We start from the raw sequence: 72,089 nt of genomic DNA on the forward strand, positions 1-72,089 counted from the left end.
CTAATAAAAGAGCAGCACTGCGGAAAAGGTTTGCGTGACTCAGGTACAAACGATGTATGCGGACGTGAATAAAATTGTAAGCTCAACCTTTAACGACGTAGCTTTCGTCGCTCTTGTTTGCGGCATAGACGAACGTTGCCTGGAATATTTTCTTTCGGCGACGCTGGACAGTGAACAGAAAAGGGTGCAGCATGATGGCATGCCAGCGAGTGCGAAGGTAGTTGTTTTGAAGTTCGCCGACGCCGAGCCCTGCGAAAACGCGGGCAAAGTGCACCATGCTTTAGAACCAGTTTCCTATTGCAGACGATGTGTAAACCGAGCGGCTACGAAGTGTACCGGGCTTGCAAGGTGACAGCGGCCACATGACTCCGGCTTCCACTTCACGGCCGTAGCGCGCTGAGTACAAGTTCGGGGAATCCGAGCCATGCGAAGAGCTCATGGCGCTACAGCAGGTCATGGAGCAACAGATCGCCTGGAATCATGTTTAAACAAACAAAAGAAAAAAATACCCACACTACGTCAAGCAGCCACCCTCATAAGGACTGTCGTCACAATTACGCCTGCGAGCAGTCTCAGCTGGAGTGCAGGCTAAAGATCGTTTTCTGCTGAAGAGATGCCGCTAGCCTGAGAAGAAAGCGATGTGACTCTTAGCTGCGACTCGAACAGGAACCAGGAAGAAGTCGAATCACGCCAGAATGGTCGGTGCCCTAGCTCGCAAGCTCGCGATCGTCGTCTTCATCATCATTTCATTCAAATGAACTGAATGACTGTAACTTGCGCAGTGTAATTCGAGCGGTATATAAAAATCGGCTGTCACATAACTTTTATTCAAGAGTTCATAACCTAGGCAATGAAATACTTAATACTCTTGATCTCGGCAACAGAATTGAGATCCGCCACTGCAACGTTCCACAAAGATTGACCGGCGCGGTTGATGGTAGCAACTTTGCTACGTTGAACACTAATTCCTGGCTTCCGATGCGCGTAAGATCGGATTTATGTGCCTGTCACAGCGTTTTGCTTTCACGTAGAACACGAGTGCATTAAGATACGCTGCTTTGAGATGCGCCGAAACATACAAAGGCAAACTGGGCGACCATTCCTATACGGCCGCTAAGTGTGGCAACCGCTGCAATCAAAAGTATACTGCTGTAACCGCACAGATGTGGTCCCAAAGCGGGGCTTCTCTCACAGAAAAATTGTTGTTCTAGCCACTTATTCATGCACGAGTGTAGAACGCGCACAATCAATATGATGCCTATTTCAGTCGCTCAAGAGTACATGTGAGTACGAAATTAATTACATTGAAGGCATATTCTTTTCTCTGGGACGGCTCATGAATCCGAGCTCGGGTACTGGTCAAATCTTTCGGGTGCTGAACGTGTCCCTCCTTTGGCCACCCGTGTTATTCTAACTGGGAGCGTGCATGACATTCCCGGCTGCGATCGCGGCCTATGGAGTGCCCGCAGTCGCCGGCTGCTTTTCGCAGGTCGGAAGCTCGCTCCTCTTTTTTGGCCGCATTTGATGAGTTAGGCGTTCAGCTGCTTTTATTTTTATGCACAACCTTTTGGAACGCTTTTTGATAGTAAGTCGACTGTGGGATATTGAACTTGCTGTTATTCGCCTTCGGTGCCAAACACCCAAGCTTCCGATGTGTATAGAAAATTTACTGCATAGCAAACCGTTTTTCTTCTAGTGTCAATCAGTAGTTAAAACTCGTATAAAATCTATGGGCCGAGATTTTGTGCCATAAATTTATAAACGCGCTGATATAAATGGTCTAAGCTTCCGACGCGCAGCAAAACCTTGGCTTCTGAAGATTCTTCTGCGCTCCCAACGAGTTTTCAAGACTGCCTTAGAAAAGCAAAGATTCTGTTTTAACTTCTGTTCCGCAGCAAGATATTAATGCGATACCGTCAACGCTGTCATCATACCTAAACACCGCTGCCGGATGGTTGACAGGGTCGTGCAGTTAGAACCACATGAGCTCGCACTGTTATTACTGACGTCCCACGGCGATCACGCAGTTATACTATGATGACGTAACTAAACAATTCCTAACCTGTTTTCCTGTTTGTGACGTCATTCTATCTTTATTCAGCGCCCATGTAGTAAGAAAAGCAAGATGTGTTAAAAGAAAATGGTTTGTCGGACGGGAAATCGAGCAGCTATCCTTTAAGGTCGTCAGCCGGGCCCGCTACCTTCAATCTAGTGAATGGTCTTACCTCAGAGCGATTGCTTAGATGCCATACACGGCGACCTCATACCGCTGAGTAGGCAACAGGGCGTTACAGCAACACTCAACTAACTTACGTTATCAGTTACTTTCTCTGAAATGAAATGCTATTGCACTGTACGCTGCAGTATTAAGGCTAACTTCATTTTTATAGCTAAGCGTATCAACATAGCAGCAATTTTGTAGGAAACCAGTGCTGTGGCTTTCTTCTGAGCTTCACTCTTGCGCGTGCTTCGAGGAAGTCAACCAAATGAGTCACTCGCAGCGTAATCAGCGCTGTGCGTCTGTTTCGACCATGGCCTATGTTGGCTACAGAGCCACGATAACAAGGCTGATTATTTAGACTATTCTCTCCCTACATTAAGCAACACTAATTTTAGGTAGTTAGTTTTCTATCCGCTGCAACTTATGTGGCCATCTTTGTAAACTTCCATGTGCGCTGACGCCGCTGACTTATTCAGGCGGCACATTCGTCGCTATTATGGGGTACGCGGCGCAAGCGTATAAAGCTCGCAAGGTTTTCTTGGAGAACTAACGCAGTTGACAGAATAGTGGAGCCGAAGCGCGCTGGCCAACTGTCATTTCTATCGTTTCTTTTTACTATCTAACAAAGGTGGTATGACGGACATTCCATAGGGCAAATTTTGATTATCACTTTCACTGGCAACCACTGTGAATATCTTATTGTTACGATGTGTATCTGAGATGTCGGAAGACGGCAAGAATGTTTTGGGCGCTTGGCCGAACGACGACACTGAAACTGAAGCTGTTGTGCTGTTGTGCTCTGTTGTTCAGGAGGAGCTCCTGACGTTGAACGAAGACTCTTTCCACTCGGGAACGCCCCGTAACTTTTCGTGAGTGTGCCGGGTAAAACTATCCCGGGACTACAACCTGGAGCTCCGAAGTGGCCGCTAGCTTTTTTCTCCAACTATGGCACTTGACACATCCCCATCCACAGCGGCACTAACAACGTCGATAGTTTCATGGCACAGCCTCGGGAACCGGGCACCTTTTGAGACACCGATGAAGTCGACGTCGACGACTGCTTGTACATGTATGAGCGGGACGCGACTGTTATGCTCGCCAACGTGATTTTCTACCTGGCGGGAACAGCGCGCGTATTGTTCGAGACACATGAAGAAAACGTAACATCTTGGGATATTTTTAATCAGAAGTTGAAGGGCCTATTTGGACATCCAATTGGACACAAACTCAATGCAAAAATGATCTTGCTTTTCCAGCACAGTCAGCTACAGATTTGTACGTATCGTACTTTCAGGATGTCCTAGCGCTGTGCCGTAAAGTGGACAGTGCCATTGGAGTGATCGACAAAGTGGGTAATATCCTGAAGGGGGTCGCAGACGACGCATTTAATCTTCTCTGCAATTATTGTACCTCCGTTGACTCCGTCCTTCAGGCTTGCTGGCAGTTTGTACAAGTTAAACACCGCCGAATCTGTACCGTCTTGACCTACTTCCCAACACGGCTGCTACGTCATTGTGCGAGGACTTACCTACACTGCACTAACCTAATTCCCACTCAGGAAATGTAACCCAAATAATCCGAAGGGAACTAGAAGCTCTGACCCACGTTGCCTTCACTCCTGAGCCCACGGAAGGCACCATCGCCCTCATTAAAGCAGTCGTTCGCCAGGAATTTGCGCAACTGGGCCTGAACTTCGCCAGACACTCTGAACAACCTTGTTCCACACACGCCACGCCAATAATTGCTGCTGCTCCCACTCACTCTCAGCCTTTCCCAGTGCTCTACCGCTTCCGAAATCCTTCAGAATGACACACCTCAGCCCATCTGCTTCCATTGCTCACGAGTCGGTCACATTTCTCGCCATTACCGCAGCCGCTGGTATTCGTCCCCTCAACCTCGCTCTTATAATCGACGCGGCGACTACGGACCCCGCCAGCCATCGCCGCGTGATGACCCGCTCGTCGCCTTCAACACTCCAGCACCACGCCGGTTTAACCGCTCACAATCTCTTCGGCCTCATCTGTCCCGATCACCGCAGCCTCGCCGCCCGTCTAGCTCCCTTTCGGAAAACTAACCAGTGCAGCGCGCGGACGTTACGCTGCATTGCCGATTTGGCTCCAAAATCCTCTCCTGATCATGGCTGATCAATGAAACCTTGTCGACGGTTATGTGGATGATGTACCTGTAACTGTTTTATTTGATACTGGGAACCAAGGTTCCTGAGTTAATCATCCTTTCGTCGCCGTCTGAACAAAGTTTTGACCCCCGCCTGTAACTCTGCCGTTCGCGTCGCCGATGTAAGTGCCGCTGCTGTCGCTGGAATGTGCACTGCTTGAGTTAGTATTGCCGGCAGTATTACTCCTGTGCTGTTCACCGTTCTAGACCGCTGTCCTCAACATGTGATTCTTAGCATAGATTTTTTGGCCGCCCATGCTGCCCTTATCAAATGCGCCGCTTGCCTTCTACGCTTGGACTTCCTGCTCTGCTCCGACAACGCCTCGACGCCCCGTTACCGCGCTGCTGAATTTGTTCGCCTGCCGCCCAAAGCTGCCATCTGTGTCCTCGTCTCCATTCCCCTCTGTCCCTCATGGCGCCTACCTTACTAGCCCTATCACTGACGTTGTTCTTCAGCGCAGTGTCATCATTCCTTACACCGTTGTCGCCATCACCGTCAATCGCACCTACATTCTCATTCTTCAGCGTCTCTGCCCAAGTCTTGCCTCAAGGCATCGCACTTTCAGATCTGTTTTCCCTAACCCAGAGCCGTATATCCCCTTTGGGAGATTGCGGCGGTTCCTTGATCTCGCCGCCAGTATGGATACTCCTGCAGTGGGGTCTGGCAACATAGCACCTCCGCCGCGACGACGCCACTTTGTGCCGAGACTCCACTATAATGGCTATATTTGGTCTCACAAGATGTTTGCAGCACTGCCGAAGGCAGAGGCACTCCGGTCCAATAAGGATCACGCGCACTACCACGGCCGCTCGATGGAAGTGCGCTTCCATCGAGCGGCCGTGGTACTACAATAGGCAATTGTGCTCCTACGCGCCTCTCGCCCCCCATATCATCATCATCATCAGCCTGATTATACCCACTGCAGGGCGAAGGCCTCTCCCATATCTCTCCACTTAACCCGGTTCTGTGCTAGCTGCATCCACTTGACCCCTGCGAACTTCTTAATCTCATCCGCCCACCTAACTTTCTGCCGCCCCCTGCTACGCTTTCCTTCCCTTGGAATCCAGTTTGTTACCCTCAGCGACCATCGGTTATCCTCTCTTCGCACTACATGTCCTGCCCATGTCCATTTCTTCTTCTTAATTTCCACTAGAATGTCGTTAACTTGAGTTATTTCTCTGACCCACTCTGCACGCTTTCTATCTCTTAATGTTACCCCTACCATTTTTCGTTCCATAGCCCTCTGGGTTGTCCTCATCTTAAGTAGAACTCTCTTGGTTAGCCTCCACGTTTCAGCCCCATAGGTGAGTACAGGCAAGATGCAACTGTTGTATACTTTCCTCTTGAGCGATACCGGTAAGCTGCTAGTCATAATCTGCGAGTGCTTGCCAAATGCGCTCCATCCCAATCTTATTCTTCTTGTTATTTCCTTTTCATGATCCGGATCTGCGGTTACTACCTGTCCTAAGTAGATATATTCGCCTACTACTTCCAGTATTTCGCTACCTAATGTAAACTCCTGTTCCTTCCCGAGGCTGTTGAACATTACCTTAGTCTTCTGCATATTGATTTTCAAGCCTACCTTTCTACTTTTCCTGTCTAGGTCATCAATCATTATTTGCAGTTCATCTCCCGAGTTGCTTAGCAAGGCAATGTCATCAGCAAATCGCAGATTACTGAGGTATTCTCCATCTACCCTTATCCCTAACTGCTCCCATTCCAAGTCTCTGAATACTTCCTCTAAACAAGCTGTGAATAGTACTGGGGAGATTGTGTCTCCCCATATTGCCGGGGGTGAAAGTAGGAGCACAACTCTCTATTATAATGAGCAGGGACTAGAGGCATCTAGGAGCATTATTGTAAGGGCTCCTCTGCCTTTCGCAGTGCTGCATATATATTGTGAGACGAAGTATAGATCCTCTCAATGCTGTGCGTGTATACTTTGTGTCACAAGATATTTGCAGCACTGAGAAAGGCAGAGGCACCCAGGTTCAATCAAGATAACGCGCACTACAATAGGTAATTGTGCTCCTACGCGCTTCTTGCCCCCCAAATTGGCGGGGGTGACAGTAGGAGCACGATTTTCTATTATAGTGCGCAGGGGCGACATGCACTTAGGAGCACAATCGCAAGGGCTCCTCTGCCTTTCCCAGTGCTGCAGATATCTTGTGAGACGAAATAAAGGGTTGCAGTGGGCAGTTGCGCTCTTCTTGTGACTGGCCTTTTGCAGCTTTGCCGCTAGTTGTGCACGTTGGATAATATTGTTTTCCAACGCGCATTGTTAGCCAACGTTAAACCTAGGTTGGATAATATTACTAAGGTTTTTTTGCAAGAGCAGATAAAAAATTCATAGATAAAAATGACAACCAACACTGCTAACTGAATGCAGTATTGCCTGCAGTGTTCATATTAAAGGGGGCTGACATATGAGCATTTCAATTAATGTACACATTTTTTAACTAGAAACTGTGTGTGCCATTTTGTTGCTTCTTTATTTTAGGCAGCCATTTAACAGCTCTTTTTTATATATTGCAATTAACCCACTGCATTTGGCCGTCTATTGAAAGTCCCCTTAAGCTTACTATATAAATGAATAAGCCATAAACTTGCCAATCTCGACAAAAATATAGCCAGGTGATAGAGCGCAAAATGTAGCCCAATACCTTTTACAAACTGCGAATTATATTTTTTTACTCATAACGCCAACAGTTATATAAATGCCCAACATAACAAAACGCCGAAGGTGCGTATCTCAGCGCCTGAAAGGCGAATTTATTTATTTGGTTAATGTAAACTGGCAGTGCGCTGATGTGGTACTCAGCGAGGTGCAGTGCACAGCGGCAGTTCTATTGGGAACCGCCGCGCCCAGTGCATTTCCACTCACAAATGCAGGCCTGCCTTTGACGCATGTATGATTCTACGTCTCTAAACGTGCCTTTCTGTGAAGATGTTCAAATGCGCACGTTATTTGCGGTTATAAAAGCTAGCCAGATACCCAGCGCTAGCTCGGTCACCAAGCCAAGCTTCGGGTGCCTTGGCAGAAAATGGCAAACAGCGCCGCCGCTAAATTTAAGTGGTGGTTGGCTCCGCCCAACCAAAAAATTCTCCCGAAGGTGGTATACGGCTCTGTCCTCACCTAGTGCACTCTCTCTGTTGTCACCCTTGAACGGCAGCGTGATCATTGTGCACCCCAGCTCTCAGTCACTTCCCATTCCGACCTTACTTCTGTAGTGATTGCTACGGATGTGCCACCGAACTACACCCGTTCACAACTCTTGGATTACTACACGGACATCTTCGATTACAGCAACTGTCCTCTCAGCCAAACTTCCGTTGTAACACACCGCATTAACACCGGTGATGCTAGCCCGGTCCACCGCCGGCCATACGGCGTATCTTTTTCTGAGCGCCAAATCATAGAGACAGAGGTCGACAAGATGCTAGTGAACAACATCATCGAGTCCTCTAGCAGTCCATGGGCATCCCTGTCGTCTTAGTGAAAAATGAAGACGGCAATTGGACATTCTGTGTTGATTACCGCCTTCTGAATGCGATCACCAAGGAAGTCGTTTATCCTCTGCCCACAGTAGACGACGCGCTAAACTGCCTGCACAGAGCTCATCAAATCATTTGCATTCAGGATACTGGCAAATAGCGGCAGATAAACATGATCGTGAAAAAACCGCATTTGTTACCCATGACGGCCTGTACTAAGTCAAAGTTATGCCTTTAGGCCAATGCAACGCTCCCGCGACCTTCGAGTGCCTAATGGGCTCTCTCTGCGTGGCTTCAAATGAACCACGTGCTTGTTCTACCTCGATGGCGTTCCACTGTTCTCCTCGACGTTCGAAACCCACCTCGTTCGTCTTTCTACGATCCTTTCCGTCTTCCCTAAATGCTGGTCTCCAGTTGAATTAAAAAAAGTGCAGCTTCGGCCTACGTAAGTAAAGGTCATTGGCCTCTTTATTGACGCCACAGGAGTAAAGCCTGACCCTAGTAAAGCCCATTCCGTCCGTGATTTTCCAACTACGCTTTCTACAACTGATTTGCGCAGTTTCCTTGGCTTGTGTTCCTATTTCCTACGGTTCATCCAGAACTTCGCCAACATTGCCCGTCCGCTCAGCGCTCTTCTCGAAGAAAACGCGCGCCTTTCTCTTGAGACCCTGATGAAGCTCGCGCCTTTTAGGCCTAATTTCGGCCCTTACCGTTTCACATTTCCTGGCCCATTTCAACCCTTCGGCACCAACGGAAGTTCGAACCGACGCCAGTGGCCACGGCATTGGCGCTATTCTTGCTCAGAGCCAGCATGGCGTCTCCCGTGTAATTGTCTACGCCAGCCTCCTGCTGTCTCCACCTGAGCGCAACTATTCAGTTACCGAACGGGAATGCCTCGAACTTGTTTGATCATTGACTAAATGCCGCCCTTGTTTGTTTGGGAGGCCCTTTTGAGCAGTGACAGACCACCATGCCTTGTGTTGGTTGTCGTCACGTAAGGACCCTAGGGGCGCTTAGGTTGCCGGACCTTGCGCTTACAGGAATACACATTTGGTATTGTCTACAAGGCAGGCCGATTGCATCAAGACGCTGACTGTTTGTCCCGCCATCCCGCCTATCCTCCTTGGATACTTGACTGTACTGGGGCCGACTTACGGCCTCCGCTTCACAATTATGTGAGCCTGACGTCAAAATGATGGGCGCGTGACGCAGCCTTGATACGTCGATCGTGACGAAGTACGAAATCGTCCAATTACCAGTAACTTGTAGCATGGCTCCGCCCCGGGAGTGCCGATTTCCTTTCAAACGTTATAGCCACAACCGTGGCACGAACCCGATAAGGGACCGTCCCCTAACGTTTTGTAACATGACGTAATAAATACGCAATAAATAAAACAATGGTTTATTTTGGCAAGGTACTATTTTTAATATTGAATATAGCATTAGGCGTAAGTAGAAGCGTTCTTAGTCTTGTAATTATGCTCGCTGTTAGGCAACCTTGCTTGCTGCGAGGGTGCGCTGGCGGCATCAAGGCGTGCACACGGCGGCCTGCAAGCAAACAACTGATTCCCTGACGAGCTGTTTTTTTTACATCGTCTGAAATCTAGGTACTCAGCGGGTGCCGTAAGCTAGTCGGAAGCCGTAAGCGGAAGGTAGTCGAAGCTCAGGGCTTGTAGCAATAAAATTTCATTGAGCGCTGGACACGGAAATGAACGAAGACAACTTGCGGAGGTGTTTTCGGTCGGCGCTTACTAGTAATGATGAAAAAGTGCTCAAATTGCAAAGTGTAGGAATGTGATCTGCGGTTCTACTCGTTTCTCTTTAGAAAATACAAGACGGACCGTGAAATATGTAGTGTAGATCAAAATGAAGTTTTGTGGCTGCATGATCATCTGTTGTATGTAGCTGGGTAGTGAGGAGAGAAAATAACAATAGGAATGCTTCCACACCTGCTGGGACTGAACCAGAAGCCTTCATTCACTGCAGTTGCACCGTGACAGTGCTTTCGATGTAGCGTCCATCGCTATGTGCGCTATATTTTTCAGCGTCCTCCATGACTGGGTTGCTTTGCTTTTGAGTGATACCATCTGCCCGCGCACCATTTGCTTGATACATCTGTGATGCTTTTGCACCAGTTTGTTTACCTGTGGTATTTTATACTTATGATACAATCACTATGAGCACTAAAACTCGCAATACCTATTATGAATTCAATTTGTGAGCTTTATCCTTGATATGCTACGCTGTTTAGCATTTCTCAAAGGTATTATCCATGCGTTCTGTGCATCCTAACGGTATATGCAGGCCTGTAGTCCTGAAAGGCTCACTAATTGAGACCGGTCATGCAAAAATTGTACATAGCATCTTTGTATCATGTTTCTGCACTGTTAAGTGCCATACTTTGTTTCCTGTTTCCGAAATGTTCCAAACCTATGATAGCTACTGCGCAAGCCTGTAATCATTAAACAACTATTATTTTTTCTCCTGCCTCTATGTCGCACAGTTTTATGCACAATAATTTCGTTTCTTGCTTCTGACGTGTGCCAGACCTGCGATGGCACGACTGTGCCAGCTTAGTCTCTAAACAACTATTCTTGTGCGTCCCCTCTGTGCAGCACAATTGTGCAGCACGTACGTGTTAATGACTGCCGATGCTATTCTGGGCAGTTGGTTTCGCTGATGCATATTCAAGCGTGTGAAATGCTGCAGCAAAATAAAGGTGCGCACCGGATGCACGTGCTTCTAAAAAAACTTATAGTAACACAGGAATTTGAGCTAGTTGGTTCATCTTCGATATTTTACCACCGAGCGCTTGTCTTGTCTCTTCCTGTTCCTCGTCCCCTGTCGCAGCGCCGGTAAAATATCGAAAATTAAAAAAAAAACTTCTGCGAGACTTTCCCATTCCGACAAGCATCGCAATTGCTGCCTTGTTGTGAAACACTATTCATGTACTGAAACACGCGCACGCACGCACGCACGCACGCGCACGCACGCACGCACGCACGCACGCACGCACGCACGCACGCACGCACGCACGCACACACACACACACACACACACACACACACACACACACACACACACACACACACACACACACACACACACACACACACACACACACACACACACACACACACACACACACACACACACACACACACACACACACACACACACACACACACACACACACACACACACACACACACACACACACACACACACACACACACACACACACACACACACACACACACACACACACACACACACACACACACACAACAACGTGCACTGTTGCAAGCAACAGTGAAGGGGGTTGTCCGAAGACCAATTTGGCTTGACAGATGAGGTGTTTCAACTCATGACTCGAGAAGATGCATCTTTACCACAACAGGTTTCTTGGCACAGACATGAAACGAGAAGCTGGCACTTGGCTGCCTGTGATGAGTTGGTCCGCTAAGTGTGGTATATCACGGCTGGCTGCAGTGCTGGGATTGACGCTGCAGCTGTTGCCGCACCATGTGCAGCTGTTCTAGCGTCTGGTGGCAGGTTCTCTGAAGCAGGCTCACAACATGATTCTTTATGGTTTTTCCCTAGAGGTATTCATGCATATGGCACCAATGATCCCCCTTTCAAGTAGCCGGTACACAGACCTGAGCCTCTGTTGTCCAAGCCAGTAGCACACCCCTCCTCTACAGACAGGAAGACATCCAAAGACACTATGCAACACGGCACATGCTTCACTCTGGCTGGTAGAGGAGCGCCTAATATTTTTGCAAGCACCGGAAGCGGCCCTTCAGCACGCCAATGCAGTCATCCATCACTAACTTTGTGGAGGTGTATGCCTTGTTGGATAAACCTTCTGGAGAAGGCGGACTGGGATTCCATGGCATTGACAGTCATTTTTACAGCAGGTGCCCCTCTCACCAGGATAAGCGAAAGTGGCACGCTGTTAAGCACATTCTTCGTCGTTGTCGACCCTAAGAACCTCATAAATTTTAACAGCCTTACCGACACAATGCAAGAGTAACATCAAGTAGCTCAATGCCAGGTTTTGCTGACAATGGCCTTCACGGGTGTGCAGACAATGCATGATTGAACGTTTCAGACACACTGTTGTAAGGACAGCCTTGCACTTCTTATTGGTATAAATGATGCCACATTTCTACTCAATACAGGCATCAAACACACGCATTCCGTCTTCGCTTATTACGTAGGCATTTCAGCAATGTACAACGTGTCTTGTGATTCAGCTGTTATAAAATCCCAACAACGGCAATACACGTGAGGCATGTGGAGCCTACTATAACCTATCTTCCAAAGAGGAGCGAGTCTCATTGTTGTGAACTCGATGTCTCGCAGCAGGCCTGCATCGACCAGTGTGCAGCCGAGAATGCCGCCAGAAGAAAGCATCATGCCAAGATCCCAGGCATCGAGGTTCATGGCCCAAATTATGTTGGCATCTCACATCTGAAAACAGGGACAGCAGAAGGCTGCTCGTGGACGTCCGATGTGCCGTCGACAAACCTGACGACGCTGGGTATGCTGCTGTGACGAAGGAAGTTTTTCTTCACGCCGCATACACTCTTCAACTGTCGGCTGCGCGTGGCCGATGTTCATCTCGTTTCCAGTAGCGGCATGGAAGCCTCTAGCAGTTAGAAAAAGCGCAGTGCACACATTATCTGCCGCCGCATGGGAGCGCCCTCGGCCGCACACACCTCTCAATTCATCGTATTACACAGTCACTGTGCTATAATAGAGAAAGAGATTGGTACTATATCCCTCTCGAGTAGCAATCGCCCGGCACGTCAAACATTATTCGTGCACCGTCCTTCGCCGATGATCGCGTCAGGGCGCCGCCGCTACTGCCTCGCGAGAACGCCGGGCGCCGCAAAGATCACCGCCGTTTTCCCTTTGTGAGCACTCACAAACGAGTTGTGAGCGGCTCGAGTCGCTCACAACCACCGCTCAGAATCAGCCCGTGGGCTGAGAGTTGAGCTAGTTGGTGCATAATTTTTTTAAAACACAGCGCAACAAAGGAAGGACAAGCGAGTAGACGGCAACAGCGCTGTATTGAGTATATGGGCAGCGCTGTTCCCATATACTCGCTTGCCCTTCGTTTGTTGCGCTGTGTGTCAGCCCGTGGGCAGCGTCATCACTTCAAGTGTGTTCATGACGTAAATCGCACTTGTTGGTGATGTAGAGAAACGTCACTCCCTCTATGTCGCCGCTGGCCAATAGGATGATTGTAAGTGTGAGCCATCCGTATTCGTCCTCTGCTGACAACTACGTGTTGCCCATCACATTATTTCTGCACATCGGTGTGGATCAGTGTCAAATGAATGACCTGGCTTGCAAACTTCAGCTACCCCTGCTTGAAAACAGTAACCTGGACGCACTTCATAGGTTACCAGCACGAAAGGGGAAAAAGTCGATCGGTCTTGCTCGGTTTGCATCTGTCCGACTAAAAGAAGAGTGGATGCGGAACCGCTCACGCCTTGAAGATGAAGCACCTGACGTGAAATGTTTGGACAACCTCACCCCTTTCAATAAGCGCCTTCTTTGGTTAGCGAATGGAAAAGGCAAAGAAACGAACTATCGCTTTGTAAGGCAAAAAATGGTCACATTTTTGTGCGGAAAACCGAGGCCGTCACTGCAATCCGCATCCGTGATGAAAGTTGCTTTGATAAGATGACATGATATGCTGCATCGGTGGTGAATTTCTACTGTGAATGACAGTCGCAATGGACAGCAGCCGTTATCACGATGCCAACTCCTTTAGATGTATCAAGGTTGCAAAAACTAAATCTGGATGCTTTTTTTTTTTTACCATCTGGATACATATAGCTTAAAGAACAAAGAATAAGTAGGTTCGTTTTTGTCGACATTAGATCATGAATTTGACGTGCTTTCTTTCGCTGAAACGTGGTACATTGATTTGAATGATGTTGTCTGCTTTCCGGGTTACCAAACTACTCGGCCAAACTACTCGAAAAATCGCCGAGGCTTTTCATATTAACAGGAAGCAAAATGTTTGTGTGAGTAAAACGTCCGTTTCATTGACATAAAAAGAGGTGACCATGATGCACAATGGATAGTGAGTTGGCAGGTTTCACCACGTGCGTGTGATGGGGGACTTTTTACATGTGCTTTTATTTTTTCAAATTTGACTATGCGCATGTGCGCCCACCAAGTGTGTGTATACATATGGTCCTCCGTTCTTTCATTAAATCAGTTGCCCACTTCTCCTCTTGTCAAGGGTTTGTTGCGCATTTATATTACTGTCCGTCATGGTTCACCAACTCGCCCAATCAGCCGTTCTTCTTATTTATTTTATTGATTTATTTATACGGTAAGCCTTTTGACAGGCTCATACAGGAGTGGGTAAAAAAGCCACAATTTCACAGACAGTTTACAATACATGCTAGAAGACAAATATCAACAAAGGAATAACAAGGAACATTGAACAATAAGGAAAATTAAGTATTCCGCTTAATACCGACAATGTATGCGCATGAAACACACTCAAAGCACTCTATGATTTGCAAGGGCAATCCGCATAAATGCCTCTGCTCACATTGTTGTAGTTTGCTGGGCAAAAAATATTTCCACTTCGGTGATGAATTCATCTGCAGGTGTGGAGGAGACAATGTCGAGTGGAAGATTATTCCAGGCTTCTATGATGGACGGAAAGAAGGAATGTTTAAACGTGTTATCAGCGGGTGATAAATGGCCTGATCGTCCTGTCATGGTTTGTTCTGGTTGACTATTTGTATGGTGGTTTTAAGTATTCTTGTTTGTTGATATTAATACAGTCATGATAAAGAAGGTAAAAAAAAATTAACGAAGCAATGCGTCGCCGGCTGTTCAAAGTTTGGACGTCTGCTCTGTTGCGCAGCGCGGTTGCTGAGACATGCCGCGAGTACTGCGAAAAGAAAAATAAACCGAAGGGCTTTGTTTTGCATCACTTCTAACTGATTGTCAAGGTATACTTGATGCAAATTCCAAATTACACTGCCGTACTAAAGGATTGGTTGTATGGGGGACTTATAACTTGCTAGCTTTACTTTAGCTGGCGCTCGTGCAAGTTTCCTCCGAAGGAATGCAAGCTGTCTATACGCCTTAATGCACGTTTCGTTGATGTGTGCATCCCATTTTATTGTGTTTGTGATGGGAATCCCTAAATATATAACTCTGTCGACTTCTGCTACTTGGAGTCCCATTAGATCATAAGTAAACTTTATTATCATAAGTAAGTAAACGTAAGTAAGTATCAGAAGTAAGTATTATAATCATAAGTAAACTTTATATTCCGATCACTTTGGATGAACTCCAAAATCATTGCACGCTACGTCGAGCACTGCCATCAGTGAGAACTGACACTCTAAGCGGTTTCGAATTTTAAGTACAGAAACTAGCATGGCCTCTTCTAGTGCACACAGATTTGCTTGGAGGAGTTAATATTCCAAATACGCTTTTTTCGGCGTGTGTGGCCCATTGTTGCCTGCCGCTTTATTTTTTCTATATGCGGTATACGCCGCGTATGAAACACCATCGTGGGTGCAAACATTTGTGTGGCACTTTGGACAACTAAATTGCGATGAGGCGAAAGCGTTCGTTTGAAACTTGTCTAATTCCTGCTTTACTGCGTCTGCCTTTGGGTCCGTATTCCGAGTTTGCGTGGTTGCCGAAAGTGTCGCTATCTCCCTGACCTCGAGTCTCCTGATTGGAGGAAACGCCGAAACAGGAAATCGTGGCAACCAAACTTATTCTTCTCACGTTTCGTGTTGGGGGAATCAGGCGTCCGTCACGGCTTTTACACACGGCTTGCCGCACAGTCACTAGGCCGCTTCGGCGCCATGCGTCTCACTCACTAGACTGCACCCAGACGTCGTCGAAGGAGCAAGCATTAGCAAAGTACTGCGAGTGGCGAGCAATCTGGCTGCGCCTGAATATCTGTTTGGCTAAACAAAATATGCTAGCTAGCTTTTCAATGTTGCCAGATGGGTGACAACCATCTTGTAAACGCGAACAAAATAGGCGGTGAAATTTTTTTTTTTCAGATTAGGAGAGGCACAGATCTCAAGCAGGTGTCAAAGGGGGGCATGGCGGTAGCCGCATAGGTTTAGAAAAATATCTATTTCAGAGTAAATAATTATCGTGGCTCCCTTTCACGTCGCAATAGTGTGTATCAAAAGCAGTTCGTCTTCAAATGAAGAAATGATTACAAACCTCCGCGAGAAGCATCTAGACACCAGTCGCTTCAGAAAGGTGATCAAGAAGTGTAAGTATAGAGATCGACGGCAGCTTACGTCAAGGAGACATTTATTCACAAAACTTACGAATAGAAAATAGAAAGATATTCATAATACAAAAGCCAACTGGCCACCATCATAAGTAGTCGTGACGAAAAGTTCACAGCTTCACCTTGCACTACCAGGCCGAGCGCAGCCGACGCTCCTCACGTAGTGACATCCAGCGCCCGGCATAAGAAGCAAGACAAAGCACCACCACCTCGGTGGCCAAAAGTCGAGTTAGTGCGTCATGCCAGCCTCATCCGTTTCGCTGCCGACGGCCTGGGAACGCGTCACGTAGCTCTTCACTGCGGCATATTAGAAGCAAGTGAAGGAATAGTCACTGTCATTAAACCTTATTTAGGAAGCACAGACATCGACAGGCTGATTTAAATAGTTCGATCAGTGCGAATTACACATGTTGAAAGTTCACTGCGGCTCTGGGATTGCAACTAGCGTGTCTGCTGTGTGGCCAACGCTAATCTTAGATGAGTACAGTTATATTCCGCTTTGCACGCTCCGGAAGCGCTACCTTCATAGATATAGCTTATTCTGTAGAGACCGACACAGTGTAGAGAAATTCGCCGTTGGTGCAAGTAAAATAATTTAAAGGACGCCTAATTTCTATTCCTGTGTCAATGCGACAGCGTAAGGTCTTCATTGTAGGCTAGCATGGACACTACTCTACATAGCGTACATTGAGCGTGTGTGTCGCAGCTTGCGTTTCCGTGTACGCATCTTGGCAGGGGGTAACTGTGCGACACCGCCGGCTTTGGTTACAAAAGATGAGTTTCGGAAAACAGCTGCACAACGGTCACATAAGCAACGAAACGTCGCCAAATGGCGTCAACTATACCCACGCGAAATAAAATATTATCGCCCACATGTCAAATTCTAGAAATACACGAGTGGCATGCAGCCACGAGATTCAGTAGCCAGAAATTTAGTGGTATCGTACTTCTTGGCGTTTCATTTATTTACTGATTCTTGCCTTTCATGAGAAGTGCGTTGAATCGAGACTCTCAATTACACATTGTTCAATGCCATATAGGCTATCGAGAGTACAGTGATGCCAGTCGATGCCGTACAAACCATAAGACGGTTCTCACAAAGATGTCTTCCTCATCATTGTGTCACGTGACTCGGGGTATGCACGGTAAAAAAGAACGGCTCTGTGCCGCCTATTGTGGTCAAGGACAGCGCTAATGATGTTGTCAAAGTTAGGTTGCATGCATCGTAAACACCCTAGAGAGTATAAGAATGGAATTAAAATATCGTAGGTCAGCTGCTAGAGCAGTGCAGGCGACTTCAGGGGTTTCTTCACTTCTAGTCATTCATGAAAGCCACAAGATAAAAAGAAAGAAAACTGTTTTTTTTTTACTACATTTGAGGGATTACTGGCTTTGTTCACATCCGTTATAACTAGCCCCTCAGTTGCGTCATTTTCGCAGCTTAACACCATGAAATATTTCATGCGATATCTTATGGGCTCATTCGGTTGAAAGGCCATCGCTGTACTACAGATCAGAGATACTGCGTAAAAAAAGAAAAAAAAAAAAACATGCCGGGAAAAAACTTCCTACGGCACTCACAACGGTGGCCCCCGGAACTCCATCAGCCTCTGACACGTCGTTGCAAACATAGATGGGGATTCGATGTTGAAACTTTTAAAGCTGGTTTGCCACTGGAAACGGCGAGCTTCTAACGATTTCTCAGTTCGGAAGCACCGCAGAGGGCCACAAGCGGCTATTTGTCATGACGTTAAGGCAGAAGTTTAGGGTACCCCAAATTTATTTAAAAAAAATACAAAACAGACCCTATGTCTGGAAAGAAAGGCTGAGGCTTAACTCCGCTAAACATAGTTACGCGAAGCTAAACCGTCATTTTGTATGGTTCGCATAGGTTAGGATTAGGTTTAGAAATGGGCAGACATGGGTTCCCAGCGGTTAATATGCAGAGACTGTGGCGTCGAGGACGCCGTAAATAGCAAGAGGGAACATGTGATGCTGTATCTGCCGTTAAAGGTCAAATATAAAGTGCTGGAAGACCATAAGTTGTACCATGGTTAAGCTATTTAGGCACACTTTGACCTCTGGCTCGTTAAACATCAAGCGGACCGCCTGGTTCGCCTTGGCTATACATGCTGTAGTGAAGCTTGCGCAGTATCCAGCCATAGCTCATTCAGCTGTCGAATGCAGGGACGCGACACCTGAAACCGCATCAGAATTGATTCACTGCTGCGTCGCACATTCTGAAAACCGGCAATTAACAGCCATTTCGCTATCGTTTCCCAGAATGGCAGGCACTCAAAATCGTTTCCTGCTCGAGCACGCACTTTCATGTTGGCACTGAAGTAATATGGCTCGAAAGCCTGTCGGCAGTAATCAGTTTGAGCAAGTACATACATCTTGCAATAACTACGTCTAGGGAGGCGACCTTATTCGCTGCAAATTTGTTGAAACCCAGGGCTCGCAAAAATGGTCTTGGGGATTTAATGCGAATTTTGGGGTGTCTAATAAATGCTTTGTGTTCGCCCACCACAGCATAGAGATTTTTAATTGTGATTCTGAATGCAGGTGCAGGTCGTAGGGAGCAGGGGAATAAAAATGATGCTTGACGATTCGGTGGTGGCGAGTTCAATACCCCAATAATTATTTGCAGTGGAAAAAACCCACCTCGATTGTCTTTGTATGTACGAGGTAGTTTTATTACCCCGTGCACTATAAGGCGGAAGCCTTTATCGGCTCGTGAATGGCGTCCGCAGATGTCCGCTCATTTAACAGTTAAGAAAAATCGCCCTCCGCCGGAATTCGAACGCCAACCCCTTCCATCCCCAGCCGAGCGCGCTGAACAACTTCGTCATGCTGGACAAGTGAAAAATATCCTAATTCTTCTTGTCGAGCGTTCCTGCCTCTCCATGGCAACGGGCGCTATTGTGCATCGGCGCAAGGTATGAGAGGGTGTGTGAAATCTGGAAGTGGCAGCTAGCGAACGCGCAAAGATGACGCCTTCACCCTACTCTCCGGATCAAGATCTTTGCTGTTCAGGAGAGAGCATGCCCAACTGCCTGCAGCTCTGAAGACCAAGTGGCGCAAAGAGTGCACGCCATCACCGCCTAGTGGAGCTACTGACCTCGTATCCCGCATTGTAAAAGCCGCTCTCTTCCCTTGTGTGATCTGCGGAGTTCTGTCAAATATACACTAACGTAGAACTAGCCCTGAAGATTTTCACCTTATCGATTATGAGTGGTCACAAGTGCCTCCTAGAATTTTAACTACGCCTTCAGGCCAAATTGAGACGAGCCGTCTGCACTAGATGCTCGTCAGACGCCTCAGCACGGTTTAGCAACTCATCGCCGCACCACACTACATCCTAACTTCGATGCAAACGCTCCTGCTTGTAGTCGTGTCAGGAAATCCGGGACAAGAGCATATTTGAAATCGGATGTTGCTGAACAAGTGTATTTTTCTCATTATGTAAAATTGAACTATAAAAACATGACCGCAGATTGTATTGTTTTAGCTAGGTATTGTCAACTAAGTACGCCACAGCAAAAGCGAAAATAGGACCCGAAGCAGCAAATGCGCAGATATCCCACCCATCTTTCGATGGAACATTTGTAGCGCGCCACGTCCACCAGAGAACGACCCGTCGTATTTATAATTTAACGTGTGAGGAGCGAAATGCAATAACCAGTTCATGCTCAGTTGTTAGCTGTCATGACCCCTTTAATAAGCGGTATAAACTAAAGATTGTACAGGCTTACATACCTACTTGTAGTCATGATGACCAGCCAGTTTAAAGCTTCTACGAAGTTATAGAATCCGCAATGCGGAAAAGAAAGACACAGTATACTGTACTAATGGACGACTTTAGTGCCAAGGTAGGGAGATAGCAGGCAAGTTACCAGGCAGTAGGTGCCTATGGCATTAGTTCTAGGAATTGCAGGGGTGGGTTACTAGTTGAGATTGTCCAGCGCATACCTTCAGAATCATGAATAACTTTTTCAGCAAACGGAACAACCGGACGTGGAAATAGAAAAGTCCAAACGGGAAGACTAAACATGAAATTGCCTTAATACTGTGCTCTAACCCTGTCATTATGCAAGATGTAAAGTAATCGGAAAAGTGCGATGCAGTGACAACAGGACGGTAAGGTCTCAAGTCTAAATCCTAAAAGGGAGCGATACAGATTAGTAAGAAAGAAGTCAATAAAGGAATTAGCGATGATGGGGAGGGCAGAAGAGTTCAGGATCTCGCTACAGAATAGCTATTCAGCACTAACCGAGGATGATTACTTTAGCCTAGAAGCAATGAAGAATAACTTCAGAGATATTACTGAGTGCGCTGTAGATGTAAGCGGCAGGATAGTTAGAGCGGATACCGGTAAGCTGTCTAAGGAAGCGAAAGATTTCATTAAGAACGCGTGACCGTTCGGGTCGCAGATACGTATGCAGGTTTAATTACTGGCCAAAAGTGGCGCTGGTCTGAACTCCCGTCGCAAAGCTGTTATCGCGAGTCCCTCATGCAGGAAGCGCTATTGGCAGTACCGATAGCACTGACAGCTGCAGGTTATGCGAAACTGTCTGCTCCGTTTTTTTCCGCAGCAGTGTTTGCTTCGCATACTGCATTCTTCCACAGTATAGAAAACCTTCCACACGGGATGTGAAAAGAAACCATCGCCCTGACATATTCACTTACCGCTCCTTCTGGCCCCGCCATCGCTGCAGCCTCCGCCGGAACCACTTCGTCCCACGAACAGGGCCCATCCCGAGCTGCCGCCTTCATAAGCGAGGATTTTCAGGCAGCTACAGCCGCGATGGTCCCTTATCCGCTGACAGAAGCTTTCGGAGCAGAGGGCGCAGCCTCCTCGCATGCCCTACCAGAGACGACAGAGCAACAACTCGCGCTCAGGAGGTGGACTCAGGGGCAGAGGAAAAAATGGAAATTTGTTGAAGGCCAGGCCGTCAGCCGGCAACAGGGCTCTGGAGTTCTGTAGTAAGCCCCCTGTGGTTTGAGATTTCGGCTTCGTGTCATTCAAGAGTACTATAGAATTTATTTTCGCTGCAGGAATTCGGCGATGACTCTTTCGCTGTTGCGAACTCGATACAGGCGCTAACCATCAGCTTATGATATTTAAAAATTTCATGAGAATTTTGTTTCCTAGTTAGGTAGAATCATATTAGTATGAGCAGACAGCCACCGCTAACAGTTTCTTCTGAAAAAGATTTCTTTTTTACGTAAAGCACACTATATTTACAAATTTTCGAAGGTGCTTTCTACATAGAACGTGCAATTAACTTGGTCGTATATCTGGCCCCAGACAGTGCTTGTGGATTAGAGTGACTTCTATAGCTGGCAGGCATTGCACTCACGTTCACCGGCAAGGCATGTTTCGTAGCGACGTCGAGACGGACGTGTGGCTTCCGTTCTCGCCCCTGAAGATGTTGAAGTGGGAGGTGACAGCGTCGCGATGTCACAGTGGTGCGCCGACCGGATCCATCTGCACCGACCGAGCAGTATGCAACAAGCCATCTCTTTCAGCGTGCCAACGAAGAGAGGGGAACGCAAAAGAAATAAATATGAGTGCTTCGTTTTCTGAAGCGTGCTCAAGTGCCAGCTGTGATCTGCGTCTAATGTCTCGCAACTGGTAAGCAGTTATAAGAAACGGAACCCAAAAGAAAAACAATTCAAACGACCGCCGCCAACGTAAAGATATTTGCAAATTTCACTAACTGTGGCAGCGGAAACCTAATGTCGCTGCCCTATAGAAGGTCGGCCAATTGCGATGCCAGTCATGTGTTCCCGATCCTCCCCTGAGGCTACAGTGGACAAGGAAAGCTATCCATTCTAGGAAAATTTGTGAGAGCCACTGTGACTTATGCTTATAGTCTGAGGCAGCCGCCACTTTTGTTTGAAGGTCAGTCATACAGGTAAAAAAAAAGAATACACTATCCAGTGTCGACGCGACTAAATGGCTGGAGACCCCTCTCAGCAGCTTTGTTACAAACTATAGTTGGATGCCTGCTTTACACAGAGCCACAGCGCTATGCATCACAAGGCTGTATTCTGAGCTTCAGTTAATAGCAAATACAAAGACCCTCGGGAGAATGAATCCAGCGCCATGCATGAAAATGCCAAACTGCCAGCACGTGTCGCAGGGCGGCCACGCATCACGCAGTTGGGATTGTACCTGCGAAGTCCGACAAGCTTATAATTTGCTAGTATTGAACCTGTAGTTCTTCATGGCAAGGAAGAAATGTTTCTGATTGCACCCCTCCGACCCAAAGAAGAGCGGTCGTCACTCAAGCTATCATACTTCTAGGGAGACCAACGGGCTACTGCTTCTTCGGGTTTGTAATTATCATAAAAAACATTGCCAGCAGAGTAGCTTTCAAGTTCAGATTACTCGCTTACAGAAATCAGGCTTTCCGAAAACTGTTTTGTCAGAGTAAGTCAGTACATGCTTAAAAACAAAATGAAGGCATTCAAGAGGGCAACAGGAACGCGACGATAGTCATTTCCTACTCCTGCCACGCGTTGCGCAGTGTGAAAAAGATTCCAAATAAGTAGACTGTTAGTGTTATTTGTTTCGCCCCTTGCAAGCTGGCTGTGTTGTACTACGTGCTTTTGCATTGACAAAGAGAAGCTTAAAATAGCGGAAGTGGGAAACCGAGCATACGCAGACGCATGTTGAATACAAAGACAGGGTGGTTTATCAGATTCCACTGATATGCGGTAAGGTCTACATTGGCCAACTCAAACGTGGCAGGGAACGAGCGCCTGAGGGAATACCACCCATCAACTGAAATCGGCCCACAGTTTCCAGTCTCCGGCTTCATTGCAGATATAATTGCTGATCGATTGCAAGATCCAACTGGCTGCAGCGACTGAGGCAGCGGCGTGTGTCTTACGCTCATGAAACTCGGTTCAAGGATAGTTGAACCTCTGCAATTTTTAAGAGGACCCTAACATAATTTTTAGTTTTTTTTCCACATTTCTTTCACTTGTTACATTATTCCACGTCATCGTATTTTATGGTTTTTGTGGCCCTGTACATCGTGTGGCGTTTGCTGACTCTGACCAGCACTTCAAATATGCAATATCGGCCTTTATGCTTTGCATATGTCCTTCAATAATCAGTTGTAAGCAATCGCTTCTAATCGTCACTCCCTTGTAACGGCCTACGTTGGCGCTTCGTCTTCAAGTTAACTTGTGCCTACCAGACCAGCAGAAAGTTTACTTCCCTTTAGCGTCTCTGAACAGTTGTCGTGTTCGCTTGTCCAGCATAAAAAGACAAAAACTATCGACCGCGTATATCCGAATGACCTTCCTTGAAGTCCTACAACACGAACTAGCCGTACATTTACTCTCCGAAGTGTGTGGTGCTGAAATGCAAAGAGCTGATATGCCGTAATGCACGCTAGCTCACCAGGTTTACGAGAAGGCGAAGATATGGTTCGATGCCCCAATGGACGGGCATCGGAGGGGCGCTCCCTCTCCAGGCTCGAGGGGCGGCGGGGATGGCCGAATCTCATGGCAGCAGGATACGGCGGCACAGAAGGATGCCGGCACGCACCTGCATAAAAGACGGATGAGATACGCTATGATACTGTATCTGTTGGAACTACAATCATCGTCAAGGTGGCTCCTATAAAGGGTCTAAGGATATTTACGGAGCGCACGGAAGGCAAGACCTCGATTGTAGAGCTCGCTCGGTGGCCCTGGGAAGCAGCGGAGTGGGGACGCTGAACAGATCCGCTGGAACGGCTGCAGAACGCTCGCACGCGCTGCGTGAATGCGAGGAGTCCTCATTTTCATTCTCATCAGCACGTGCGATGAAGATGAAACTTAAGTTCGGCGCCTTAGAACGGTCATTACCGATGGTTTTCGCCCTCAGCGAAGCAAAGCCGGATGCAAAAACAATCAGGGTCTTTACAGGGTCTTGAATATTTGGGAGCTGGGATTTAAAGAATTCCTATGCAAAATCTACTACACCATTCCAGCTAAAAAAACGTTCACAAAGTAGCAAAATATTGTCTACGTTATCTGATAAGTGATTCAACATCGGTACTTGCCTATTTTTCTGAAATCGAGAAAAAACTGCTCTCGGTGGCGTGCTCAATTTTCGCAGAAGAGAGTCGAAAAGCTATTTTGACATGATACGTCATCTGTCGAGCAGTGAGACAAGCTCCATCCCGGCTGTCGGCGCGCTTGCCTCGCTGCCCGACAGATGACGCATCATGTCAAAATAGCTTTTCGACTCTCTTCTGCGAAAATTGAGCACGCCGCCGAGAGCAGTTTTTTCTCGATTTCAGAAAATCTAGGCAAGTACCGATGTTGAATCACTTATCAGATAACGTAGACGATATTTTACTACTTTGTGAATGTTATTTCAGCTCGAATGGGGCAGTAGATTTTGCATAGGAATTTTTGAAATCCCAGCGCCCAAATATTCAAGGCCCTGTACATGTCGCCAGCGCGTTCTCTGCATTTATACTCAAAACTCGCTCGATAGCACCAGGTTTTGGTTTTCGCTGGTAAAGTGCAGTCTTGTTAATTGCAACTCCGCAAATTCGGAACACTGAATAAATCAGCCTTTCTGATCGTTCCCTTTAATTGCACGTTGTTTTTGTTGGCCTCTTGAAAAATGGCACGTACCCACCATGCGGGATTGGCTAAGGTGTGGTGCTTTCCACAAACCCAAATACAAGTACAGGTTTGTCGTAAAGCGAGATTGTAAATAATTATAAGAATGCAGCTATAAGAACTGTGATAATGAAAAAGTAACAATCATAATAATTTTGATGAAAAAAAACCTGAAAGAATTAAAAAAAATCTTAACAAGTTAACCTACCAATTGTTATATTAGAGTTATGTATGATTCCACAAATAGTGTCCAACGCAGTTACTCGAACCGAAAGACAAAAAAAAAAACGGATAGGGACAAAGGGAGGCCTTCACGCGGCAGCAGTGGACAGCAACCAGAACGCGCCTTTTAAGTTTTTCTGCACTTGTTCACAGGAAGCCGCTGGGATATCGTGGAACCCTGCTGCGCTATCGTCTGATCTGCGCCAGTACGTCCGGCTGACAGTCGAAAGACCATCGTGTCGATCTTCGCATCGATAGCCACGGAGCCACGTGACCACAAGTTGGCTACAAAAAGGACCGACACTACAGGCCTGCTGTCATTCACGCGGCAGCAGTGGACAGCAACCAGAACGCGTCTTTTAAGTTTTTCTGCACTTGTTCACAGGTTGGGGGTGCTTCTAGCCTTTCTTAAAAAAAAAAACAAATTTTATCTTGTCCACTGCTGCCACTTTGAAGGGTTTTTTTAGATTTCTTGACGATGCCGGGTGAAGATGCAAAAGAGTGTTGGTCATGTCATGGCCCGTTGCCTGAAGATGGCACGTATATTACGTGCACTGGTTGCAAATACTCGTACCATCTAGGCAAATGCTCTGGGGTGAAGACCACTAACTTCCGTACCAAGGGTGCTTCACTGACGTCTAGTTGGATCTGTCCAACCTGTGAACTTGGACAGAAAAGATGTAGCACCGTCCTCACGCCAACTGAAGACTCAAATATTTTGAAGAGGTTAAAAGAGTTAGATGAAAAGGTTACCCTTATCCTCCCCCTCGTGTCCAAAGTTGACAATTTGACACAACTATTGAAAACAGTCAGTGACATTGAAACCTCGATAGAATTGCTTTCTGACAAATACGACACGATTTTGAACAAGTTAGACAAGCAGGACTCTGACATTGCAGCCTTAGAAAGTAGAGTCGAGAGCATAGAGTCAGGAACGTCACCGAGCACGAACGAAGTCAAACTAAAGCTAAATGAACTTGAACAGTACAGTCGCAGGCAAAACATGGAGGTACATGGACTCGCAGAGGAAGCAAATGAAAACCTGCTAAGAAAAATGAATGACCTGGCTTGCAAACTTCAGCTACCCCTGCTTGAAAACAGTAACCTGGACGCACTTCATAGGCTACCAGCACGAAAGGGGAAAAAGTCGATCGTTCTTGCTCGGTTTGCATCTGTCCGACTAAAAGAAGAGTGGATGCGGAACCGCTCACGCCTTGAGGATGAAGCACTTGACCTGAAATTTTTGGACAACCTCACCCCTTTCAATAAGCGCCTTCTTTGGTTAGCGAATGGAAAAGGCAAAGAAAAGAACTATCGCTTTGTAGGCAAAAAAATGGTCACATTTTTGTGCGGAAAACCGAGGGCGTCAGTGCAATCCGCATCCGTGATGAAAGTGACTTTGATAAGATGACATGATTTGCTGCATCGGTAGTGAATTTCTACTGTGAATGACAGTCGCAATGGAGAGCAGCCGTTATCACGATGCCAACTCCTTTAGATGTATCAAAATTGCAAAAACTAAATCTGGATGCTTTTCTTTTTATCATCTGAATGCATGTAGCTTAAAGAACAAAGAAGAAGAAGTAGGTACTTTTTTGTCGACATTAGATCATGATTTTGACGTGCTTTCTTTCACTGAAACGTGGTACACTGATTTGAACGTTGTCTGCTTTCCGGGTTACAGATGTGAAGCACTGTTCAGGAAAAACAAAAAAGGGGGTGGTGTAGCTTTGTACATGAAAAACAGTATTCCTTATGAACTGCTCCCGCAATGCACAGTTTTGAGCCCCGCATACGAGTCACTTTTTATTCAGACAGGTGCATTCATCTTTGGCGTAATTTATCGGCCACCTTCTTCGTCCCTTCAAGAGTTTTTTCATTTTTTTCGACGCTGTATTAGATGATTTTGCCTTGCAAAGTAAACCTGTGGTAATAATGGGTGATTTCAATATTAACATGCTAGAACAGTCACATTCTGTGAATGAATTCGTTGATATAGTATCGGCCAATGGGTTTTATAACATAATCACAAAACCTACCCGCATCACACACTCCAGCGAAACACTTATTGATCTTTGTATAACAAACAGCGATATTCACGGTACAATAGCAGGAGTACTCCTGAGTGACGTCAGTGATCACCTATCAACTTTCTGCTTCATTCAAAGGTCATATAAACAGATCGTCGAACGTACCGATCGACCACAGAATTTCCGGATTATAAGAAAGATCAAAATTGACTATTTTCGTCAACTCGTTTCCTCTAGACTGGAGCGAATTACTATGCGAGGAGGATCCTAATATTTTGTACGACAGATTCTTGGATAAAATAATAAAGTTGTATGAATGTGCTTTTCCAGTTGTAGCAACAGCCAAATGCAGAAAAGGAAGGAAGCCTTGGATTACGCGGATTACGCGGATTAGACGAATCAATGCACGAAATAGACTTTTCAGCCAGTTTATAAAATCGAAAGATTTGTCAGTCCTGAAAGAGTATAGAAAAATTAGAAATAAGTTAGGTGCTGATATAAAAAAAAGTCTAGAATTAACTATTACGCTCAGAAGTTCTCGGATGTTTATTTTGACCCTCAAAAAACCTGGCGTACAGTAAAAGATCTTCTACAGAAACCGGGGAAGAACGTACCAATTCAAATGACAATTGGAGGAACTGATCTTAGTGGTAAAGATCTTGCTAATGAGTTTAGCGCTTTTTGGCACTTGGAGCCTTTCGTGCAACAATATCCAGAAATACTGGACAATACGTAGAATCTAATGTACAACATAGCCTTTTCCTATATCCCACAACTCCTTCAGAGGTTAATGACATAATACTTGGCCTCAAAAACAGCTGTTCCTGTGGTTTTGATGGCATTAAGGTAGCACCAATTAAAGCAATTGCTGACTTAATAGTTAATCTACTCTGTCATCTGACAAATCTAATCTTGACAACAGGTGTTTTCCCCGACAAAATGAAGATAGCAAGAGTGGCTCTTTTGTTTAAAGGCGGTGCGGCAAATATCATCGGTAATTACCGACCTATATCAGTTCTCCCGTTGTTTTCTAAATTAGTAGAGAAAGTGATTAATATTAGAATCACTAACTACCTTAATAAACATGAGTTAATCTCTTCTAGCCAATACGGATTTCAAAAAAATAAATCGACTGAATCTGCTTTGCTTAGTATCAAGGAAAAGCTTATCAAAAACATAGAAAATCATCTGTACACATTAGGTGTTTTTCTAGATTTTAGTAAAGCATTCGATTCAATTAAACATGATATACTTCTTAACAAACTGCCATTTTATAGAATACGAGGGGTTCCACTTAAACTATTGCAGAATTACCTTTCATGCCGCTCTCAGTATGTTGTTGTCAATGGTTTCACCTCCGAGTCTGAGTTGATTAAATTTGGGGTTCCCCAAGGGTCAATTTTAGGACCTACCTTGTTTCTTCTGTACATTAACGACATTGTATCTCTACCAGAAACTCCTCCTATCATCCTTTACGCCGACGATACAAGTGTATTTTTTTCAGCAGAAAACTTAGACTCCTTAATTCCACATGTAAATTTATGGCTTGAGAATTTATCTGATTGGCTTATTGCAAATGAGCTAGCATTAAATGTTGACAAAACAAAGTACATTGTGTTTACTCCAGTTAACAAGGCTGTTCATATTAGTAATGAAGTGATATTTCAGTCGCAACCACTAGAACGGGTTTCAGAAATCAAATTTTTAGGCGTTCAGTTTCAGGAAAACCTGAGTTGGTCTTGTCATGTTCGCTTCATTAAACGCAGTGTTGCACAATGCATTGGTATGCTCAATCGGTTCCGTTTACTGTTGCCTCGTTATCTCCGGCATCAGCTCTATTTCAGCACTGTTCACTCGCGGCTACATTACTGCCTGCTTGTATGGGGCAGCACTTCGAGGACAAATATGGAAAGCCTCTATTTATTACAGAAGAAAGGTGTCCGCTTTATTGAAAATCTATCACGACGTGACTCGACATCATTACATTTTAGGCCAAATCGAATTCTGAACATTGAATCATTATTTAAGCTGCGATTGTCAGAGGTTGCCTTTTCAGATTTTAAAAGCAATCCAGCACTATTCATATTCAAATATACAAAACATGAGCCACATTACGAATTTAGGAAAACCATTTTTATCAAGAACAACTGCCGGACGAATTATGGTAGACAATTATTCAGTTGGCAAATTCCTAACCTCCTGAACCTCTATCCTGACCTGATTGATATCATGAAAACCTGTTCCTCTCTGCCTGCCTTCCGGAAACAGGCAAAGATTTTCTTCTTTAGTCATTTTCTTCAGTGAATGCCACGTGAATAAGTTTAAACCAGCTGGTGTGTGTAAGCAATGCAATGTTCGCATATTATACACTGTTTGGAAGATCAAGTTCTTCTGGAATGTCTTTCTTTTCGCTCTGTCAAATTAACGTATCTGTTTGTATTATTTTTTTGAAACAAAGGTGCTTTTTTTGTCAAGCAAACCTATCTGTGGGTATTGTTTGTTTTGTAACAAAGGTGTTTTCTTTTTCCTATGTATATATTGCAACATGAAATCGTTTGCTGTGTTCTTGCGATGCTCCAAACTTGCTGTGTTCTTGCTGTGTTCCAAACTCTGTCTGCATGAATGTAGGGTGCCTAGGGCCCAGTCAGGTGACCACGCGTGTCACCTTTAGCCCTCTTCACCCAGACAGTTTTGTCTAAATCAAAATAAACTCAAACTCAAACTAACATAGAGAAGGGGATCTGCAAGTATGTCCTTCTCTGAAGTGTGAACCACAGGCATGAGAGAAAAAAATGTTCTATTGACTCCACTTCTCCGCATGATGCGCAATGATTTGTTGGTGTCCATCCACATCCACATAGATGCACATTTAAGCCTGGAATTCTGCACCGCAACAGCATCATTGATAGCTCGCACTGCCTGGTTTTACGTAACAGACATTCCAATTATGTTACAAATTCTGATAATCCGTCACATTCAGTAAGGGATCCCGCAGCCTGGATGATATATGCTAGGACCGTTCGAACCTGGAAATTGCCGACATACTAAAATTAGGGACAGCATATACTGCAGACGCATTACGGCCGATATCGTTAAGTAATCAGCCACCTCGTTTGAATGAACCGCTGCATGGCCAGGACCTAAACAAAACGTACTTCTTTTAAATTGCACGGAGGAAAAAAAACCCGCAGGAATCGACTAAAAAAATATTTTTTTTGAGGTTTCAAGTGCGATTAACACAGATAAACATTCAGCAAGAATGATTACTTGTGATACATGGAATGCAATTTTGTGCAGAGCCAATACAATAGCTAAAGATTCCGCAAAAAATATAGGAATGTAATCTGGGATATGGACAGAATTACTCCATGTCAAATCCTGTGAAAGTATCCCAACTGCAACTTTCTCTTTTGCTGTCTGAGGCATCTGTAGGGATAACAGTGTGATGGGGGTACTTTTCTAGGTGATCAGAAAGAAGACCATTTAAAATGTTTGAAGGCATATATTTCGCATGGGAGAAAAAAATGTCCTTAGCTCTTAACGCTGTCCTCACTTAGGTCGAACCCATTCTGTTCGTGTCCAAGTTTCTACCGCAGAAGTGAGTAACTGGTAAGATGCAGCTGTTATATACTTTCCTCTGAGAGATGCTAAAGCTGCCCTCATTGACCTGAAAGTGCTCACAAAATGAACTCCATCTCGATCTGATTCCTCTCCTTATTTGACTTTAGTGGTGACCACTTAACTATCAATTCAGCCAATATTTTGACGTATCTGTGAAAGCTATCAATAGGGCTTGTTTAGATTGTGAACATTCTTCTATTACCTGGCTGATAGTGTGTGAGTATGGTTTATTGTGGGGTATATTGCCTTTGTGAAAATCTACCTCCTTCTTTGGTTCATTGAAGTATAAGGTTTACTTGATTCTATTATTGATTACCTAGTAAAGTTTACAAAAGAGAAAGTAAGCTGATCAGCCTGTAATTTCCTAAGTCATTCTCTTATCAATGAAAATAATGTTGGCGGTTTTCCAAGACTGATACTCTGGAGTTAATGTCGCATTATGTATGCAGAATGGACCTTTCTTCTACAATGACGTCTCAACCGTTCTCCAACAAACCTGCAGTTACGGGATCCTCCCTAGCTACTACCTCCCGTTTTTGTGCCTCCGGCCTCCGGCCGAATATCGCGATATTCTTGTCGGAGGTCGTGGGTTCGGTTCCCACCATCGGCACGTTTGTTTTTCCTTCTACTTTGTGTTTATCTTTCCCCTAAACAGATTACATTACTAGCTTATGTGATTACCAAAGTAAAAATAAAAACAAAAAAAGACAAAGTATAATCCGCAATGCTTTCCTTGGCCTCGCCGACTGTTGGCTTCTTTCCTTCATGTATTATATCGAGTACCCTCATTTGCCCTTCATTTAAAAAAAAATGGTCTCGTGACACAAGATGGGTCTAACACAGAAGACATCACATACATTCGCATCGACGGATTGGGCATAGCTAGGTCGTGAAAGTCGCGCATGAGCAATCGGATGTCCTCACACAAAGTTCACTAGCACTTCACTATTCACATCACATATTGCATATTGCATGCGCGAGCATTCACGCGTTTCCGAAAGGCCATGGCTCAAGTCTGTGCTTGTTCTACGCGCCAGGCCAAATTTGGGACACGGGATAACGCGTCGGCGTTCACATTGCTTGACCTTTTCCTATGGTTCACCGCCACATTGTAGCGCAGTAGGGCCAGCGCCCATCGCGCGAGTTTTGTCCCATGAGGCGTACCCGTAGTGAGATAGGAGAATGGGTTGTGGTCAGACACCAAGTTAATCTCTGCCCCATACACGCAATGCTCACATATCTTAAGTGTCCAGATAATGGCGAATGCTTCCCGCTCACTTCTAGACCAGCGGGTCTGCGTTGGCATGAATCGGTGGAAAAGCTGTCGGCCTTTCCCGTCCCTCGTCTCCCATCTGCGCTAAACAAGCCCCCGCCCGACATCGGACGCGTCGGTGAACAGCCAATATTTCCTGTCAGTGTCGGGGAGGTTCAGCGTTGCTGCTTCTCACAGTGCTGACTTGAGCTTATCGAGCCCGTTTTGCGCTTCCAGACTCCACGTAATCGTGTTAGGTACGCCTCGCACCGTCAAAGACGTGAGTGGTGCGGCCACCTAGTTTTCAACGCAATCGCTATAGTACCCACTTAAGCCTAACAGACTCCGGAGCTGTTTCTTCATTGCGAGGGTTCGAGGCCCCGCATGGCCGATATCTTTTCTGGATCGGGCCTATGGGTACCGCCTCCAACTATGTGCCCTAAGTACTTAACGTGTGCCGGTGCGACCTGACACTTTTCCGGGATCACTTTAAGCTTCGCGTCGCGCAACAATCAAAAATGGTTTTCAAGTGTCGCAAGTGTTCAGCCCAAGAGGAAGAGAAAATGGCGACTTCATCGAGGTATGCGGTTGCATGAGCCTGATGCTTCGAGAGGAGGGTGTTCATTATCCGCTGAAAGGTGGCCGCGGCGTCCTTTAGCCCGAACGGCGTGACTCGCCAAGCATATACTGTCCCTCGTGGGTTACGAAAGCGGTCAGATGTTGGCTCTCCGGAGCCACCGGCACCTGCCAGTATCCGTGTTACAATTTGATAAGAGTTATATACCTAGCGCAGCCCACCCTCATGATTAGCTCCTTGGGGGGTGTCATTAGAAAGGCACCCGTGCGTGTCGGTGCGTTTAGAGTGCAATAGGCAACACACATGCGGACAGACTCATTCTTCTTAACCACATATACAACGGGATGGGCACACTCGCTTTCCACTGGATATACCAGCCCAAGGTCTAGCAAGTTGTTTACCTGGCGACCCACCTCACTCCTTAACTCCGGCGCGCGATACGTGAAAGTGCGTTTGAGCTGGTGTTCTTCGTGCAGCTCTATCTTATGCGCACCAACTCCTGCGACTCCCCGATGTCTCGCTGAACAAATCAGCGTAAGCGGCAAATACCTCCGAGATCTCGAGGCGGTTCTTAGTAGGTATAGGTGTGCGAGTTTCTCCGCAACTATTGGACAACCACCACATCTCTGAGGCCCAGACCGAGGGGTGTACTCGATTTCACCAAACTCCTCGTCTTCCTCGAAAACTACTTTGACGCGGCTGACATGTGCGTAGTAGGGTCGCAGCCTGTTCGCATGCACAACCGCTGTAGACTTCTCTCTGTCGATTCTGTACGAGTTCTGCCTCTTTAACGCGGCTACGACGAATGGGCCTAGCCATTTTGGGGACATTCTATGGTCAGGGTCTGTATCAAAGAGCAATACCTGGTCTCCGACGACAGAGGTCTTGCTCCACGCACGCCTATTATGCGCCTGCGCGTAACTTTCCTGACGTGCGCTAGCCGTCAAACCCGCAACTTCTGCTGCTTCTTCTAGCTGCTCTCGTAGCTATCACAAACACTTCGCGGGTTCTTCTCTGAGTGTGTTCGGGAGGGGTTTCTGGCCTGTTCATGTTCGCTGCAAAATCGCTACCGGTCCTATACACAAACGTCAGGTGGTGACGTCAAATCGAAGCGGTGGCGCTAGAGTCTGCAGTGACTTTCGCAGTGTAGATAAAAACAAGCCATCGGCTGCCTCACGTATGCTGTGCCGGCTGTGTTTACAGCGTCGTTCGTGACATGCCGACCAGTTGTGTGGCGGTTGATAGCGCCGAAAGGCACAAGAAGGGCGGCGGGATAAGTTTCCATAAGTTTCCTGTGGATGAAAAGCTCAAGAAGCAATGGATAGTTGCTGTAAAGCGGGACAAATGTACACCTTCGGCGACTGATCGGCTCTGCGGCCAGCATTTCATTTCAGGTAAATTTGGCACTTATTCTTCAGTTTTTAAGCTGCATGATCTCACTCCAATAGCCCATCAAGCTGCTAAAATCGATCCTTGCGATGTTTACGCGTTCGTAGACGTTGTGACCTTTGTAAACAACGCATGCAGTACCCGCACGGGATACATGCGTGTGCAGCCAAAGTACAATTCCAAGTTACTAACGCAGGGAGACCGTCGTCGGATCCACGCCAATCGGACTACGTGCCAAGCATCTTCGCGCACAGAAAAAATGACAGTAACGCCGTAGCGAGTCGTCTCCAGCGTGCAACACAGAGAGCCGCTGAACGAGATGTTGCCGAAGCAGCGTGGGACTCTGAAAGCGGTACGATACGTTGTGTTTCGTCTATTGCGACTTTCGCAAGCTTAAGCAAGTTACCTTGTACAGCAGCGGTGCATGGAGATGCTTAGAAATCCATGAGACATCGTTAGCCAAGTCATAGTGTTATTTCAGACTGCATAATTTTCTCATTGCAGGTTGTTCCGAAAATGACGTAACTTCACCAGATTCGCCTGCTGAAGTTCCTTCGGAGGCAGATGATATCGAGACAAGTGCGCACGATGACATGCCAGGTGAGACGCGAAGTAACTTCACGCTGCACACAATCCTCTTGGCAGCCAGTTGTCTTCATAATGGCATGAGTACGTCAGCGTCAGCTTTTTTTTTCGCACTGCTGCACGTAGGATTTGACTTACGCAAGGCAAGTTTCACATTGCCAAGAACTGCATAATTTTCTTATCACAGGTTGTTTCAAAAGCGATGAAACTTCACCAGTTAGCCTTTTACTGTTTCTTTGGAGTCTGGCGGCATTGGAATGAGTGTGCATGACAGGCAAGGTGAGGCACAAAGTTGAACGTTTACAAATAGCTCTAGTCGACAAATAGAAATAACCATTGTTTATGAATTGCAGAGTTTCATCTCTGTCAGGTTTTTTCTTTTTGCTTTGCTGTTGCGCATAACCATTGCTTAATCTTCTGATGGTAAGTTTCAGACAGGCAAGAGCGGATAAATGGTGTACATGAAGCAACAGAGCTCATAAAATTGCCTTTGCCATACGCTCATGCCAGTATGAGTACACCAGGAAGCAGTTCTGAGTTTTGTTTTCTAATATGATCACTAATTAGCAGTTCTAAGTTATATTGGTTGTCTAGTTGCCATTCTAATTTAGTTACGCTCCAGAAATGTTGGCATGATGTACAAAGAAAACTGTCTAATTTTCCCAAAGTCTTCTCATTACTTATTGCCCTTTTTCCTAGGCCACCTCCCTCCCCTTGTTGTGCCAGTTACTGTGCCATGCTACCTCTGCAGTGAGTAAATTACATTTTCAATTCTTTCATTGAAATCTAAAGTAAACTGAACAGGCTCCCCTTCTTTTTTTATCAGAGGCACAATATGACGCGCTTGAGATGAAAATCAAAATGCTGGAAACAGAAAATGAGAGACTACAGAGGGACAAAAAGTTCTCATTGCTGCAGCAAAGGATGGACCACAGAAGAGAATTCAAGACCAGACAGCAGCCTTTTCGGCCCAGGATTCGACCGAGCAATCTGTTCGCTTGTACGCAGGTCTTCCTAATATGTGGCGACATTTCTATTCATTATTTCTCTAGTACAAACAGCTGGAATGTATGCGCCTAGCAGGTGAAAGCTGGCTGATGTTGTACTAATGGTCTTAATAAAGCTGCGGCTTGCACTGCTGAATGCAGACCTTGGGTTTAGGTTTTGCCTTTCGGAGACAACAGTGGGCAGGGTAATGACAAACAACATTCCTCGGCTGTCAGTGCAGCTGAAGCGCTTTATTGTGTGGCCATCAAGACAAGATGCAAAAAGAACAATGCCTATGACAGTGCAGAGAAAGTACCCACAATGCATTGCTATAATTGATTGCACCGAGTGCAGGATACATAGACCCTTGGGCTTTTCTTCACGATCACAGTCATATTCACATTACAAGGGATCAAACACAAATAAGTTTCTAGTGGCAATAACACCATGCGGCGCAATCAGTTTTCTTTCAAAGTGCTGGGCTGGCCGATCATCAGACAAAGAAATTGTAACAAAGTGTGGTTTCATTGAACGATTGGAGCTAGGAGACGTAGTCTTGGCTGGCAGAGGGTTTTTAGCCAAAGAATATGTAGCAAGGCAGGGGGCTCAACTGGTCGTTCCACCATTCACGAGAGGAAAGAGGCAGCTGGCAGCTAAGGAAGCTGAAGAGACACGGCAAATTTCTAAAGTCAGAATACACGTGGAGCGCGCAATTGGCCGCATGAAAGTTTTTCATATATTGAGAGACAGAATGCCAATAACCCTTGTGAAGTATGCGACTGACATAACAATCATTTGTGCAGCCATCACAAACATGAAGCCTCGATTGGCATAAATGAATATTTCCACGCTCCACGAAGTCAGGTTACCTTTCCAAAAATTAACGAAGCATGCTGAGCAAATTAGAGGTATTTAACAGTTAGATACAAAATGTGTGCAGATAGTGGCATATCATGCATGACATTATAAAGCAGTAATTTTGGTCACTAGAAATGACGCAGTGTGCAAGGTAGAGACTGTTGCAGTGTCTGGCTAATATTTGCACTCTTGTCAAATTGTAATTTTTGATGCCAACAGTTGCGAAATGTGGGGTTTACCATCCTGAAGCGACACATGGGCAATGCCACAATGCGACACATGGAAGCGACACATGGGCATGGGCTTCCAGTTAATTTCAACCACCTGGGGCTTTTTAACATGCACTGACATTGCACAGCACACGAAAGTTTTCGCAATTTACCCCAATCAAAATGATTTTATTGCAGCCGTGAATAAGCACCGGGGGTTAGCAGCCCAACACCAAAACCAATCTCTTAGAACTTTTTATGCAGCAATAGTGTACAACAATTCAAACTAGCCCAGATGCTTATCTTGCACAGTGAGGAACTGTGATTGATTTTGCCTCCCTTGCAATACTTTGGTATCAGTCAAAATCTGGGTGTATGGGCCTTTGTGCTTTACCTCCATCAAGACTTTGCTACTTGTATGTAGCTTACACTGGACGCCTATCGTCCAGCTGAAAACCACATCTGACCTTTTCAAAGCCACGCTAGGTCCTGCAGGAGACCTACAGGGTTGGGACGGGAAGGGGGGGGGGGGAGGCAGGAGCACACCATTACCTGTCCCTCATATTCGTCAGCAGAACTGCCGCAGCAAATGTGGCATTTTCCTTACATGCCATCAATAACTGCACAAGATGCAGCCATGTAGAGTTCTTAATGTTTGCAGCTGCTGAAAATTTGCGGCACCCATACTGTATGCACTATGTGATACTGTATGTACTGTGTGATTAACATGTTTAACAAATAGAGCACGGCAACATTTTTCTAATGCTCTAATACAGTACCAATAAAATATATTCTCAAGCGTCTGTCTCAATAAAAATAATTTTTAAGTGAATCGCATACAACACATCAGTCAAAAGGCATTGCTGTTGCTCTGACAAAGAATCGAGAAAAAATAAATATGCACGTGATATCGTACCAAAGGTGACGTAAACATTCTTTGTATAGCGTTAAAGATGGTGTCATACATTTCGCTTCCCATTTAACATCCATCTACTGGTCAAGTTGGCTATTCTGGGATGGGGATTCAAAACCATGACATATGTAACTCCAATTGAGTGCTGTTTATTGCAAGTGTACGCATCCACAGAGAAGTTTGACAGATGCGGCACCTTTCCTATATAAACTAGTTTACATTGTAAATATATTTAACACTTTGCCAAACTCTGTGGCACTTTGTCAACACCAAAACCTCTTGAAATGAATTGCACTGTTAAAAGCACTATTGCATCTACTCTTAAGGTGAAGCTTAAACATGCTTCTAATTTCTTTAGCACAATGCCATGTCTACTGCACTTTCAAAACTAATCACATTTTTTTACATATCAGAATATTGCACTGTTAGGAAAGGAGTGTTTTATTTTCACAGGAGAGCTGGTAAAACATATGTTTCCCACACAGAACGGACTTTTTGAAGCAAAGGTTTGAAAAATTCTGCGTCTTATTTTACCTCACTTATTGCCACTTCATGTGGCAACCAAATGATGAAATGAGCAGTCTCTTTCCTGCACACGTGCAATTGAGTCTGCACTTGTGTGTAGTATGCATGTTTTTGAATCAGGTGGCCCTCATTGTTCAGGTATGGGGCTTCACGTACGCTGCGGTTAGGCTCCCTCAGGGGCCACGGACACTTGATTTCAGCTAGTCCCGCTCCATGGCAAGAGCAGCTCCACAGCCCATCAGGTGTTGCACCTATGAAGGGTGCCTGCAGAGACAGTGCATGTCAATGAAGCGTGTTAAACAGAACACCATCAGAAATTTAACTCAAAAGAATTTCAATCGGTATTTTCTTGCACACTTTAAAGAATGTGTTATGGTTGAATACTGCTGAGAACAAAGTAGCAAACGTCCTTCAGTGGAGGCCCTTCAACCAATAACATCAATCATCATTAAGTTGTGGTAAATTGCCTTACAGGGGACTAGCAGGTATGTCAGGATTAACCACAATGCCATGAAAATTGGACAATGATATCAGCTAGAGGGCTTTTTTATGAGAGGCATTGTCATTTCAATCTCTAATTGTGTCAGACAATAATTAGCAATGTGAACAATAAGGACAATGGGTGTTTTCCAGTTGAAGCCATGAGACCTTGTGTTGTAGCAGCTAAACAAGCAAACAACACATGCTAACTAAGCTGTCTTGGCAAGCCGTAATTCCTACATACCTAACACATGAATGCTTAAGATCTGTGCAACGAAATGCTTTAAGCACATCTGGAAGCGTTAAACTGATAAATCACAAAATATTACATAGCCTGCAAAGTACTAATAAGAAAGAATTGAATTGCCTGATCAGTGCTTAATATCTCAAAAACATACATCTGGGTCAATCACAAAGCCAATTTCGTGGAACTCAAAATTGGTGTGAAACATCTTCATGTGCTGAACGTATTGTTCCTTGGCAGTCCTTTCATTGTCTTCTCCCCAGTTCACAGATTCTACATTGAGACGCGGTCGCTGCTGCAAGACACTGTCCAGGAACCCAGCAACAGAGGCTGGTTTCAGTGTTGGGACCTGATGCAGAAAGTAAAATGGGGACAGTTAAAGCATTGACATGAAAAGTGGAACTAATGATTTGATCATAATCATGGTTTAAGAACATGCGGGAAAATAAAGAGGGGTCAATGGAAGAAGAGCAGTTAGACTGTGTTCATTACAGCCATTATCCTAGGGTTAATAAAGAGCTCAGCATAACACACTTAAACATAAGCTGCGGCTCAAACTATGTTTTAGTTTTTACTTGTCGGTTCACCTGATTGTGGTTTTTTGGTGCAGTGCATTTTTTGTTTGCTTCTTCTTCAGAGCTGTATACCAAACCAGAGTACCACGGGCTGATGCAAGGGCTTTGACCATTGCTCATTTGTTCTGTCACATTACTGGAAAATGATGTAGTTGTCAAGAAACTGGAGCCACATTTCTAATGCCACAGGAATAAGAGTAGAAAGCATAGAGCATGTGCACAAAGAGAGTCTTTTAAGGAACACTGGATAACAAAATTTTGCACTTGGTAGAAGTCAGGCATATGATTCTTCCTTGTTATGCCAATATATGTTTGTCAACAAGACACTTTTAAGGCTGAGATAATTGTATTCAATTTAAGGCTGAGATAATTGTATTCAATACTTGATTCAAACTTGTTATGTCCACAACAAAAGGCTGAACTGAACTGAAGTGTTCTGAACACTGTTCTGAAGTGAATGTAGAGATCAAAATGCTTCACCTGCCACCATTCTGCATACAATTTAAAAATTATGACGGGGGCCAACACTGCACTGCCACCCATTATAAGTTTCACGCCACACTTCATTTGTGTCAAAAGTGGTAGTACTGCTGTCTTTTACTCCTGAAATGAATTATTTGATAAAGCGACTGTTAGATTTTTTACCCAATTATCAGTTTGCACCTCTATCTCTTTACTTTATTGTCATAAATAACAAGTATAAAGGTCAACTTAGAAATTTGTGCATCAAAAATTTTACTTCACAACACCGATGGGGAGCTTGCAGTGTAAATTACACCAATATACCCTGTGATTCGTCCATACCGTGCCTCAAACCAGATGCGCGATTCAGAAGAAAGTCGAGTGCTTTTCTCTATTCTTTCTATTTCCGTCAATGGCAGGAACATGTCTTCCAGAAACGTGTCCCTGGTGCTGCGGCTTTTACGAGCATTTCTAGATTGTGAAATTTATGAGTCAAAGCAAATGTTTGTCATATCACAGTCAACAATCAAACTCACTGTTATGAAACAAAAAAATAATACATTAGAACTGCAATTCTTGTAAAGATAAAAGTAGAAATGCTTACATGCACAGCAGTAAGTGACAGTTCAATAAATGACCTAGCACAATGCAGGATTCGGTCAAAACAATGAACTTAAATTCCAGTCAACTGTCCTCCACACATTAGAGCAAGTAACTTAATGATGCACTTTACTTTGTAATGTCTACTTGGTATTTAGGAAATTGTACCTGAGAAATGTGAACATCTCCTCGTCCTCCGAGGCCGAGTCAGTTTCATCAGGGTCAAGTTTCGGCATGCTACGCAGAACAACTGCATGTGGATTAATACGCTTAAGTGTCTCAAGTAATCCTCGGTCACTGCTGTTGTACGTTTCTGCCGTGTGACAAAGTTGTGTCTTAAGCTTCTTTGACTTTTTTCCTGGTCTGCCAAGCTCAATTTGATCAATTAGAACCATTGTGATCTGCATGCAAAGCAAACAGAATTTTGTCAGTATTATTTTCATGCTTGGGACTCTGATAATAACGGTTTTTTAGGCTAATGATTGATATGGCAACCTTTTTTGAAGTTGCAGAGCTCCATGCACATGGCCGAGATGTGAAGGACTCGCCGGCTTCCGAGCGAGCAGTTGCTTCAAGGGCAAACAAGGTGGCAGCTACGTGGCTACAAACTTCACTTAGCCTGAAAAACAGACCTAAAAATTGTACTCTATACATTGAACATCAGTTATACAGGGCACAACCAATTAGGTGTCAGTGTTTTTCTCACACTTACCCGGCTTTGCATTGACAATGCGTTGCCAAGATGTGGCCGGACATAGAGTCTATGCAAACCCACGCATAATGGCCTTTTCCAGCTTGTGTTTGCGATGACATCACTTCAGCTCAATCAGGCAAGCTTTTCCTGTACTTGGTGCCCAGAAGCGGCACTTCCTAATGAATTCTGAAATATTTATCCATGGGCACAAAGTTATTCAATATTGGTCTCTGATGGAATTCGCATGCAATAAATCTTAGAGACAACAACTGCTGTTTATCTGCATTTATTCTATGAAATGAGACAAAACTGTTAGCTCAAGTGATAATGGGCAACTGCACTGTTTAACTGAAGCTGCTGCTTCAACACTTAACTGAAGTGCTTTGGGGAAAAGAACGTGGCAAGCCTTTTATAATATCTTCTTTTGCTGCAAGGTTTCTTAAAAGACTGATTTGTATATTTTTCACGCTGTACGGTACTGTGAAGAATGCGAAATCTGCCGAGCAGCTGTTGGGCTAGCCAGAATACAGTCGGCAAAAAAAAAATCCTAGTACTTGGCAAATGACTCTTACTGCAACTACGCTGCTGGTATGTTACTTTAAGATTTGGAAGAGGACTAAAAAGAGACATCGAAGTGCGAAATGCATGCAGAGGCATGTCAGCGGCATTCTTGAATACTTGATTATTTTCATCAGACTAGCAATGTTGCGAAAAGTTAACTTGTGTTGTTGCCTAGCTTGCACAGTTAGCTCGACGCACGCAAGCATTGAAGGTCCGCACGCAGATGCAGTGTCTCATGCACAGCAACAAAAGCAAAATAATGCTTGACACTTGTGCTCAGCTACTTAATTACGTGATCAATTACGGAAATTATGGAAACTCGCGAAAAAAAACATCACCGATGCACGAATATACAGCACTAACATGTGTTGGGACAAAACTTCGCATTGTATAAAAAGCAAATGCCATCTCAAAATGCACTCTGATCAAGCACAACAAAGTCGCTGAAATCATAATTAAAAAATAAACACATTATTACATCACAGCTAAAAGTTTCTTTGAAGCCCTAAAAACGGCTACGTGTTAGTGAAGGGCAAGGGGAAAAAGTGGATACCTCTTTATGAACCCGCGTTAACAGCGGAGCGAAACCTTGCCTCATTTCAGAAAAATGACAAAAATAGTGATTAGACATACCTGGCTCAAACTAATTGTAGGCCTCAAGTGCCTTGTAGTTCTCAATGTTTTCTGGGCTGAACTGGCTTGGCGAATACAGGAGGCACACCACAACGTTAGTCATTTGAAAGGGCGGGCAAAGCCGTTTTCCATCGTCGCCTTTCTTCCACTGGCACTCCGGTATGCTGTATGGATCGGGCAGTTGAGGACCGTAGACGACCAGTTTCTGTATGTACCTTGCTTTTTCTATGTCACTCAATCCATCGATATAATCGCCCATCGTAATGCGCAGTTTCCACGTGCTGCTGACAACGACCGCAAAACGAATCTGCCAGCTCGCTTGCAGCTGCCCGACGGACAGGTTAAAAACACAACACTACTTCCTAAGTAAGTGCTTAAGCGCCCCGGATATATAAAAATGCCGCGACACATTAACAAACAAGCTATAACGTTCCCGAGCGCAATTTCCTTCGAACTACAGCGTCGCTTGTTGCCGTAGCCTGTGTAGGCAGAATGGGCGGTCTGCTCTTTTTGCCTACACCCCGGTCGCTGCCGACCACAGCGCCACCTTTGTTTACAAACATGACGCTTGTCTATAGGGTTCCTACCATAAACAACTGGAAAGGCGTCACGCGTGTAGTGTCATGTACGCTTCCCTGTACGCTTAGAAAACGAACGGGACCAGTCTATCCCAGTTTTGGGATATTTCTCAATAACATAGAATAACATGTTCTTCAAAACGCGGTTCCACCTTTCTACTGTCCCGTTGCTCTCCGGGTGCTCAGGAGTCGATAATCGCGGCGCACATTCCAGCCTTGCTAATATCTCGCACGTTAGCTGCACCGTGAAGTTGGTTCCCTGACCTGAACAGACTACCTCAGGTATGCCCGTGGGGTTGAAAATCATAAGAAAGGCATCACATGTTGTCCTAGCGGCCAGGGATGGCAAACAGACCACCTCCGGCCATCGCGTGCAAGTCGACGAGGCCGAGAGCGTACGCATGACCCCTGCCTGACAGAACATCGAGCGGCCCGATTATATTGATATTTACAACCTGAAACGGATGGTCGGATCTAGTGAGAAGTGTGATCGGAACCCTTTCTTTAATTCGCCTGTCTGAGCGGACTCGAAAGCCATGACAGGTCTTGTAGTGTGGCGCCATGTCCCCTTCTATGCCTGGCCAAAAAAGCTGGTCTTAATCCTAGCCTTTGCCATTTTTGGGCACTAATGACCTCCCCAAAGTGACTCATGAGCAAGGAAGAGTACCTCTTCGTGCCTGCTAAGGGGGAGCACAAGCTGCTTCAGTTTGCTTAACCTTCACTTAACCTCCACCTGGTGTTGATTCGATTTGCGTACCTCGTCTAATGACTGGGGGTTTTTCATCTCTGCTGCAAGGGTTGCCTGCGAGGTTGCAGACGCTGATGTTTCGCATGCATCTGCGTTGGCTACTACTAATTCGTGAGCTCGAGAGCATTTATCCTTCTGCGCGTTTTGCGAAGCGCGAGGGCATTCCTAGGCCTGATGAAAGATGCGCGGCACTCATAGCACTGAATCTGACATTTACCATCACTGTTCGCGGCTTGCGGGGGTTCCTTCGGTTTTTCCAAGTACACAACAGCTTGTTTCGCTGCGCGCCCCTTGCCCTTGGCCGGTTCAAACGTCTGGAGAACGTAAGATAATTCATCCGGTTTTACCCACCTCTCCTCCTCACGAAGAAGCACATACTCTAAGCTCTCGGGGCTCAAGTGACCCTTTATCCGATCTGCAATGATCAAGGATACTAGGCCGTGCTTGGTTTCCACATCCTGTGACCGAAGGTAGTACTGAAAGTACGCCTTAGTGCGTGAAGCGAACTGTGCCCAAGTTTCATCGCGGAGTTTCGTCACGCGTTCAAAGCGTTCCATGTATTCTCCAGGGTTAAGCTTCAGCTCGTTTAAAACGGCTGTTTTTGCCGAGTCGTAGATGCCACACCCATCGTCCCTGAGGTAACGGAGACAGTACCTGACAAGGACAACCAGTGCGGGCATAATTAAGTGGACGCGGTTTTCGTTTGGCACCTTGTACCTTCTTGAAAATGCTCTCGACTTCCTCGAACCATAACGGCGCGCCTGCGTCGCACGGCAGCTTCAGACCCTTAAAGACTTTAGCACATTGTGAGACTGGGTCGGGCCCCATTCGATGATGATGGTCAGTGTGTGACCCCACAGAAGTCTGCCCGCCTCCCGTCATCGCCACTGCAACCGTTGGATCTAGCCCAAGTTTTTGTAACTCTAGGAGTTCCTGTGACGGAATTGTGAGTTTTTCCAGCTCAAAATATAGTTCCATGCGGCAAATTGCAATCGCATCGGATACCGACCTCTCCGCTACTTCACGTACCGTTCCTGCTACAGGCTGAGATGTCGCGTGCTGCACTGCTCGCTATCATCTGTTAAATCTCACCCTGCCACTCTCTTGCCTACAATCTCCATCAGGCTCCGTATCAAAACCGTACGCCACTCACACTTGAGCCATAGTCACTTCAACAAAGCAGAAGAAATCCCGCTTACTTGCGCTGGTGTCGCCAGTTGGGGCCTCCGTCCCTTGGTGTCGCAGCCTCGTCGGAGTCCTTCTCCAGAACGCTACCTCTGGTACGGGACCTGGATTACCTTGCTGCCTAAGGCTAGACGTAGGGACTCTTGTTGCCAAGTGGGTTCCCAGGACCTGGGATCTCTGGGTGATGCTCTTGGTCGCTGGTCGCCGAACCCTGCGCCAGTGATGATAGTTGTCGCCTTCCGAATGTTCAGAACAGTGAGACGAAGGAATATGCAAGTCAGCCAGTCTTGATGTCGAATGAAGAGGGAAGGTATATTTACAGATGATATACAAAAGAGAACTGAATTTACAGTGGTGGCCTCACACTGAAGCTGTCACCACACTAGCGAACGCTACATCACATGTACAACCTATCTCACACAGAGAACCGCTTAGCTTCCACTAGGAAAGCTTACGTGCCGAGCACGGAGTCGCCAGTTGTGCTCGGCCAGACAGAACTCCTCAACCGAGTCTAATGGCTGCTTTTTCATGGCGGCAACAAAGACATGAGGGCGGTCGCTTGACATGATCCGCCTCAAAATTACGCAGCCAATCAAACCCATTGATCAAGAAGACTCAAACTCGGTGAGTTGGCAATAATCTTGGACTCGGGTCCTGAATTGTTAAAAATAAAAACACAGCATACACGCTGCACGCTCTCTTCAAACCTTTTCCAACCGGCGCTCGTCCTCCTTTTTCTATACCACGGTCCACATGGGCAACCAACCGTGCCGCAGCCGTATTTCCCGAACAAGCGCCGCGGGAAGGTTCAGGACGAGTATGCTATCCCGTTAGCCACAGGGGGGCAGGGTAACACTTTCGTCAGTGGTCATTAGCGGACAGGCGCGTCGCCGTCGCTGCTGGCCGCACCTGGAGAGGCGCCGCGAGGGGGGGGGGGAGGAAGGCCGGATCGCGCTTGCGTTTGGGAGACAGCTCGAAGCGGCTCCATTACAAACATCATTCCTGCGTTAGCCGTGCAGCGGGAGGCCATCGACGAAGGTACACTGTAAAGTGTTCTGGGGTGCGCTTCCAATTTTCGGGCTGAATACAGTACAGCTGGGGTGTCTTCGAGACGCCATATGTCGAACAGCTCTATCAAGTGGCGTGCCTTCGTTAGCGGCGCCGCGTGAGGGATCGCCGAGAAAGCTGCATGCAGAGTGTTTCCGGGAAACGGGCTTTCCCGGGTAAATGGGACTGTATCTATTGTCGCGTCTTCAAACGCCTGAGTGGTGAGAAAAGCTAATAGAAGAAAATGAAAACAAAACACTGCAATCCTGGCTCTGTTGGGCAGGGCCCGTCCGACCTGTCGACGTGGCGCGGGCTACGCGTGTAAGCGCCAATAAACAAACAAAAAAAGAGCTGCCGTTCATCGCGGACTTACAGACGCACTCTCTTAAGTATTAATTAACAACCTCCACCAGCATGCCTCTGAAGTTTATTTATCGCTCCTAAATTAGTCCTAACTTTAAATTATTTCGAGTTCGATTCATCCTATTATCTGCAGATATGTAACCAGCATGGTAACTCCGTTTTCACCGACGTACCCGAATATATTCATGGGAGTTCTAGAAGCCAATATACTAAATTTATTTCCGTAAAAACAAATTCTATACCTTCGCTATATTGAAGATATTTTCATGATATGGCAGCGTGGATCTGAATGCGTCCAGTCGTTCATCTCGCATCATCACAGTAGCATTAAATTCGCTTGTCAGTCGTCGTAGCTCAAAGCCAATTTTTTCGACATCACGGTGTCAGTGGAAAATTGAAAACTTATTTGGCATCCTCTCCATTTGATTTCAAGCATTTTCATTTCTCCAATATGGTGCAAGTTGTATCCTGCATCAAGTGCGAAACGTTGACAACGCGTACTGGTCTCATGTCAAAGGGAATATACCTAGTAGCTAAAAAGCAATTTTGAGCTGGATGACGGCATGCGTCGTCAGGCTAGATTTATGACTGAGTTGTATTTCAAACACTGACTTACCTTCTTCAGAGAGAAAGAGCGGAACACCGCGTAATGCAGCCCGTGAATATTCTTAGCCATTTTTTTCCTAACTACATATCATGTACTACTATTGTAATGGCTTGTAATTATGTGCTTTTGCTATTGTTCCAAGTTAACGCTTTCTCTTTCCACTCCTGCAATGTCCAAATGTTATTGCATAGCAGTATTTGTAAATAAAAATAATAAAGCACCCTGGCCTTGTTAAAAAGCCCTGCCTACTAATGTTTCTTTGAGTTCTAAGTTTTTCGTCCTTCTTTTCTTTTTGTAGTCGGCGCGCAGTGATCAGAGACTTACTACTTTTCTTAGTGACAGCCATCATGCGCATTTTTCCCTATTATTGCGTAAGCAATACAGCCCCAGGTTTTGAGCCGTCGCGTAACCCTGCGGACGCCACGCTTGACTTAGAGCCGCAGCTGCGTCGACACCGGAACCAACCGCGCCGTAAGGGAACGGAGGAAGGGGGAGTGTTAGCAATAGAACGAAAGCTGACGCAACGCTCTATCCAGTCCTCTCGCACTTCACACTGCTGGCGTTCCCCGAATCGCACTCTCTCACCGCATGCAATGCAAGCAAGGCCCGATGTTGCATGCGCGCGTCGAAATCCAGGCACGTGCGCCAAAGCGATGGTCGGGACGCACCCCTCAGGGTCCAAGAGGCGGACGGCCGCCGCCCAGGGTAAGGAATTGCGCAGCAATAAAATAAGCAATAAAAGAGGATCGCTAACAGGAGTGAAAGTGGAAAGAGAGAAATAGGAGTTCGCGTCGGGGTAGATCAGTTGCTATGCAGTCTTACAAGGAGAAGTATCGGCGATGCTACACTACATGCCGAACCTTGAGCGCAATATCGCAGTATTGCTTGCGCAACTTACCAGGTTTAACCAGAGCTAAGCTACTGCCATTGTTTTACACAGTAATTGGTTAACTTTTCGCCCGGGATCTCGCCCTCCTCTCCAGCTGCCCCCCCCCCCTCCCCCCCGAAAGCGCGCTGCACCCGGTGCGGTCCGCACCTTCTATTAACGCCACTGGTATGACTCCCACCGTCCCAACGATCTATGGCACACGCTTTTTCCATTTCGCCTCTTTGGTGCGTTTTTTGCTCAGCCTGATGCAGCCGAAAGCGAAGCGTGCAATCAGCAGTGTCATGTTGGCGATATTCAAAACAGATACGAACTGTGCTGCAATCTGACAAAAAAAAAAAAGATTTTTTAAAGCAAAAGGAAGCGCGAAGTACAGCTGCCAGAATGGTTGTTAACCGGAATGCTCGACAGCGCACCCTGGAATCCACGACGCTAGCTCCGCAAAGTGTTCGCCGCTGGAGCCGAGACAATGGCCTCGGAATGTTTGCGACGCTGAGAATAGCTTGAGCGCAGTTTTATTATATGACTCGCATTATGCTGTCGGAGTGAGCGCGATCTTGATGCGCTCTTGTCGCCCCGTTTCGCTTATGGTTGACGTCAATCACAAACATGAAAAATAAGTTAGTTTGTTATCTTGGCAACCCTACAAGGGCGTGCGACTGCCGGCGTACCTTCAAGGTTAGCCTCGAAGCTCACAGAGGAAACTTGCAAGCCTAAAAATTTGAATAACTCATAATGAGCTCGCGTTTGCACTGCTTTTTCCTTAGCGTTTTCTTTCAAGCGGCAGCTTTGAGGCCGACTTGAAGACATGCGAGCAGCCACACGCTATTCCGGTTTGCCGAGATAAGCAAACTGCAACGTGTTTTTTGTGCGCTAGCTTGCGACCTCAGCCACGAGCGAAACATGGTGACACGGGACCATCAAAACAGTGCTCGCTCCGACGGCGACAGGGTAGACCTCAAGGTAGCGAAACTTGGATAGAGCCGTATGGGGACCGACTGAGGATGTATGCTAATACAAAATACGAACAGAAAAACAAGACGTCATAGTGACGGATATTCAGCGTAGATTTTGATTTTTTTTCTCGTAAACACGAAAGACAAGGCCAAAAACGAAGACTAAACGATGCTCGGCCAAGTCGGCAAGAAAATTGACCCCGTAACTGTCGTGGATAGTTTGACAGAAAATTTGGCAGACAATTTAAGGCAACTCATGGTGTTGTATGGTGTCTATACGTAGCCTACTTGTCCAAAAATCGTTCCGTCTCAGTCGTCGTTGGCCTTGCCGTTCTGTGCGAGTCATGTAAATGCATGCAGCTTTACACCGCTATACTTACATCCATGTTCATTATTTAGGCATGCACTGGCCTGATGAGTCATAAATGCGCTGTAGCGTTTGCACACAACAAAAACACAAAGGCAGAATGGAGTACCGGAAAAGCAACAGCTGTTTAATGTCAGCTGTCGGACGTGAGCAAGTAGCAACTGTAGAATATATACCATGCGCAGTGTCTGCCGGGCACATTCTGCATCGAACGCTGACGAAGACGCCGACACGTGCCTGTACCGATTAGACGCTATAAAAGAGCACAGCTTCCATCAGTAAACGCTCATTCTGTTCTGACCTGCCTTGACTAACTTGGTGTCAGAAGTGCGCCGGCTGTTGGCGTTTCAAGCAGTGTATTAAAGGAGAAACAACAAGACGCCGCTAACCGTCAGGAAGGATGAAGTTACTCAACCTGCTCAATAGACATTATTTTGTCTGGGAACATAGCAAAGAAGTGGTCGTTGTTTAGACAGAAGTTCGAGCTCTTCCTGAATGCTACAGCGTCTACCAAGGAAGCAACGACAGAAGCGGCTAAGATAGCTCTGCAGCTGAGTGTTACTGGGGACGAGGCCTTAAGGTATTTAACAACTTCACTTTCTTGAAGGAAGGGAGCAAAGACGTCTATGCAACTGTTTAAAGAAGTTTGAAGTTTACTGTCCAGAGCAGCGGAACGAAGTTTACGAGAGATATATGTTTCATACAAGAATCCAGGCTAAAGGCGAACCCATTGAACATTTTGTGCGCGACCTGTGAAAGCGAGTCCAGTGTTGCAATTTCGCATCATTGAATGACTCGATGATCCAGGACCAAATTGTGTCCGCCATAAATTACCCGAAGCTCCGGGAGAAAATGATCAAAGTGAAAGCCCTTACGTCGCTTAAGGCAGAACAGATCTGTAAAGCTGCTTAATTGCCAGCCCAACAGAAGTTGGGCTGACAAAGAAAGGCAAGTGGCTTTGGTGAAACAGTGTTCACGATTTCGTTACGGCAGATGAAATCGGATGCACGAGCGGAACAAGTGTCCAGTGTTTGAGAAGACATGTTTTGTGTGCAAAGGGGCCAATCATTTCGCAACCTGCTGCCAGAAATAACCTGCATTCAGTGCAGTAGGTCAGGAGGAGGACAGGTTCGAAATCCTCAGTATCAGTGTCTGCACTGTAGAAAGGACAGTGATTGGATAGTGGCAGCCGAAGTACCCAACCAGAATGTTGTTTTCAAAGTGGGCACTGGGTCTCAGGCAAACTCGCTGCCTATTCAGCCTTTTGTAACTGCAAATAATAGATTTTGCTGTAGCCAAGCAGCTTCATTCTTCGGTCGTACAGTGGGACGTGATTAAACGCTTTGGAGTGGCGACCTTACTAGTGGTCATGAACGACAAGTACGAGACTTTCACTTTGTTCATCGTAAAGAAGAGAAACCAGGAAATACTTTAACTACAGGAAACGGAGACGCTACGACTGGTAGTTCGTTCAATCTAAGCCATGGACGACGTGCGTTCTCGAAGAACGTTGCGAGAATTCCGCAGCTCTTTCAGGGTACCGACTGTGTAGCGCGTCCCTACCGGATGATCCTGCGCGAAGATACAATTCTGGTGATACAGCCAGCGCGAAACGTTCTCTTAGCGTTGGAACAACCACTGCGAGAGGAGTTGCAATGCACGGAAAAGGCCCACATATTCAAAGAGTCAAAGAGCCAACAGAATGGGTGAGTCCACTGGTCATTGCCAAGAAGATGGCAAACCGAGGATCTCCATCGATCCCAAAAATATTAACCAGTACCTGAAGCGGGAACACTATCAGATGGCGAAGCGTGATGATATTGATGCAGAGCTCGCTGCTAAATACTTCTCCCGCCTCGATGCGAATTCAGGATTTCATCAAATTCCATTGGATGTGGCCACGTCAAAAATTTGCACATTTGCTACACCTTTCGGGTGGTATTTCTTGCTGTCAAAATCGGCGCCAAAGGGGTCGGCGGTCATTGCTGACTTCTCAGATGGCATAGAGGTACATGTGATTGGAGAGCACACGGATCTGGTGAGCCGAAAAAGCCTGAATCGACTAGTTGAGGCCACTGCAAGGGATCCTAATCTGCAGTCTGTTATACGTCACAACAGAGCGGTGACCTGGTTGGCAGCATGAAGCCATTCGCTGTAGAGGTCTCTCGTTAAGGAATTATGTTAAGAGGAACCAAGGTAGTCATCCCAATGTCGCAGAGGACGGAAATACTTCAACGTCTACACGAGGGTCATTTGGGCTTAAGTAAAGAGCTTGACAGCTAATGTTCTGTCCCGGCCTCAGCTCCGATATTGAGTGGATGTTAAGCAGCTGCGCTGTCTGCAAAAAATACGCGCACAAACAATACTGGGAGCCGTTCGTAATACAGCCAACACCCCACTACCCTTGGCACAGAGTCTGCGTCGATATCCTCCATCATGGCGGTAGCTCTTACCTGTGCGGGTACGATGCTCTCTCCAACTTCCCAGACCACAGCTCGCACAGTTATTCACAAATTGAGCGCAAGCAGTGGAAATTTACAGCGACAACGCTCCCCAATTCTCCTCTCATGAATATGCTGTTTTCGCATCCAGGTAAAAGTTCAAACACGTTACTTCAAGCCCTGGATTTCCACAATCTAATGGACTTGCGGAAAAAGGCGTTCATATTGTAAAAAGAATCATAAAAAACGCAGGAGACCTAGCAGGACTTTTGGCTGTGACTTTTTCTACCGTTCAACTTCAATGGAGAATGGTCGTTCACCGGGTGAGCTCCTGCAGGACAGAGGAGTGCGCACAGTAATTGCCGACCCAGGCCAACAGCCAAAGACAGCTGTTTTCAAGCGCAAGCCACTGGATGCTGGTGCTAAATATCTACCATGCCTCAAGAAAGGAGACGTGGTTAGGATTCGTGACAAGTAGTGGACTTGCAAAGCGCGAGTAGTGGGGCCGGTTGCACCGCCGTCATACTGGGTACTTGCCGAAGGTAACAAGCGGCTCCACCGCAACAGAAGGCCCCTAATGCTACACTGGAATCCTTCGAGCGCAGCATAGCCGAAAGTGACTAGTCCAACAGAGAGGGCGAGCCCGTCGACGAGGAGGTGCCTAGTACACGACTTATAGAGGCGGAGCCGCCAACCATCGGCCAGTCAACGCGAAAAGTAAGGCGATTCATCAGAAACAGGCGCAAGCCAAACTAACTCCCCTGCGACCATAACTTCAACCACGGCCGCTCGATGGAAGCGCACTAGGTGCGGCCTGCTACGTCGCCCGAAACTGGCGGGAGGCGCCTACTTCCAGTCGCCACCGCCGCGGCGCCACCGTTCAGGGACAGCCGCGCGCGGAGAGCTGCGCCTGACTGCGCTTTGCGGGAGGCGTCGGCGTGGTAGAAGCCTATTATTTGAAGTATATAAGAGCCCCGCTTCACACAATTTGACAACAAGAATTAGTATATACTGTCATGTCTAGTGTGACCATGTCAGCACTTAGCGCTCGCTCGGCAAGGATTTGTACTGGAGTGTAACCCGAAAAACTTATAGTGACGGTGGTTCAAGGCCAATCGATTGGAGAGCGCTCATTACCCTGATGTTGCATTCAGATCCAGAATGTTCAATTGGGGCAAGTTGGTAGACGTTCCCGTGTCTTTCTCGTTCTTGTCTATACCGTTGTTCGCGCGGTTTTACGATTCGAATCCAGTTGTTCGTCACATTAAAATGTGACCAGGCTGTGGACAATTCGAAGCTGTTCAGCTGCCAGTGGTAGCCAGCATAACCACTTAATTATGTCGCGAATTCCGTGTGTCATTTGGTTGGTTTTGTGGGGTTTAACGTCCCAAAGCAACTCAGGCTATGAGAGACGCCGTAGTGGAGGACTCCGGAAATTTCGACCACCTGGGGTTCTTTAACGTGCGCTGACATCGCACAGCACACGGACGCCTCGCCTTTCTCTTCCATCGAAAAGCTGCCGCCGAGGCCGGGATTCGATCCCGCGTCCTCGGGAACAGTAGTCGAGCGTCGTAACCACTGCGCCACCCCGGCGGGGTACGTGTGTCATTTTCATACCATTTAGTCATTCCTGCATACAGCTTTTATACACAAATTGATATGAACCTATTCTAAGCAGTCAGCGCTATCCAATAAAAAATGTCCCACTATGAGCAACCTCTGTGAAAATGCGACATGTAACCAACTTTCTTATCTGATTGTGACAAATTTTACGGTGGAAATATGAAGATGTTTATTAGGTTAAATCTAGATGATAACCTGGAATCTTCGACTCAGTTGGAGACCTTAAACTTTGTACGCCAGAACGCTATCCGTCATGGCTTCCCGCATTTTGCATGACCGGACAAAGTAAGCGCGCGTGATAGAGCCGGTCTGCCTCAAGGTGCTACGTATATGCGCCGAAAGGTTTTATTACTATTTTTATTGGCTGCTCGTAAACCCATACAATTTTGCTGGTTCGTAATTTTCAATGGAAGAACGCGCATAGAGTGTTGCTGTTGTGAAACTCTTAGCTGTGATCAAAAGAATGTTCACGCGTCAGAGCGCAACTGCAGCTGAGATTCAGCGAGCAGCCGAGTACGCTTATTTAATGGCCACACAAAAAAAGGAAGAAAATTACCAATCGCAGACGGAAAACTTTTCTTGAGAGAGGTTTATGCCATAACATCGCTCCACTGTTGAGTTGACATTTCCAGCCCAGCTCGCTATCAGTGGGGGCAGCAACTTAACGATATCTTGCATAGCGCCTTAGCATGGGCACGATCAATGTTTTTATAGATTAGCTGCAGGTACAGTGTACAGTGAGAAAACAATGATGAAACCAAAAGTTTACACAGCTTGCTACTTCGCCGGACCTCTTCAGGCTTCATCATCCTGTGAAGGTGCTCGTAAGCTGGCAAAGCTTGATTTCTTCCTTTGCGGGGTACATCAAGCCTCCATTGTCCTTGGTTTTAATTAACCTGTAACTGGTCCAGTTGACTATATTTTCTGCAACAGGCTCTTGCACGACTGACATGTTGCCTGAAAACCATTACCAAATATCGCATAAATTAAGCAACAACCTGGTAGTGATAAACAAAACTTGGGGTTCTTAAGTCTCTTTGAGGAGCCTCGTAGCAAAGTGCCCGCACTTTGCTACCTGCTTATTCACCGTATCCAGTAATAGCTGCCTCTGACGCATATCATTAGAATGCAGCCTTAAGCCGCCGCATTATATGAAACAGCACTATACACATAGATATATAAAGCCCCTCTTTACCGAAGCCGTACGAACGTGCCCTATAGGAGTATAGTGTGCCTGACTTGGGGTCTAAGGGTCCCGCTTTCAATAATTCCCATTTCACCATTACATCTTATTGACTCTCTCTGGTTTGGCAGCTCCTGCCACATTGAACATGTCATGTGTTCTCATTGAGCCAAAGGTGTCTGGCCATATCACCAATTAAAGTGCCTCTTACCAGAGAGGTTTTTTTTCCGACTTTGCGCCGACAGAGCGGGCGCCGGATTTTCTGTGGAACGTGGCTTTTCATTTTATCGCATCAGCTCAAACAGTCTCAACAGTATAAACAAATGTTGTATGCACAGGCTCCTTTACTTGCAAGGCCACTCAGACTAGCGCGGCAAAATTTAGAACAAATTACATGCTTATATATAAAAAAAGCCCTTCGTAGCTTTTTCTGATATGTCCTGGCAACATTACCTGCGAGAAATGCTTCTGGTGCTACCTCTTCGTGTTCATCTGCTTCACAACACATCGTTAAAAATCCTAGTTCACTGCCCAGCTCCCTGATAACTAAATAGGTTAAATAACGTGACGGGAACACAGGAAAAGAGGACGACACAACTAGCGCGGTTGTGCAGTCTTCTTCTCCTGTGCTCCCGTTACGTTGTTTGCACGGTTAACCTATAATTAATCACCAACAAGTCCAATCTGCGGTCCCTTGTAGCAAATTCAATGGCAGCTGATAGGGCATTATGCTTCAGCATGTGGACTTTTTAACCTCAGCGCCGCTTTCATTTCAGAGGAAGCGAGTGCATTTCCACTCCTCGCTGCTGTGTTTGCCTGAAGCGAGCTCAGCAGATAAAATTAGAGGGTCTCTTAGATGTCTCTTAAGCGGAAGAAGGCGAAAGCCTACCCTTCTCCTTTCATTTGCCTCTCATCGTTTGCCACAGTTCATCATTTCAAGTCGTCGTTTGATATATTGGTCGTTTCTCAGTCATGATGAGTCTGCCTGCGTAGTCATTGTAGCCCTTATCACTCATAACTAAGCACGTTACTCATTTAGAATCAGCAGTGGTCATTACATGTCGTTTCACATATTGGTCATTTAGTAGTCATTAACAGTAATGATGAGTCATGCCTAGCTATAGTCATTACCACACATCGCTAAGCACTTTTACTCATTTCTAATCAGTTGCGGTCATTACATGTCGTAGTTTGATATACTGGTCATTACAAGTCATTTTAGTCATTATCAACCATTATTAGTCATCTTTTATTGATAACCTATCACCATCAATCATTTTCATTCCTAATCTCCCTCCTTGCACGTCCGCTTTTGCGACTGGCACACCAGTGCACAGATGCGACGCACAGATAACAGGCACAGCTTCTGCGCTTAAATTTTCGCTTCATGAGCCTAGAATGGCTTTCGCCTTAAAAAACAAACGCATCCAGTCTCAACGTTAACATGCTTGCACACGCGCACACAAAAAGTTTGCGTTTACCACGCAGACGCGAGGCGAACGCGCCCAGAAAGGAAGGAAACTGCGAGCTCAGAGTCGGCGACCCCGGCGGCGACGTGTCCCCGAACAGTGGCGCCCTCAGCAGAAATAGCGGGCGCAACTGTAAACTCCCCAAGGACGCGCTTGCCCATTGACGGCGGCGCGACGCAGCAGGCCGCACCCAGTGCGCTTCCATCGAGCGGCCGTGACTTCAACCATGTAAATCACTGACATTTAAAAGAACTGACAAACAGGGGAAGATGTAGAAACACGTGTGCGCAGTGCCTGCCAACCACATTCCGCACCGAACGCTGCCGAAGGCGCCGACACGTGCCTGTAGCGATTAGACGCTATAAAATATTACAGTTACCATAAATAAACGGCCATTTTGTTCTGAGCTGTCCTGACTGTAACAACAGCATGGTGCAGTAAATGGAACAGAAGTGGATTATGAAGACGGCGCGAAAGGGACGAGGACAAGGAAGGAACACCAAAATAACAGGACAGGCGCCATTCCTTTGGTGTTCCTTCCTTGTCCTCGTCCCTTTCGCGCCGTCTTCATAATCCATTTCAACCATGAACCAACTATCCCAAAGCAACGTACTTCTTGGAACAGAAGGGCGCCGAAGCCGAATATTCAATTTTGAGTGGCCGCATGGCGCCTGTTTTGAGAAAAGTGCTTACTGCTTGGCCAGGTGTGCACTTTCGAACCACCGGCGGTCATCTAGTTACTCAAGAGGGGATATGCACCGCTCGGATTCAGATTAATGGATGCACGCTCGTAGTTGGTTGTATCATTTTGAGTGCTCTCGTGACCTGAACTTCGGCACTGACTTTGTGCGAGAGTACGGAGCACCTGCGATGATTCGCTGTCGGCGATGCTGTAGTGGTGGCGAACCATTCACTGCTGTTAGCTCAAAGCGTCTGCGCTGCTAGCAGTTTAGTGTCGCTTCATAATGACTAGGCTGTAGTCCTTGTCACCAATGTTTCTAATGAGCACCTGGACTTGTTCCCGACAACTGCTGTCGCTTGTGCCGACCCCATTGCGCACGACTCGGCCTGTATTGCATCCACGGCAGTCGAAATTGAAGAACCATCTCTTGACAATGTCGTCATTAACTCTACGCTCAGGCAAGGAGAAACGACGGGCTTTAGAGCAACTGTTACTGGGCATCAAGCACTGCTTTGCTTCTTCCTCGAAGGTTAGTCAAATGGCCATCACGCAACATCGCATCATTACTCATGATGACGCTCATCCTGTACGACAGCTGCCTTATCGTGCATCTGCCAAAGAACGGGAAGTGATCCAAACGGAAGGTAAGGAGATGCTTGATGACGGTGTTGTGCAGTCTTCCCAAAGTCTGTGGTCTTCGTCAGTCATCCTAGTTAGGAAGGATGGCACCCTCCGATTTTTGCTGACTATTCGAAATTGATCAATGTGACAAAAAATGTATTCCCTTATTGCGCATCCATGGCTCACTGTACAGATTATGACGTGCCAGGTACCTTTCATATATTAAAGAGCGACTATTGGCAAATCGATGTGGACGAAAGAGATCGCGAAAAGACGCCCTTGTTACGTCGGGTGGTATATATGAATTTAAAGTGCTGCCATTTGGATTGTGCTGTGCCTCCGCTACATTTCTGCGGTTGGACACTGTCCTCACGCGCCTCAAGTGGCAGAGTTATCTTGTGTATTGGTATGACTAGTCGTTTTTTCAGAAATGTTTGACCAACACCTACAGCGCCTTCAAACTGTCCTGGAAGCGCCTCCTTTTGGCCGACTTCACTATCAAACCGTAGCAATGCTACTTGGGCCGTACTGAACTCTAGTTTCTGGGTCATGTTGGGAGCACTGAAGAGGTGCGACTGGGCGCTTATAAGACTGCCGCCATCGCAATTTCCAGTTACAAATAATTGGGAAGCGTTGCAGCGTTTTCTGGGCGTGTGCGTACTATAAGAGGTTCATTGCTAACTTTTCTCAGATTGTGAAACCGCTGATGCGCCTCACGAGGAAGGACACCTCGTGTGTATAGAATCTTGGAGAGTATACAGCTTTCTCTTTGCTTCCAGAGCGCCTTCAAACCTCACCCGTTCTGGTACACTTCGACGAAGAAGCTGAAACCGAGGTACACATTGACACCAGTAGTACCGGTCTTGGCGCTGTCCTCTTTCAATATCAAGATGAGATTGAAAGAATAGTCTATGCTAGCCGCTCTCTCTCTCTCTCCTTCCGAAACGAGTTACTCCACGTCGGAAAAGGAATGTGCTACGATTGTGTGGACCACTATGAAGTTTCGCCCCTATCTTTACGGTCGACCATTAAAAGTTTTCACGGATCATCATTGTGCTGGTTGGCAAATCTGCGAGAGCCATCCGGACGACTTGAACGCTGGAATGTATAGCTTCACTAGTTTGACATAACTATTGTTCATAAGTCCGGTCGCAAAAACAAAGACGCCGACACGCTGTCACAAGCACCCGTTAACACTGACAATGCTGCACCCGATGACAAGAGCGGCTTTCTAGGTGCCCTAAACGCATATAAACATAGGGACCGGCACAGAGCTATCCAGACAACCTCCCACTCATCGACTATATGGAAGGGCGTGATACGACCCCCCCCCCCCCCCCCCCTTTCACGCTTTGGGTTCCTTCTGTATGCGGCAAGGCGTCTTGTCTAAAAGGAACTCCCAGGGCAAAGAAAGAATTTACGTTCTGGTAGTTCCATGCGAGCTCCCTGCGGACATTTTCTTCGCATGCCACGACAAACCAAGGTCCGGTCATTCGGGTTTCTCACGGACGCTCGCTCGAATGCGCAACATGTGTTGCTGACCACGACACTGCGCAGTGAAACGCTATGTAAGAAGCTGTCCTGAATTCCAGTGCCATAAGACACCGCCCCTTAATCCTACCGGATTTCTCAAGCCCGCTAGAGCCCCGCGTATTCCGTGGGACCAAATTTGGTTGGATTTCCTCGGTCCTTTTCCTTTGTCGCGGGCGTTCAACAAATGGATAGTAGTCGCTACTGACTATTTGAATCCTTGCGCTCCGACAATGGCCAACACTCGTGCTACAACTTCTGAAGTAGCCGAGGTTCTCATGCACAGCATCGTCTTGCGGCATGGTGCCTATTCGTAAGTCATTACCGACAGAGGGACAGATTTCACGTCGCAGCTCATAGACCATATATTTGAGCTGATTTGTACAACCCATCGCAAGACCACAGCGTACCATCTACAGAATAATGGCCTTACCGAAAGTTTGAGCAAGACGATTGCGCACATGCTGTCAATATAAGTCGATGGGAAGCGCAAGACATGGGATAAGTTGCGGCCGTACGTCACCTTTGCGTACAATACGGCCTTACAGGAAACAACGCACTTCACGCCATTTCAACTCGTGTACGAATGCCAAGCTAAGAGCATGCCTAATTCCATACTTCCATGTCCAGAAGATGACAAGCTTGCCCCAGATGCCCCAGATGCCTTCGCAATGCCTGCATCACCGCCGAGGTTTCAACTGAGTCAAATGCTTTTTCGTATTCAATGAATGCTATGTATAAGGGCTGGTTATATTCCGAGCATTTTTCTATCACCTAATTGATGGTATGGATATGATCGATAGTAGAGTACCGTTTCCGAAACCCTGCTTGATCCTTTGCTTGATTGCATTAAGGTTGTCCTGATTCTATTAGCGATTACCTTAGTAAATACCTTATACGTAACAGACAGTAAGCTGATTGGCCTGTAATTTTTAAGGTCCTTAGAGTCTCCTTTCTTGTGAATGAGGATAATGTTTGCATTCTTCCATGGTTCCGGTACCGTCGATGACACCAGGCACTGCGTATACAGGGTGGCCAGTTTTTCTAGCACGATATCCCCCCCGTCCTTAAGCAAATTAGGAGATATCTGATCCTCTCCAGCTGATTTCCTCCATTTCATAGTCTCTAGAGCTTTCTTGACCTCGTCCTTCGTCACTGGTAGAACGTTTGACTGTATTCCCTACCGCCAGTCTCATTACGGTCCTGACTGCTTAGGCTACTGTAGAGATCTGTATAGAACTCCTCGGCTACTTTGACTATCTTGACCATATTAGTGATGACGTTGCCCGCCTTGTCCCTTATCGCATATATCTGGTTTTTGCCTATGCCCAATTTCTTCTTTACCGCTTTAAGGCTTCGTCCGTTCTTCACAGCATGCTCAATTTTCTCCATGTTATACTTCCTTATATCGGCCACCTTGCGCTTATTGATTAGCTTTGATAACTCGGCCAATTCGATTTGGTCTGCTGGATTGGAAGATTTCATACTCTGGCGTTTCTTAATAAAATCTTTCGTCTCCTTAGACAGCTTGCCGGTATCCTCTCTAACTATCCTACCGCCTACTTCTACCGCGCACTCAGTAATGATATCTCTAGGGTAATGTCGCCATCCTCGGTTAGAGCTGAATACCTATTCTGTAGCGAGATCCTGAACTCTTCTGCCCTCCCCCTCACCGCTAATTCGTTGATGGGTTTCTTTCTTACTAATCTGTTGCGTTCCTTCTTCAGATTTAGGCTAATTCGGGACCTCACCATTCTGTGGTCACTGCATCGCACTTTCCCGATTACCTCTACATCTTGCATAATGGCGGGGGTTGAACACATTATGAAGTCGATTTCATTTTTAGTCTCTCCGTTAGGACTTTTCCATGTCCATTTCCGGTTCTTCCGTTTGCTGAAGAAGGTATTCATGATTCGTAAGTTATTGCGCTCTGCAAACTCAAATAGTAACTCCCCCCTGCTATTCCTAGAACCAATGCCATAGTCACCTACTGCCTTGTCTCCTGCCAGCTTTTTCCCTACCTTGGCATTGAAGTCGCCCATTAGTACAGTATACTGCGTCTTTCCTTTTCGCATTGCGGATTCTACATCTTCATAGAAGCTTTCAACTGCCTGGTCATCATAACTACATGTAGGTGCATAGGCCTGTACAACCTTCAGTTTATACCGCTTATTAAGCCTAATTGCGATGCCTGCCACCCTCTCATTAATACTATAGAATTGATCTATATTACCCGCTATATACTTATTGACAAGGAAACCTACTCCTAGTTGTCGCCCCTCTGGTAAACCTCGATAACACAGTACATGCCCATCCTTCAGTACTGTATATGCCTCAATCGGCCTCCTAACCTCACTAAGCCCTATGATTATCCTATTTCATACCCTCTAGTTGCTCTAACAGCACTGCTAAACTAGCTTCACTAGCTAGGGTTCTAGCATTAAACGTTGCCAGGGTGAGTTTCCAATAGCGGCCTATCCAGCGGAGCCAGGCATTCTTAGCACCCCCTGCTGCGTCACAGGTCTGACCGCCGCCGTGGTAAGTTGTTCCGCAGCCGCTGGTGACTGAGGGCCGGGGTTTTGGGAGCTTATCATGAGAGGTTGCGGCCAATTACTGCACCAAGGTGGCCAACTCCTGTTCTGGTGAGGGAGTGTGTTGCCGGAGGTATTCACCGGCATCAGGTCGCACCCCAAACCTGTTTATGCAATTCCATCGACACGCGTTTTTTTTTTAATCCGGTGGAGAATAGCGCGGTACCGGGATTTGAGCCCCGACAGTATGGGCCATTAAAGGCTTTCGCCTTAATAAACGCAAGCCGAGTTCGGGCTGGGGTGCATCGGCCGGTCGTCGACCCGAGAAGAGTCCTGGACGTTCCGTTAGCATAGCGCCGAATTGTCAGTTTACTCCGACAATGATTGCAAATCATCAAATTCTTATCGCACTGAACTTTTGTCGATAACGAGCGATAGCCTTAGCAACGGGCAATCTGGCGGTGCCAACCGTGGTAATGCGTTTAGGGTCCGTTTTCCGAGTTTGCGTCGTTTTCAGATTATCGTCCGCCTTCGGTCTTGATGGGTGAAAACGCCGTAGCTGCAAGTGGTGGCAAGTGAACTGACGTCCAGTGTTTTCCCACTAATCAGATGACTTGAGGTAAGGGAGAAATTACTTCTGGAAACGAAGCGAACTCGGAAAACTGACCCAGTGCACAACGGGACGCCGTGATGGAGGGCCCTGGCCAATTTCGTGTTGCTTGCGTTCACTTGCCCATTTCTTTGGCAACCTCTTAATAAGGTTAAGGGTATAAATAAATAAACGTTAGATGGTCTCCTAGATGTCTCCCAAGAAGAGAATGACGAAAGCCCACCCTTCCTCTCCTACCATTTGCCTCTCATCGGCATTCGTTGCAGTGCTGCATATAATTAGTATAATTAGTTTACAGGAAAAGAAAGGCGCAGTATCTTCATACCTTCTCCGGAAAGTGCGAGTTTGGGGACCATCGCTCCTGTCGCATGGCGTTCCTTGGTCCGCGTTCAAGTGTGGCATTACAGACGGCTGGAAAGCTAGACAAGAACTAATATCGTAAAATCTCGCGAAATATGACAAATCTCGCGCACTGGATTTCGTTCCATGAGGCTAAAAGCCTTTCGCCTTAACAAATAAAATCCTATGGGGTACACGGACGCCTTGTGCCTCTCCATCGAAACGCGATGGCTTTGGACCCGGGTCCACCATGCCAGGATCCCCCGGTTCATTGTCGAACGCGAAACCACTGTGGCGCGGCGGCGGGGCTTACATGCGGAGGGGCTTACGTCCTCGCGATCGTCAGTTGATCCCACTGGCAAAGGGACGTGTAATATCCAGTTTAGGCTCCATTAGCTGTCAAGGCTAGATAAATATGTTGCCCGCGGAACAGCACAAGTGGAGATCAAAGCAGTTGTAGTTCCTGGTTCGGTGTCGGCGTAGTCGGTGGTCGGGCGCTTTCGAATCGTGAGGTGGCAGATATCGCGGAACAACGCCAATGGCTTCCGAAGGTTTCAGCGATGGAGCACAGACACCAGGAGGGATCCTTATTACGATTAGGTCTCTATTTGTCTTCTTCCTTACTTCAAGATCGCTTCTCAAGGCCACAATGCGCGTGAGTCGAGCTAGTCGTGATCCCGTGCCTGGTGCGAGGCCGCGTGCTCTCGTGCTTTCGGGAGCCCGGCGGTTCAGCGCGTGTGGAACGACAGCCGTTGGGTCCTGCGCATCGCGTCCACGGTAAGGGCCAAGACCGCGCAGCTTTCTTGTTGCTGCAGCTGGGTCTGTGGTCGATACGCTCTCAGGTATTTTGCGGTAGCCCTGACGTACGGTCCTCCGTCTTCGTTCGTGCCAGGTGGCCTAGCTCCAGCTGCAGCGCTAACCAACGTTCTTAGGCACCGATCGGACCAACGTGCCTATCGCCGACATAACCCCATAACGTCGGCGTCAGTGTTGATTTACTGTCATCGTCACCAGGATGCGCCTGCGGGTCCTCGCGTGTAACGCGAAGTCATATCACCAGGGTTCTCGAGTTGGCGGTCGTACGTTGTACGCACGGAGAAAAAAAAACGTTAAGAAAACCTTTTTTTTTACCTCCATAGTTGCATGGCTGTTAGCTCAGTGTAGTCGCCTTAGCAATTTGACGAGCGACGTTGAGGAAACATTGGTGCTGGGCGGAGATCGCAGCTGCAGGCAGCCCTATAAAATATTGTAGAACAGTGACGTGAGAACTAGGTTGGAGGCATCGTCCTCGGGTTGCGCGTGCGGATGCTCACGTGCAATCAAACCACCAGAGTATTCGATTCCGCGCTCGTGGCTCAGTGCCAGGACCAAAGTTAGTTCTGTCTTCGCTTCGCCTTCGTTCGCTTCGTGCAGTTCACTTAGCAATGTTTAGGAAACACAAAGACTGAGTGGAGATCACCGACTGCTTTGTTATGAGTCCCCAAGGTTCGTTCCCAAAGTCCTCGGTGAAATACGTGGCCGCGAAAACGGGCGCGCCGCTACTTACCGCTGCCTCAAAAGTTCGCCGCCGCCTTGCCGAAATCAATTTACTCGCGGCCTCCGATTCCACGCGCACAAGTACAAATTTGTCACAGGCGTCCTGCTGAACCTAGAAACCCACTGAAGTCGATATTCACACTGAACGCTCTGAAGTAGACTGGTTGTCGATTGTCCGGGAAGTAGCATGTACCAGAGCGGCACCCAGTAAGAGGGTTATGCGTTGTGTGTGTCATGTGCTTGTTTGTGATGTGTGTTTTGAAGGAAACGTGTTTCGATTGTGTTTTAGCTTCTAGGTGCGTTGTTGGCTCTGCCATTGTTTGCATTAAGCTGCTTCGAGTTCTGAAAAATACGGGAGGTGCTAATAAGCTGCTTCAAAAACTCGTTTTCTTATATAGTGTAGTGTCACACCAACGCTCGGTGACTGTCGACGGTGACAAAGACGACGAGCGTATGTCGAAAGGCGCGTACTACAAAGCAGACGGCAGAAGCAGGGAGGAGCGATAGTTGGCGAGCCACTTCCTCCCGTCTAAAAGCCTTGATCTCGGGAAGTAGGGAAGTTGGAAGGTGGTTCAGAAGTGAGACCGCATGCTGTCGGAGGCACGAATAACCGATCGTTCACGAGCGAACGCCGGGTAGAAGCTCGTTGCCTCTTGAGGACGTCGTAACTCTGACAGAGCTGAACCACTTTGACGACGGTTTGGGGGTTTCTGGCCGTCAACATGTGAAATGCATCGTCGGAGATACCCTTCAGGATTTTGGTGATCTTGTCAGCTTCGGACATAGAAGGATCAGCACGTCTACAAATATCCACAATGTCCTCAATGTAGCTGATGAACGTTTCATCGGAATTCTGAGCGCGGGCTTCGAGGCATTGTTCGGCGCGCAGTTTGCGCACAGCGGGGCGTACGAACACCTCGGAAAAGCTCGTTTTGAAGGCCGACCAGGTGGGTAGGTCAGATTCGTGGTTGCGGAACCATAAATTTGCTACATCAGTCAGGTAAAAGAGGACGTTGGCTAACTTCGTGGTGTCGTCCCACTTGTTGTAGGCGCTTACGCGTTCGTAGGAGGATAGCCAATCGTCTACATCTTGGTCGTCGGCGCCACTGAAAAAGCTGAGGTCACGCTGGCGAAGCCCACCAGAGCACAGGATTGTAGGGAAAGCGGTGAGATCAGTCGAGCGTGGAGTGGCTGTCTGGCTTGTTGCCTCAGGCATAGCGGATGGCGGAGCGAGCGTGCGGCTGCGAAGCTCCAGCGTGAGAGGAGGGAACGAAAAGCAGCCTCCACCAAATGTAAGGGTACGTTGAAGCTCAAGTCGGTGTTCCGGTCGACCGTTTAACTAGCGCGTCAGTTTCTTGCGTCTTCGTCTTTTTCTGCCGTCTGCTTGGTAGTACGCGCCTTTCGACATACGCTCGTCGTCTTTGTCACCGTCGACAGTCACCGAGCGTTGGTGTGACACTACAGTAGGTAATTTTCCTGCAGCTAAGTCATTCCGAATTGCATTTTTTTTATTAAATAAAAGATTGCATACATTTGCTATAAAGCAACATTTGTCATCTTTTTTTTTTTTGCAAAATTCAAGCGTGCTTGCTACGTTAAGTCTAGACAGGCCTTTTCTGCAGCAGAGTGGCCACTGATGTTTCGTGTAAAAAAGATTGATTGCTGCACCTTTCCCGTTTGTTCGTGGTCTTACTGGCTGTAAAATTGAAACTACGGGCACAGGCACGCTGACCCACAGATCAAGTCCTTTGTACACTACCCCACTATATCAGGAGTAAACCTTGAGATTTTGACATGGTAAACAACTTCTCTTTTAGTTTGTAAAGGTAGAGATCTCAGTGGTGCTGTTAGCACTCTGGCATAATTTTGCTGTCAGTTCACTGTTAGTTTCTCAGCTACCCTTGCACAGCATCTCGATAACAAAATTGGCTGGGCAGCTAAGTTTTAAAGGTTTTACAATTATTAAGATGGGGGCCATATTATAATGCAACACATTCAAGTTCTGTGTGGATCTATACTATTTTGCTTGAGAAATTCTTGCAAATGATTAGAGCAGCACCTTAGTGTGTTTTTTGCAGCTCATGGGTCGACGTAGAGCGGGGAATATGGGCGAACCTTCACATTGGATGTGCCTAAGTGATGGGGGGGGGGGGGGGGGGGGGAGGGATGGTGCAGGATGCTGCACACTCGAGACTTGTTTGGTGTTTTTTTGGCATAAGTGTGATGAGTTCAGGGGTGAGCGGAGGAGCATCATTTTTTATCGCTGATACATTTGGTGGCACAGGATCAGGTTAATAAGAAGGATCCGAGGACGTTCTTTGCCCTACAGTGAGCATGGTGAGGCTAGTGATGATGACGACTGGCTTCGGCATTATTGGAGCTAGCTTAAAAGCCTCTCCCGAAGGCCAATGCAGTGGAGGAGCAGAGAGACAAGAAGGGAGCGTGACCTTGACTACGATCGGCTGACTCCTCTTCCCTACTTGAGTAGGAAGGCTATGCTCAGAGTAGAAGGCGTTACCAGTATACGCATTTCATTCACATTGCATTCTAAACTAGCATGGCCAATGGCTTCTCATCTGCTGTACGCTGCCCCCTAGCAGCCTTCACAAGCAACCTCGCCGCAGTGGTGCAGTGGTTTGGTTGTCAAGGTTTAACGTAACTCAGCCCCCCTTAAAGCAACTCAGGCTATAAGAGTTGCCGTAGTGGAGGGCTTCGGAATTTTGGACCACTTGGGGTTCTTGAATTGCATTGACATCACACAGCACATGGCCGCTTTACTTTTCGCCTCCTTCAAAAAGTGGCTGGCACGGCCGGGATTTCATCCCTCATCCTTGGGCACAGAAGTCGAGCATCCCAACCACTGCTGACGGAATGGAAGTGCGCAGCAAAAAGGCCCGGACAAGAAGTGCACAAGGTCCTTGCACTCTTCTTGTCCGGGTCTTTTTTGCGCATTTCCGTTCCTTAAGCATGTGTGACCGACTCGCCCAACAACGTGCACTCATAAACCTTAACCACTGCACCTCTACGGTGGCGCAGGGTTAGGTCGAAAAGCAAGGCGCCCGTGTGCTCTGTGATTTCAGTGCACGTTAACGAACTGCAGGTGCCAATTTCCGGAGCCCTCCATTACGGCGTCTCTCACAGCCTTAGCTGCTTTTGGACGTTAAACCTCATAAACAAAACCGAGCTTTCACAAGCAGTAGAAACTCTTTCATTGATGGGCATCCCGGCGTTTGGATTGCCCATTGAATACTGAAATGCTACCACTCTTTTCATTTTACTAAAGATGTGTATGGTTGGCCGTGTAGCAAGCTCTGCTGTTCTCAAAGGAGGTGTAATGAATCATAATGTTCATCACGCTGTGATCCATGTTTGCCTTTTTTGCATAATGATAGTTCCTTGTTTGGATGCTCGTTATTACTTATGAACAGATAAGTATGCATCTCTAAGATGATTCACCTGGTCAGAGGTCACTGTGCATTTACTAGATCTGCCTTTTTTAGCTCGAAATCAACATGTCCATCTTTCAATCTGGAGGTCCTGAGTTTTGAATCCCACCTCAACCCACATTAACCCAATTTATTCAGCTCACTTCAATTATTTTCCTCTTTTTTGCAAGAACCTCGCCTGGAAATTTATCCACAATGGGAAGATTATTTGATGTGCTCATGAATTTTATTATTTATTTGCTTCTGCGGATATTTTACGCTCTCGGCCATCAGTGCCTACACTGGTGGCAACAAAGATGGCTTTTCTACACAGAATTCTTAGCGTTATCGTGCTCAAACAATTCTGTGGTTCAGAGAGGAGTGATATAATATAACAATCGATGGTGTACACTTTTCTTAGCTCTAGTAAATGTCACTTCACGATTTCTGTATCATGAACAGAAAACTTCCTGCTTCACATGCATGACACTATCGTGTTTAAACAGCATGACGACTGCCCCGATTCCAAAACTTAGCTCCAGCAGCAAACCAAGGAGGCGGGTTCAGTCCCGGCCGGGGTGCCCGTTTTTCTATGGAGGTGACAAGGTACCTCGTACAGTGCGATAATGTTGCACGTTAAAGGTACCCTAGGTGGTTGAAATTTCCGGAGCCCTCTACTGTGACATCCCTTGCAGCCTGAGTTACTTTGGGATGCCAAGCGTAAAACCAAACCAAGCAGAAAAGTGTAGTGGCTTAACAGCTTTATTTGGGTTGCTAAACAATAGAGAAAATATATCACGCGCTTGCAACACGTACAAAATACCATCAGGTGCGTTTTGCCATCATGATACTTGTAATGGGTGCTACTTTAAATGAACCCAGCATGGGATTGATATTCAGCACAAGTGATCTGTAGTAGTTTCACTAGCTTTAGTTGTAGCTTGTGACTTAAGGATTATGTAGTGCACATTATTCACTTATCTGACAAAGGTGTAGTGGCTGTGCGCACCCTCACGCATGGCTCTACACTCGCTGCTTGTCAAAATATTATACGCTTTCGTAAATTTGTACACCTTAATTTCTTTTTTTTTGTCAAAACCTTTTTCGCTTGATGCATGTGCTGCATCAACATGGTAAACTAAACCCTGAAATTTAACTTTCACAAGGCGGTCTAGTGTTTGACTTCAACCCATTCAGGCAGTCTCTCACACTGCACATTCCTTTGGCCTCTCCGCAGCCGTGTCCTAGAACTGTAGTTAATTATTCGAATGTTTCTAAGGTGTCGGCTCTTTTGTGCTTCGCTTAGGCTGCCAGCACGTCCACTGTATTGACTACTCCTGAAGCGTTGACAAAGATTGTGGCAAGATGCGAAACTCATTAGGTTGCTCATTATAAGGCATTAACAGGTACTGTAGGTTGTGGCATCTGCAGAAGCCACGGTGAACATGTCATGTCCTCTGCCAGTTGCATAGTACTCTTTGCAGATGGCCTTATTCATGGGTGGATCTGACCACCAGCATGTGTGAGCATGTGGCTAGTGCAGTTTTTCCTGATGAGGTTGATGGGTGGCATGTACCAGGGGGGCCACAGTGTTTAAGGGTGACATTTTTACAGAAGTCTGCATGTTATTCTAATTCACTTGCCATCTGCTTTGACTCTTCACTGTGGAAGCTGCACACAATAATTGCGTTGGTTGGTGATGTCATGTGCGATCCGCCCACCTTCTATTCTTTTTAGTTAGCTTTATTGCTATTGCCTTTATGCTTGGCAGTGGGTAGAATAGTTTGAGCTTTTTCTTTGATATTTATTCAGTTCTAGTGTGTGATCACCTTCCAGCTCTAACATTTCAACGCTATTTTAGCTTCACAGCTGACTTCGTGCGGCATTCTTCAATTCATATTAATGCAATTCAGGAGAAAGTAATCCTTAGATTGGCCTTATGGGTACTGAGGGGTGTTCTAGAAAATGGTGTTCTCGATTTTAATTTTATTGATTGGGTTTTCATGAATATAGGCCGATAACATGGCCACAATAATTAGGCCCACGGAAATAGAAATACACGTGCATTGGTTTTGTGAGACTACACCTCGTCAGTCAGTGGTGGCCATTGAAAATACTATAAACCACGAAGACACCCAAAGTAATCTTTATAGATGTTTTTGAAGTGTTGAAAATAATATTGTGATAAAACAAACTTATTTGTTGATAGGAGAACATGTCACTGAAAAACTAGCCTAAAGCGAGCGGACTACGTTTTCAAAGATTACTCCTAATATTGCTCCGCCGACTTGCCGCCCCGTAGTTGCCTGAAAGATAGTCCGCACATTGGAAAAAGGGGCGGGGATTGCTGGCTAGGACGTTTAATCTGGGTTTAAAAGGGAAATTGATCGTATATGACATCGGACAATAATTTAAAGCTTATACGTATTCTCAGAATATGTAGATTGAGTGTCCGCAATAAAGAGGCAAGCTTCAATTTTCTTTAGTGCCCCTTAAGGTTATCAATTGAGAGCACTGTCCAGAGGTTTCAAAAGAATTTTGCTTTTCTGTTGAAACTTGCTCCTCCTTGCGTCTCCAAAGGTGGAAAAAAGTGTCGAACTAGCATAGGCAGTAGTGGGCTTAGTTATATTTGAGATGTTCCCTGCATTCTGGGAATGGCCGCTATATGGACAATAAATGTGTGGCTAAGGCACATTCTTTGTTCCAAAAGTGACAGTCATATCAGAATAGTTGTTCAAAAGCTTTGTTTTGTAATCTGTAGTCACCCGCAGTATATGTTTGCGTAATATTCATTTTCGTCTTATGCTTACTGATGCCTTGGCAAGTGCATTTTGGTCAAGAGACTGCAAAACATTGCCTCCCATTCCACAGCACTGTACATTAGGGGCTCTGTACACTTCCAGATTATGTGCTCTGTTCTTTTACATTATCCTGCTCTCTAATGATTGAGGCTACAATTAGGGATTGCATCTGTCGACCTTTTTGAACAACATTGAAACCACCAAAGTGATGTACCTGCAGCATCTCACAACCGAGTATCAACCCATTGCAAATACAGTAGCGCTTCAGGAGGCTTAAACAGTGTTGTGCTCAACTTGCAGTTGCTGCTGGCAATGTGTTCCAACGTGGAGGATCGAAGCCTCAAGGATATGACCCCGCTGATGGAGGCGGCCGTTGCGGGTCGTGTTGACATCATCCGGCTACTCATAGAGGACGGAGCTGATGTCAATGTGCCGACAGCCCAAGGTGTGGATTTTCTGTCTGGTGTGAGTGCCTTGTGAGTGTCAAGAGCTGTCAATCTGCACCATCAAGGTAGTGGAGGGTGGCACAGGTGGTATCGTCATGTTGTGCAGATCACGTCGTGGGCACTTGAACCCAGGTCCATTAAGAGTTCACCGCTTGCTGCAAGACAAGCCGTGCTAGGGTCGAAATTTTGTCCTCGGAAGTTGAGGTGTTGTGTTTGTGTCGGTCCAGGGTACACGCCCCTGATGTTTGCCTGCCTGGGGGGCCACAAGGCTGCGGCTCGAGCCCTGGTGGAGGCAGGAGCCAACCTCGAGAAGCAAAATGAGAACGGCCACGCAGCCCTCATGGAGGCTGCCTTTGCTGGCCACGTGTCCACAGCCAGTGTTCTTGTAGCTGCGGGCGCCTCCATCAACACCTGCTCCAATGAGTTCAAGGAGTCTGCGCTCATGCTCGCCTGCTACAAGGGTACGCCCATCACCTCTCTGGTCTCACTCTGGCAGTGCAGTGAACGCCAGGGAGCTAGCTAGCGGTAGTTAGAGCCAACCTGTGAAGGGTCTGCTTGCTCCATGATCTGGAAGGAATAGCTGCGTTGGTAACATAATTTAGGCTGTGGCTGAACTTCACATGGCATTGCTATTTTAATGTGAGATTTAATACTGCTGTAACCGTTGCTATGCGCTGTCACATAACGCTTCTTCCCTATTTGGAGCAAAAGGCACACCTGTTTTGAAGCCTTGAATATTTAGGCATGGCCACTTAGTGGACTTTTACAGAAAGTGGCCCTGGGTATGTTCTGGAGTTTGTCTTGCAAATTACAGCTGTGCCACACAACTAGCTTGTAGAGATTTGGAACTGCTGTGGAAGCTGCATTTGCAAGGAAAGACACTGGATTGAAAGGAAACCCAGTGGTACTTTCTTGTGGGCACTTATGCTGAGAGAAAAATTTCTGTGGCTCTATGCAGCGAAAGTCACGCAGACAAAAGCTCCCTGGTTTAGTCTGCAGCAGGATGTTCTATATTTACTCGCATATAACCCGCACTTCAAACTTCATATCCTGCGAAAGGAATGCACTTGCTTGATAGAAGTATGGCTGGGTGTTTATTACTATGCAAACAGTGGCCACTTTGTTTTCAAAACATTTATTCTAAAATGATCTTCAGAGCCCTGCCACTGCTGTCCAATTCTGGTAATCAATCTGTTGTCATCCAGGGGCTTCACCACTGCTCTCAAAGGTGTACATAAAACCTCCCTAATCGGCTACTGTTAATTTGGACTGCCGCCAGACTCCCGCCAAATGCCCGTGCAAGTCAGTGGCATCAAAGCTTGCATGCACATTGACAAGGTGGGGTCATGGTGTGTGACCATGCCATCTTGGCAAGGTGTGATCTGCTTGACAAATGATTGCCTAACCTTGTGCTTGAATGCCCCCCTTCTCATGTGCACACAACAGCAAGCATGTTGACAATCTACAGGGTGGCAGTGTCTCCGGTCACAGTTGAGTTTTTTGGCCTGTGCTGCCAGCCTGCTGCGATGATGGCTGCGCTTATTAGCCTGCCTAGCGTGTCCTTAGCCACATTCCATTTCAGGCAATAATTGCCTAGTCTCTTATCTTGCTCTTTAAAAGCATCATGCCGCAACGGCACCAACACACGCTTACCTCACTTCGATCAGTCTGCACAGCATTTGTTTTTCCAGCTTGCTGAAACTCCCTGTCTGTCACATGCAGTTCACAGTATGCGTGGTGAAGCCCACTTCACAAAAGTTTGGGGTGAACATGGCCAATGTCGGTGGTTTTAAAATAAAGATTATGGAGGGCGATTTGGATATTGTTGGACTGCTATTGGCTTGACAATCGTTTAATA

The 72,089-nt window shown here is 46.5% G+C and overlaps 2 pseudogenes across 1 annotated transcript; one reads left to right on the forward strand and one right to left on the reverse strand.

Moving 5' to 3' along the window:
- Positions 1–32,767: 32,767 nt before the first annotated feature.
- LOC146184597 (uncharacterized) lies at positions 32,768–36,396 on the forward strand (annotated as a pseudogene).
- A 1,812-nt stretch (positions 36,397–38,208) lies between these two features.
- Positions 38,209–42,733, reverse strand: LOC146184598 (uncharacterized; annotated as a pseudogene). The gene is made up of 7 exons (XR_014708423.1): positions 42,258–42,733; positions 41,082–41,249; positions 40,865–40,988; positions 40,538–40,770; positions 40,084–40,240; positions 38,887–39,081; positions 38,209–38,259 (listed from the first exon to the last, which is right to left on the reverse strand). The product of XR_014708423.1 is annotated as an uncharacterized LOC146184598 (transcript).
- Positions 42,734–72,089: the final 29,356 nt, after the last annotated feature.

The sequence above is a fragment of the Amblyomma maculatum genome, chromosome 7 (assembly GCF_055883805.1).
Source record: "Amblyomma maculatum isolate TAMU_Amacu chromosome 7, ASM5588380v1, whole genome shotgun sequence".
NCBI classification, from domain to species: Eukaryota; Metazoa; Arthropoda; class Arachnida; order Ixodida; family Ixodidae; genus Amblyomma; species Amblyomma maculatum.